The sequence below is a fragment of the Silurus aristotelis genome (assembly GCF_946808225.1).
Source record: "Silurus aristotelis genome assembly, chromosome: 28".
Taxonomy (NCBI): Eukaryota; Metazoa; Chordata; class Actinopteri; order Siluriformes; family Siluridae; genus Silurus; species Silurus aristotelis.
Window position 1 is genome coordinate 5372166 of NC_139601.1, and position 59135 is coordinate 5431300.

A 59135-nucleotide genomic window follows, 5' to 3' on the forward strand; every position below is an offset into this window, starting at 1 on the left:
ATTTTTTGGCCCAAATATAAGTGAAAAGTGCCATTTATTATCCAAATCTTGCACCTTAAATCGTTTAATCAGTTCCTTTAATTTCTTACAGAAACAGAGAACAGAGTAAAAGGGAATTACTGACCTGCTGCTTAGGAATCCTTTGGGTCATTTGGGAATTTATAATTTGCTTTGTGAATAGCATTTGGATAAACTTACTCTTACTCTGGTGCTCATCTTCTCATTTTTAGTTCTGTTCTTTCTTAAAGCTGCTGTGCTTTTGTTTCTTTGGAGTTTGGGAAAATAGTCTGAAATAGCTTGTATCATAGTGTCTGCTCCTTTAATAAGATAAATGTACATATAACATTCTTTCTCACTTGTAAATTTTTTGCCTGAAACACTGGTCTTTCTTTCTTTCTTTCTTTCTTTCTTTCTTTCTTTCTTTCTTTCTTTCTTTCTTTCTTTCTTTCTTTCTTTCTTTCTTCCATCCTTCCTTCCTTCCTTCCTTCCTTCCTTCCTTCCTTCCTTCCTTCCTTCCTTCCTTCCTTCCTTCCTTCCTTCTTTTCATTCTACTGCTCCTGTCATGTTACAGTGATGTTGACCTCCATCTTTGTTCCCCCTTTGCACCTTTTACCTACACAGAGCTGAGAGGCCTGCAGCTCACATTGCAGGTGCTGTAACTGGAGTGTTTATCCACCCCAGAGAAAGGACAACTGAAGTGTAACACATGTCCTGCATTAGTCACATGGACATGAAGGCCGATGTCCAAATCAACTCAACAATGAATACAAGCAGTACAGAAGAAGTTCAGGAGCTCAGCAAATCTGCCATAAATGAATCCTTGCATTATTGTGTTGTATGCTGGGGGTAGTGGTTATACTTTTTTCATGTATTTGCATAATTTTATTGTGTTTTGCTTTATTTGAGTAGCAAATGTCTCGTTCTAGCAACTTCTTGTTGTAGTTACTATTTATTTTTTCTCCAGGTGCAATAATACCACTGTTGAGCTAAATGGGACAGTGACTACTCTGCAATACGATTGCACATCTGCATGAAATGGAACATTGATATCTTTGTCAGATATCAGATATTTTCATCACCTGGCTTTATGAAGATTTTTTTGAATGGTTGTTGTGTATTCTTGAATGGTGTTTAGGACGCCTGCATCCATGGATGAGCTCCCACTGACTCAACAAAACATAAAAAAAAAAACTTTTTTGTGGACAACATGCTCACAATAATTCAAATATGATATAGTATAACTAATATAACACATTACTACATGCTACTTCATACATCTGCAGGAACTGTAATTATAAAGAGAAGTAGGCGACACTTAATATGGCGTTTTTATATAATAAGAAGAAATAAAACATAAGCATCTACTGTTGTCAAATGATTGCTGTACTGTATTTAGTATTTATACACTGACACACATTAGCCATGAATGATTCGGCCAAAATTTTAAGTTTTGCCAGGAACTTCATTTTAATAACACACATTTATAACTTTTAAACAATGCTTTATTTGGACTTTTAAAGATTTACAGTTACATTCTTAGTGCCAAAGCAACCAGAGCAGGATTGTTTTGGAGTGTGGATACAGCACAACCCCTCACTGTGTGTGTTTGGGTCAGAGCAGCGAGGCAGAACCGAGAGGAACTCAGAACACAGAAGGAGCACCAGAGCAATTCAGCAGAAAAATGAAAAGGCTCCATGTTTACTAATGCTTTAATCTAGAGAGAAGCTAATCCAAATAAAATAAAATGTTTCCTCGCCGCAGAGTCTGATAGACCACAGACAATAAAACCGAGCAGCTCTGAAAGGTGACTTTACGGTCACTCTTGACGGCAATAACGCATTAAATGTGGAGAAAATGTGTACAGCGATTATAATTTAAGCAACACGAGTATGTGGCTGATGTTTGTTATATGTCTTTGATGAAGCAGCTGTGCTGAGCAGATTTACAGTTACAGTATGAGAGCCAAAGCAACCAGGAGGAGAAGGAGGAGACAGTTCTGGAGTGTGTACACAGCTCAGCCCCTCACCGTGTGTTTAGGTCAGAGCACAGAAGGCCAAGAATCTAATGACTGAGTTTGATGGTCTGTAGAGCAGGTCATGAGCTTCTCGACTGCTTAGAGATACTTTGTCACACAATGTTAGAAAAGAGCCTAAAGGGGGCACGCACTCCTGATGTTTTTCCCAGACTGGGTTCTGATTGTTAAAACAACAACACTGTACTTTACTTACGCATCAGAGAAAAAAAATCCAGATTCTTTAATAAAAACAAATATTTAATTAATATGCATTATTGTCTAAGAAATGCATGGATGATTGCTGCAGCTGTAGATGGGAATGATGACAGGGAGATCAGGCATGGATAGTTTCCTCCTACACACAATGACTCACTAGTTAAAGACTTTGCTTTTGTTCCCTTGTAGGGTTACGTAACACACACACACACACACACACACACACACACACACACACACACACACACACACACACACACTGTTACCTGCATCCGCCAGGTGCAGATTATTTCACAATCACCACTGTGTTATAAAGTGCAGGGAAAACACAAAGTTGTGCAAGAACATATTGACAGAGTGCAGATGCAAGTTAAATAAATGAACACTTTTCAATGTGAAGCTTTTCTTTAGAAAATGCTAAAGCAGATTCACACCTGTTGATGTTAAAAAAAAGTTTTTTTTCTAACACTAACAGAGTAAATAATATCCATCAACACTTAAAGTATTGGCCTAACTCATACTATTATTCTTAGATATAATCAGGCTCATGTCAGTCCACATTACCACATTTTCCTGTGTATTGTCGTCCTCTAGTGGCCGAACACAGAGACGCGTCAAATTTAAGGGTTTCAAATAACAAGTATGAATAATAATAATAATAATAATAATAATAATAATAATAATAATAATAATAATAATAATAAATTAATTATACAAATAATTAACCATTACTAGTATATAATTCATAAAATCTTCAACATAGACACTGAGGAGGACACGCCCCCAGTAATCAGGTAGGTCCAAACTGTTCTCCTGAAACATTTGATATATTGATGCTGCTCTGTTAAACTCCATTATTCACCGGTATGTATGTTGTTAGAATGGCAAAAAAAGTAAAAAGAAATATAAAACAATAAGTTTAATCTGCTTTGCCTCTGCAGCGCCTGTCAATGTCAAAAAGGTGTGACAGCCAATCAAATGCAAGTGGGCGGGACTTGGCGGTTCACACAACACCTGAGCGCGAATTTGAAAGGTGAGAGTGTGAGGTAAGCTGCTGAGGTTTTTATCTTTTACAATAGTTTTACGAGAATGTGATCCAAAATTAGGTGATTCGTGTAATATATAATGCGTTATTAGCAGTGTGACGAGACATGAATCGTTTCAGCAGTATATAATATTATTTCATGTGTATGTAAGTAAGGCAGTAAGTCACGTGTCTGAAAAAAGGTTTCATAAAACAAACAGTGGGAGAAGCATTAAGGACATTTAAAATACAAATATTATCAGCAAATCTATTTATAACAATTCATTTCCATATTTTCTTCATTCTCTTTATTAGGCAACATGCCCCTTTCCCAAGTGCAAACACTGTATGTCCAAATCAAGTCTGTGCTCAAAAAAGGGATGATGGACCTGTAAACACTTGTCCTTATGTCCCTCCAAACCCAAATGCTGTAACTGCATCACATAAAAGAAGATTTTTTCATTGTATTAAACCAAGGTCTAACCTTGTTCTAAAAAGATGGAGGATTTTAATCCCAAACTTCAAACTTGCATTATGAAGCTATACTAGAAATGTCCATATGGGAGGGTGTAGGACAGTTATTAACAGAGAAGGTCCTGGCAGAAGCAGATCTGTTTCTATATCTATAATATAAAAGACGAAAAGATGAAAATGTCCAAATATTTAGCTTGTAATAATTTTAACAATACATTGGTCAGGTTAAACAATCATGCCCTCATTTACTTGATCACATTTGCTGTTTGAAGCTAATAAACAGGGACATTTACTTATGTAGTGTTCATCTACACCAAGATACAATCATGATGCTGATTAAAATGTTTGATATCTGGTTGTACAAACGTTTTTCATTTGAAAAGATTATATTATGTCTCCTGATGCAGCTCAACAAGGGTCTGAGAACAAGCTGAGAGCAGGGGGAGATGTACAATATTTGTTTTTGTTTATTTTCTGTTCATTACAATGCATATTACTTTGCCCTTGATTTGTTTTGCCCATTTTTCCAGGTCTAAGATCCATATAAATAGTACTGAAAACGAGGAGCATCCCAGTAAAAAAGTTCCTAATTTATACATTTATTGGTAAATATCTTAATAAACAGTTACACATTACTACGAATGAATCAGAGTGACTAAGTGCTTATTCCCGATTCTTTGTCACTTCGTTTTTACTTGCTGAAGAAGGAATACGATTGGAATGAAGAAACTTGTGAAAGATAATGTTAGATATCAGATCAAACCAGATGCAGACTTGAACCTTTTATTGGACGTAAAGAGCAAACAACTGAATAGCAGAAAGGACAGAAAACATACACAATTTATTTTTAAACAACAAATTAACAAGATTTTATACTGACGCTTTGTGTGAGGATGAGGATAGGATTGTTGGGACTTTTTGTTTTTCTTCCGCTTTGGCACTGAGCACCATTGTGTTTTGTGCAACAACTCAAACATATTTCACAGTACACGGAAAAAGATACAATAATCTATCTACACTAGACATTCATGTATACATAAAGGTAGAACTACATGACCACAAGGCCCAGCTGATTTCCTATCTTAATCCCATTTCTGCAAAGACATGCCTGTAAAACAAAAGATAAAACAAAAAAAAATAAATAAAATTATAATAATAATATCTCATGACTGCATCCTAGATATAAATAAATGAATCCAGTTTGAGAGAACTATTTGTGTGTGCTTTGGATTTGGAGCTGTATAAAATCTCTCTTCATTTAAAGCCTGAATTTTCAGCATTAAAGAGAGACAGATTGTAAGCGAGATCACAGAACTATGTGATTTCATGCTTGAGGTGACATCTTTGGCAGATATTAAAGACAAACGAGATGTTAAACAGAGGTAATGTGTCCCTCTCTACATCCTATGCGCATGTACAGATACATAACTTAATCTACAGCACTTCTTTCTTGTTCCAGCCAGCTATAGCTAGTTTTATAGCTTATACAAATGATACATCTTTTTACATATGCCATTCATTAGAAGTCATAAAATTGCAAAATAATCTAATCATTAAAAGAACATTCTTGGACGTTATTTTAATATATTCCAGAAGTTATTTCACTTCGCATCATCTATATTTTCTATCATTTCATCAAGTTTTTTCATTTCTTCTTTATTTTTATTGATATTGTATGAGGAGTGAAAACGCCTCTTTGATTTACTGACAAAGTAAATTCTTAATTAAAAAAAGGTTCTTAATGTTCCTATTTGTCATTAACATGCCTTCCAGGCATCCTTTCTGTGTGTTTGCTAAATCAAATCAATCATTTAAGTTATTCTATAATGCAGATAATAATAATAATAATAATAATAATAAAATTGTTGCCTTTCTTTAAATCAGTAAATATAAATAAATGCCATTTTGAAAAACAGCTCAATCAGATAAACATCATCCTCAATCATGCGATCACCATATGACTTATTTAAACATTTCTTAATATATCATTATAGAACATCTTTGGTTAAAAATCTATTGTTTCATTCCAGAAAGAAATCTAAATTAAGTAGAAAGAAAAAAAAACAAAAAAATCTAATAAAAAATTGGAACACCCACACGAAAGACATACACCAAGTTTTAAATTCCAAATATTTTAACATAAATAATCACATGTGGCCTGTGACCACTTATTCATGGCTAAATGATCACATCCTTGTTGGAAATATCAGATTGCGAGCTCCTACACATGCTAACTGAGGAGTGTTATAGCTTGGCTTCTAAATGTGCAACTTTTTCAAAGTGCACATGCAAAACATCAGGCGCTCTCGAACGCAGTGTAGTGGGTTAACGGTGAATCTAGTGCAGTCATCAATAAAGCAGGATTTATATAGTGCTTATATACATGGTGCTAGACCGAAGCTGTGCGTCGACTCGAGGTTTGTCCGAGGGTCCGAGGCTACTCAGAAGCGGAAACTGTCATCGCCGTCTTCTGCGCTTTCAAAGACGATTCCTTCACACAAGGATTCCTACAAAACGAACGAAACAACCCAGAAATGAACGTCTTCCTAAAGAAAACAGAATATCTTGGTATCCATTTTTTCCCAATACGAAAAAAACTAAAATTAAACGTAAATAAAATTGGACAGGGAAAGTGTTGTGTTGTTTTGGATCCAGCGTGATCCCACCCATTGGAATCTGATACTACTGGGGTATAAAGAGGAGGCTGAAGAGCAGAACATCATCTTTAATTAAAAAACTATATTGTGTAAACCATATAGGAATCATCTACATGTGAATTTAAAAGTCTCCATGCAGTATCTAGAGAAACGCCTGTACCTCATTTGTACAATTAACCAATCAGCCAATCCTGTGCAATCTTGCAAATCAGGTTTGATCGTTTTTTTCCCCATCAAACACAAGAATAGGAGAAAAATGATATCTGTGCATTTAACTGTGGCGCAGTTGTTCGAGCAAAGTGAGATGATCTGAGTCTTTTAGAAACTGATGATCTTCAGAGAATTCCTTTTGGGTTCATCCACAAGTTATGCAGGGCAAAAAAACATTTTGATGAGGAAGAGCACATATAAAGAATAGACAGACTGGTTCCAATAACGACTCTTTACAACTACGGTGAACAGAAGTGCAATTGAGCTCATGACATGCTGAACCTGGAGGCAGATGGGCTACAAAAGCAGAAGAATTTGTCAAGTCCAACATCTATCAGCCAGGAGCAGAAGTCTGACCTTACAAGCTTACCGAATCTAAAGAATGGCAAAACGTAACCTTGTCTTTTTCACCTATGATAAACTGATTTTGTGTGTTATATATATATTATATATGAATGTTCCTGTAAGCATGAAGTGCTCAAAGAGAGAACATTTTTGACTGACCCAAATCAGTCACTGAGAAAGCAGAAGTTCACAAAAGTCATCTCTTTGAAAACTCATGTTAGGGAAGTCCTTAGATATTCACCAACAGCAAAAAGTTAAGAAGTTTTCGCCTCCATTTACATAAACTTAGATTTGATTCCCATATGGTTTAAACAGTACATTCAAACATGCAGACTGCGATTCACCTCTTAAAACGTACCAATATACACAGCACAAAAACCCAACCCGCCCGTTCAGATAAGGGTGACCCAAAGAACCACTTTTAAGAGGAACATGCAGAAGAATAAGAGATCTATAACAAATATGCAATATGAGCAATACAAAACTAATACTAAAACAAAAACACCCCATCGATGTGATGTATTTGGGAGCAAAAGAGAGAAATGGTAAAATCCTTCAGTGGAATATATACTCACAGGAAACTGCCTGATACTCGAAGCTATGAAAGAACACAGAGAAAGGTGGGGGGAGAGAGAGAGAGAGAAAGAGATAGAGAGAGAGCAGGGGGTTGAAACATAGAGAGAGGAACAGAGAGGGAATCTGAGGTGCTATAGTCACATGGCCAAGACAAACCAATCAGGTTGAGTTAGCACAATCAACATGACATTAAGCACATCGATTATATACAAACATTTAGCACATTTACACCACAGAGCAGCTGAATTCTCGCATTCGGACTGGATGGAAGGTGATAACAGCAGCTTTGAAAACAAGCTTTATATTTATAAAATTATAGTCTATTATTAATAGAAAATCTAAAGATAACAGCAATTAATATTATTATAAATATTAATAATCATTAACAAGCATTAATATAGTGCTGCTTTTTTTTTTTTTTTTACAACATGATGGAGGACATTAGGTGTCTTCTTTGTGTCTTATTGAGTTTAGTGAAGGACTGTTTATAGTGGCTATAATGGTGTATAATGAGTGGGCCTATAATTGGACAAAAAGCTATATATAGTCATATTTAGATTTTTTTTAAATCATTGGCAAATTTTCATGGTGTAATAGAAATCATAGAAATCATAGAAATCAGGACCTTGATTGGTCAATAATCAGCTTCTTGATTGATCAATTTCAGAATGCCACTAAATACCCATTTGCCTCTCATCTATTCATAGTGTCTGGAAAAAAATCCAGATCATTCATCAGTATAAATCCAACTGCAATGGTGTGGATCAAACTGCAAAATTCAATTAATAAAATGAATAGAGATTGTTCAGAGATAGGATTTAAACCAGAAATGGATTTTTGTTTCCTGTAAAAAAAATTATTAGAACCATTACAAGAGAACTGTAGTGTTTATGCTTCAGAGAGACTAAAGTAAAAAAAAAAAAACAAACAAACAAAAAAAACCCCATACATTGTGTACATTGTACAATTAATAGATATAATTAAATTTAATAATCTACATAATTATCATATAACATGATCATTGATCATGTTATATGATGACCCTATAATGTGCTCAGTTTGGAATTTCAAACAGTTCTGGGTTTTGCAGGGGTGGATAGAAAACGAAATAAATGTAATATGTTACTGTACTTAAGTAGTGTTTTCATGTACTGGAGTGTTTTAATTTGGGGAGACTTACTTTATCTTCACTACATTTAAAAGCTAGATTTATTTATTTATTTATTTATTATTATTTTTTTTTACTAAACTACATTTTGTGAAATCACTCGTTCCTTTTTATTCATGAGTGGATAAAAACGTAACCGGTCAAACAAGCAGCAATCCACCAATCAGGGGAGAGGGTATAATTGGTGGTATCGACCTTTATGATAATAAACCTTACAGTTCAGCATCGGTTCAACAGCAAGGAGAACATTTTGAGAGGAATAAATGATGGAAGAAACTCCTGACTTGAACTTGCCACAACACCGGTGGCCTTATTTGCAAGATTTTTAAATAGGTATAAAAAAAGATGTTGGGCTCATGATCATTTTAATAAATAACAATAGATCATTTTTATTGATTGGTGTGCTAAGAGTAACAGTCTTTTTCACATAAACTCAGTTGATTAAGCAAAGAGTCACAAAAATGATAAAAGGAACATTATAGCCTTAATAAATCATAGTACTTGGACACTTAACTACGTTTGAAGGCAAATACTTTTATTTTACTCTTACTTTTAGTGAAAGTTTAAACAGTGCACTTTTACAAAGTGTATCGTTACTTTAACTATGGCCACCAATGGGTTTTTGACATTGTGACAGACTTATTATTTAGAATTGGCAAAAGGATGTCAAAGAGCTAAAAACATTGTGTTTGACAGTGGCCATCTTAAGGCTGGGATTACTTTCTTTCTCATTCTGAACAAGCTAGATTTAAATTGGACTTTTTTTTTTTACTTGAAACACTAGACATGCTATTTTTGTAGGTTTATTGGTTTTGGTCGTACAAAGACAAACGAGTGAATCTTTAAACTAAAAAAAGTTCTGGACAGCAAATGTGTCTTGGCAGATTGATCACGTTTTGACATTATTGATTGTAGTTCTCAGATACCAGCGTCAGGGAAGAAAAAACAAAACCTCAATGTACAAGTTGTATAATAATATTGATTAATAATAACGCACACTAATCCATTAAAGACAATACATGCTCCACTGATGACTCTCTGCTGCAAGGCTTAAAGGGAGCAGCTGGTAAGCCGAGAGAGAGAGAGAGAGAGAGAGAGAGAGTGAGAAAGAGAGAGAGAGCAGTCCGCCAAGGTCACCGAGGGCAATGTAAAGAGCCAAAATAATCAACCAACACAATCACAACAAGCTTGCAAGAGGACATGCACAAGGACAAGCCTGAGAAACAAGACATATAACACAACCACAGCACACCATGCCGTTAACACAACCAGGATCACGGGATGGGGACAAGATATCTGATATGGTGCTGCATGAGACATTAAGAAGAAATAGGAGAGAACTGATTCGGATGGATTTGGACGAACCGCATTAGTCTGCTGATAACAGCATAATGACCATGGACACTAACTTGGCTGTGCAGCAGCGCCCCTTCAGGAGTATCAGAGAAGTGCAGGGCTGAGGGGGAGGGCGCGAGCGGCAGCCAGGGCCGGTTTCCGGCGCTGTACAGACGCGGACGTTTGACCTGGTCCAGACTGGACAGAGGGGTGTAACTATTCCGCCGAAGCAGGAGGGGGGCCGGAGTCCTCCGAGCTTGCCCCTGGGTCGAGATGGGAGAGACCATGAATGTTATACAAAGAAAAAGAGAGGGTCTAGGAGACAACGAGAGAGAGAGAGAGAGAGCGAGAGAGAGAGGGGGGAAGTTGATTACTCTGGGCCTCACCTCAGTGTTAGAGAGCTGCAAATGGCAAATACACTTTAGATTCTTTAGCTTTTTCATAACACGATACCAAATTATGAAGGCCACATTCCAACACTGCTCCAACATGCCATTGTTGACTCTACAGCTATTTGTTTTAAACCTGTTCGTATTCCAGATCAGGTTTTTCAGATGATGCCTATTTTAGTCAACCTGTTACATGGAGCACTTTTTAAATAGCTTTCATCCTCATACTAACAACCAACACAACATGCTTACATCGTGTGTTTTAATTATAAATGAGTCTCATTTTCAGATTCTGAAGGTTGGTTTTATACCATGTCTCAGGGTTACCTCTTGGAAAGATTATCCTGCTTCTTCCTGCTATCGGGTCATCATTCATTAATGCAGTTCTGTGAATAAATCCAAGTCTTAGCCGTTATTCATAATTGTTTTGTTTACTTCTCAAATGGAAATTTAACTACCTTATATACATCTCAGTGGAAATACTGTAGACTTGGAAGTATTGGGACACAATAAAATAACCACGTGGGTTACACTTTCGACCAGGTAAAGTAAAACAATAAGAAATGTAATTATAATTAAATGGCTTCAAATATGTCAGGTGGGTCACAACAGAAAATTACAACCTTGCGAAATGTACCTAATACTAAAAAAGGAAACTATTAAAGACCGAGCACGGAAGAGAGAAATGATAATTCTATAAAATTTCGAACTTCAAAACAAACAAAGTGATTTGCTACAAATGATGATTGGGCCGAGGGAAGTTCATAACGTGTTGAGAAAAGCAGAAGCAGAAGATAAACAGGCAGCAGTGCTGGGGGAAAAAAAAAATATGCCATTCAAAGTCACATGCAGGACCAGTGGGAGGATGCGTGCATGCACCAAGCAATTATTCTGAGACATCAGCGTGAAATCAAACAAAACTAAATCACAATAACGTTCACAAAGCTCGAGGTTCTGTAAGAGTAGAGTGCTGCTGAGACCGATAAGCTCGACTGACTTACTAATGGTCTGTCTCGGTGTGTGTTCACAGCCTCCACATTCAGATTAAAGAATTCCACTTTGCAGCCTGGAGAAAGTAATTAAGTAAGAAGTTAAGAAGAAGGACACGTGTCGATTGATGGATATGTGACATGGTGCCGGTCCTACCGTAAGCAACAGGGGTGAGTTTCAGAACAGTGTGTAGGGGACACTTTAAATACGGGAGATCATCTGATGGGGAGAAAAACAAAATGTGAGAATACTAAATAGGAGTGTGTATGTACATTCTGTAGGTCAACCTACTTGTTCCTTTTATTATCTAAATCAGCCAGCCTTGTGTGAATGGCTCTATGCCTAAACTCCCATAGATACAATTAATGCTTTTATCAGCCTGAGAACAGATGCGTTGGAACAAAGCATGGTCAAAATTGTATGCAAAATCATGAGAAACGTCATTTTTTTTTAAATATGTTGATAAAAGAGGTCAGGGGAGAATGGTCACACTGGTCTGAACTATGAAAAAATTTATGGTATGTCAAACAGCTACTCTGTGAAATCCTGCTGAACATTAGAAAACATGAGGTAAGGTTAAGGTGAAAGACCACATCTGGTTCCACTCCTGTCTGAGGGAACTGAAACTACAGATTAAGAACCTGTTTACCTGTTTTTTTTTTTTTCAGTGAGTTTATGTACAGTATATGAATACGTTTTATACCTGCGTTCTTATCCAGAAAATAAGCCAAAAGGCATCTCATGACAGCTTGGTGGCAGATGACCAGAACATTTCCCTGTCTCTCTAGTTCCATAATCACCGGCTCCAGACGCTGGACCAGATCCTGATACGACTACAGGGATTATGAAATATGTGCATAATAACATTAACATGCAGTTTTCAATGGCGTCTGGGTTTGACTTTATAACGATAAACCTTAATGGTTACATTAATGGTCGATGTTAACCGCAATAATAAATTGTTAAGCACTGAAAGTTAACGTTATAATTAATATATATGAAGGAGTATGAACAGGAAGACTGCACCTCTCCTCCTGGGTATCTGTAATGATACTTGTCCTGGTCTCGAAGTGCAAACTCTTCCGGGAACGAGTTTTGAATCATCTCGTAGGTCATCTCCTCACACACACCCTGAAACAGAATTCAATAATTATTCAGTATGACTGCAGTAGTTTAATGCATTGGTATTTCAGTAGCTCACCTTATAGTACAACACATTAAGAACTGAAAAGAAAGGATTTGGGGTGTAGGGGTTACACAATTTTACACATTGGTGAAGAACAAACTGAAATTTCAGGCATATATTTACAAACAAATAATTAGTGTTAAACTGGGTGACATTAGAATTGTAGCTCTGCTGCAAAGATAAATTAGTAAAATCATTCAAATGGCCATATAGACATCATAAAGACCATCCAAGTCTCAGGTAATCTGGTGTATTTTTGTTTACTTCTTTTAAAACTGTTAATCCATTTCAAGCTTAATAAGGTTCACTTGGAATACTAACCGCATCAATCTCATTCAGGATCTTCCACTGTTCATACGGCACTCCCAGAGCCTCAGCCGTCTGAATGGATCTTCTCAGTTGGCTGGTCCAAACTTTCAGATCTGACAAGCCATGCTCCTCGATAAACCCACGCAGAGATTTCGCAAACTAGACAAGAAATCATGGGGAGCTGGAATAAACGCTTTGATGCGATAAAATGTGAAGTATTACATCCACAGTATTAAATCCACATCTGCATTCTTTCATAAACCTATAAAGCTCTGTAAATCCTAAAAAATCCTGCTATTCCCTTAACCTCTAAGGTGTGATCTATGTTTTCTCTTGACGCTCAGACCTGCTTGCCACGGGGCGAGAGCTCGGAGTCGCCCCCGATGCGGCCCTGAATGTTGTGGTCACTCTCGCCATGCCGGCACAGGTAGATACAGTGGGAGTGCACACGGATGTTCATGAGGTAGTAGACGATCTTGCTCTGAATGTAGTCCTGTATGCGATTCACCAGGAAACGACGGCCTACGTTCATCACTTTAATGAAGGACAGATCTCTGGAATGGATAACAGAGGCTCAGAAGTCGGCATACACTATAAAAGGTATGTCATCTGACCATCACGTTCACTTTTTTCTCCTTTGTTTTTTTTCAAGCCGATGAAATCACAATGTGTCATTCTTTCATAAGTAAAAGCGGTGTTAGAATAACGCTGTCGTATAAAAGGAATAAAACACTTGTGGAACAGTCAAAAAAACTACGTAATAAAAAATTTGATAAATAATCACAGGTAATCGGAGTATTGTGAATATGTAGGATTATAACATATATGTAACATTTTTCTGTCAAATCTCTTCAACAAATGGTCCTACTTGTCATAATCATCAGGATCCAGGGGTTGGTAAGTGACTTTGTAGCACTCGATACGTTTCAGGAAGTCGTCCATGACTCGTTCTCTGTGACTTTCTGGGTAATCTGGACTAGACACCTTCACTTCCTGTAAAAAATAAAAATACAATTATAAGATACATAGAGGGGAATAACAGCTGTACTACCACAGAGTGTTGAAATGTTGCTGAAACGTTTTTCTTTACCAAAATATTCGCAGCGATAACATCAGGGTCATCGCAGACGGATTCAACAAAAAAGACCTGTGCACATAAACAAAATAAATGCCTTGAAGTGTTCCCATTCCACCTATTTCTTTTAAACCAGACCCTGGATGTAAACAGCACCTTGTACGCATTCTCCTTTACAAAACTCAGGATGAGATCACGCCTCTCTCGGGTTGTATTGGTAGCATCAAATACCTTGACGAGCAAAAGCACAAAAACAGTTACAATGCAATAAACGGAGAAAACGGAATTGCAGAAGATGCCAGTGCTTCACTGGAGAAGATGTAATGTCCAAGTCTTACTGCAATTTGTCCTCCTTCTTCGTTTAGATAAGCCTTCACATCTTGCAGTGCTACCAATGCACACTTCCTGTAGAGAACAACATACACATCTGTACTAAAATTTTCGTAGAAAAAGAAAGACGTAGAAAACCGGCTTCTGCGCATCAAGGCGGAGGTTAAAAACACAATTAGTATGCAAATTTGTTTGTGGTCGACCTAACAAGGCATGTGCAATATATTTATTTATTAATACTCCACAGTGCCAGACAAAAGATTTTTATGGTTTTTTCGACACACCATGTTCCTTTTGTTCATTTGCAACAAACTGGGTCAAAAAGGCAAAAACACACTAGACAGTGAATGACTGAAAGAAAGTTCTGTGGACAGATGAGTCCAAATTTGACATGTCTAGGTCTAACAGAAGAACTTATGTAAGATTGAGAACAGGAGAACAGCTGACTGCCACACAACCAGAGTCAAACATGTAGGGAGATTAATGGTTTGGGGGTGTTTTAAAGCAGGGAAGGCAATTCGTATGGACTGCAGCTAACTGGAACCTACTTCACCTAACAACAAGACAATGACCCAAACCATATGTCTAAGCTCTGTAAGCATTATTTAGAGAGCATACAGTCAGATGGAGTGTTATATAACATGGAATAACCTGCCCAGTCACAAAACCCAAATCCTATTTAACTGCTTTGGGAACACAAGGACAGAAAGAAATCTCCAACTAGTGATGAACATCTTTGGCTTTTACTAAAGGCACGTAAGCATTTTAGCTGAGACACATATGAATATATTTAACATCAGTTATGTTTATGTACTAGGGATGCCACAGAAATATTTCGACTGAAACTTCAGGTTTCTGGGACACTATCTTGATCCAAAAAAAGATTATAGGCCCACAATAAAATGTCAGTAATTAATAAAGTGACTAAGTACACTTGCTCTCCTGGGAAGGTTTTCAGCCTCCCCTCCCTTCTGGGGAGGTTTTCAGCCTTTTTTTTCTTTAATGTAGACAGCTAAAAGAAGTTTACTGAAAATGTATGTACTAATATGTTTCACTCCCTCCATCCCTCAACCTGAAATGGTAGAAATACTCCATGTTCTGAAAGATTCAATTGCTTCTCATTATTTTTTGTATTTTTGTTCGCAAGCAGGAAAAGTATTAATATTGTACAACTCAGATATTATACAGACAGAAACGAACAACACTATCATCAAGTTGGTATAATATGTCATTGTTAATTTGGGAATCCCAATTTACTTTGCAAATTTGCACTTAATTAAGTGAAAGCTTTATCAATATTAAATGCTGATAAGGCAATATTAATGCAGTATGAAAGCATCCTTGCACAGCAGAGGCAGAAGCTCCAGCAGTGTCTGCAGATGGTGCTTGTATCAACATTATCCCATATAAAAACTGGCATCGGCAAACACATGAGTCAGTGTGAGACTTGTCAATAATGCAGAGAGCCAAAATAAAAACAACACTGATCTAAATATATATTATGATTTTTTTTTTACTGCACTTACTTCCTTATTTTCATGGCCTCTTCGTTGTCATGTCTAAAAAAATCATAGGACTTGTATGCTTTCACTGCCTCTCTTCTGTAGACCCCCAGATTAAATACTGCAAAGAAAGACATCAACTCTATTTAATCCTGTGGAACATCCACAAAAAACGTTTTTACTTGATTATAATAGACAATAGGTTGTAATCAGAAATGAGGAAACTCCTTTAATCTCAGACCTAAAAAGTTAGTGTTATATCTGTATTTTGATAGAACGTGCTAACGTTTGTGTAACATATTCTTAACATAAATGTAAAATAAAACTATTATATCAAACACATTGTGGTTTTTTTAGGTAGGTTATGTCAATGCCCTATAAATTACAATGACCCTGTTACTACAGAATTGATATGTGGCATATTTGGAAAAGCGTTTTACTACATAATCTTAAATTTCCTGTTACAGAAATGAACTCGTTAACTTCTGACCAAACGGAATCGAGATCTTAACAACAGGAAATTCTGTCTAAGTCAATAACAAACACAATGCAAATGAACATCAGACCCTCAGACTCTGACCAAATGTTGCTGTAAATATCTGAAAAAAAGTACACTTGTATAAGCACGCACCTTTAGTCGGAACGCCGATCCAGTTAAGATAACGTGTGAGCTTCTTTGACATGTAGGTCTTGCCTCGGGCAGGGAGGCCGATCATGACAATCAGAGTTGGTGAGTTGGTCATGTAAGATGCCCATGCTATTGTTAAAAACACATGTTCAAAATACAGGGATGTACACTTAAAATTTCTTTACTACTACAGATCAGCAAGTACTCACTGAATTAATCTTAATAAAAATGTACAGTACATCACATGCTTAATTGTTAAACTATTTATTACAAGGTTCTACCTAGTGAAGAACAGTTCTGTTTGGATTTTGTAGTATTAATACTGTATTTTTTTTCATTGAAATTTCATTGAAAGCTCCTGTGAACTTTTCATCCTCTTTCCTTGATCCTGCAGAACGTGTTTCAGGATTGAAAACGTCTTTAAAGGTGCTTTACTTTGACTGATTACTGGTCCTGAGATAAAGAAATATGAATCGAGGATTCAAAGAGGTATTAATTCGACTTCTGGCACACACTTATTACGTGGGCTTTAAAGAAAAACAGATAGAGAAACGGTGTTCTGCCTGGAGACAGGGCGTATTTCTGGTTTGGAAATAGAGACCGTAAAACAAATCCTACAATGGAAACCAGATCTAAGGCCAAGAACTCTATAGCAAGTCACGGGTAAAAATATGATTTAATGTCCACCATGGAGCACTGTTTTATACTTTAAAATCTAACAACAACCAAATAGAAATATTCTGTTTATCTTATACTCATCTTGAAAAAAATTTTATTAAAAAAATAAGAATAAAGTAGACATCCATAAGAGGGCATGATTCAGCACAGAGCATCGATTTACTAGAGAGATCAAATCACAGCTTTGATTAAAGCGGGACACAAGGTAATTTCATCATTTCACTCTTGGTTCTGTATGAATTTAACTGTAAGGTTTTTATATCTCGAATCCTGTTTAGACTATTGCATTTAATCGATAACTTACAACACAATTCACTAAAGACAAGCATTCCCCTAGTAATTAGTTAGATGAACTGATAAAAGATCAATTTAATTCCTCACTGGATAGATAGATAAAAAAAGAAAATAAAAAAAGACTGAGTAGCTATGGTTTCAAAATACATATAGTCTTATTAATAGAAAAATGAACACTATGACTTTTACATCAATATTAATAACAATATATATATTTAATTAAATTATATAATGTAAATAAATTATACAATTAAAATTTTTAATTCTCAATGAACTTTTAGGATTTTTTATTTTACTTCAAACATTATTAAATGTCAGGCAATAGCCATTGTTGTCTTATTAGTTCTCTGCTGAATTTATGATTTCCCAGAACAATGTTGGACAATGGTGCATGAGACAAGAAGCGTTTTTTGTTTTTTTTTTACTACAAAGTGAAACCTTATATTTGATCACATCACCTGGTGACACCAAACTTCAACATAAATGCTAAGCACACTGCAGATATTTTAATACCAATATACTCCTTGTGCTTCAGGGTTTTCCTCTAAGCTGGAGCTGTGGTTGTGATCTGGCAGTCAAACTCCGATGAGTTCACGGCTGTCCTTCTACTGTGGTATTTAGGCCAGACTACAGTGGTGCATGTGGGATGTCAGTTTATGAGAAGGACAGGCAGCTGACATATGCAGTCTTTTTTGTAAGCAGTTATAATAAGTGGTAAGTATTTTCTTGGCAAGTCTTTGTGTTTAGGAGAAAAGCTGGCCAATATTAACTCAGCAAGAATAAAAGGACAGCCGCATTACTGCCTTGAAGCTCCAGGTTCTCCAGTTTGATCATGAACACAAGATCTTAATGTGTTGCTCTAAAATACCTCTGGTTTAATCACACCCTACAAACACATGCTGGTGGGTGGATTGACTATTCTACCACGTCCTGTGATCGGCATCCTATCCACAGAGTATTGATCAACTCTGGTCATTTAAATGGATGAATATTAAGAATGACTCTGAGCTTGATCCATCTTAAGGATTAAACTGTACACCAACCTCTGCACCTGTCACTGGAAGGATGTATTTAAACATACATATTTTTGTTTATTCTTCCCTAAGGAGAGAAAACAGGATGATGTTTGCTTACAGCATTGCTTCCCGTTGGCCCTAGGCTCCGCTCGCTTGGCTTCATCACACATGCTGCAGGTTCTTCCACGGGTCCAGGCTCCGTACACTTTATGATCACATGCACTTGCACCCGCGGGAGTATTACTGAGGACCAGGCTTCTGGAGAACAAAACATCAACTGAAATATTGCCTGCATTCCCTATAAAAGTGTTTGGTGCATGTAGTCTACAGTGTTCGGTTCAGCAGCATCAAAAAACCTGCTACGCCATCAGTGTTGAGATCAAGATGTTCGGAAACGGAAATAGACAATAATGGCGCTTCACCGGCTCTGTAGACGTGCTGCACATTCCACTTGTTTAATGGTGATCGGGTCGCTGAGACTCACCGTCGCTGTCTGATTTCAGGAGGTTTCTTATGTTCTCTTCAACGATATCACGCGCTGACCGCAAGGGTGGGATTGTCGTCCTTGCAGCACCTCCGCGCGCGCGCGCGCGCCCACTGACCGGCTTTGACGACCTTCCGAGGCAACGCGATGCCCCGCCTCATTGTCTGAAGGTGTGTGCTGACGTCATTACGCTTTTTTTTCTTCTTTTTTTTTAACCGTAATCCCGCCAGGAGCGCGCATGCGTTGTTTCTGAATTACGTTAGATGAGAACCTGGAGATCTCAAAACTTGCAGGTCAATTAACTGTAAATGTTTTAAATGTAATTAATATATATCCTACATGCTATCAAGGTTGGACTGAAACCGGTTCATTACAAGTGACCCTTCAAAAAGAGTCCAAAAATATAATATAATAATAAAACATATGTATGTATGTAGAAATAAATACAAATCAGTGTAGAAATACAGAATAGCCCCAGTTAAGTTCATGTAGAAATAAATTACAGTATTCAGGGGTGATGTGGTTGTGTATATGAGAGCTTTGTGTAATAATGGTGTGTGTGTTTGTGAGATGTTTGTGTGAAATTGTAATGCGTGTGTATATTCGAGAGAAAAAGCGTTGTGTGTGATTGTGATGTGTATGATTGTGAGAGCTTTGTGTGTAATCGTGATGTTTGTGCGTGGCAGAAGCAGACAGGTGTGGAACATGTTATTTCTCAATGTGTACAATAAGATGACAGACCTCTCTGGAGAAAGAGTAAATATGAAATATACTTTAATAAGCTGTCTAATATAATCTTTTATACTCCATTTGCTTGTTTTCTTTTCCTGCAGTGAAGTGTTTCATTCAACAGCAGTCCTGGTCTCAGTAATGCGCCTGTGACTCAACAAATAGAAATTCCCACAGTCCCAATCCGACCCCTAACAAGAGTGAAAGTTACTATAACAGAAACACGAGACTAAATCAGGATCAGGATGTAAAAAAATAAAAAAATTAGTATACAGTGTACATGTTCACTGCAGGGGTACATTTTGTACCTTTATTCAGGGAAACATAATTGTAAATTAATGGCATTAGGCATACTAAACAAAAAATATTTTCTTTATTTCTAACAGTGCAAGATGTGAATGAATTAAATGGGAGTTCAGGAGGATGTGAAAAACTGGATGTGAGAAGCTGGCATACAGGATTAAGGTATCAATAAAACTTTCAAATGTAAAACCAGGAGAGAATCAGATAGCTGTACAATGCTGCTTTTTCTGAATGTTAATAAAAATATTACTGCCCTACTAAAACTGGATATAACAAAGTTAGCATTGCTTCAAAAACATTTGGCATCTAGTGTTTATCAAAATCATTCACAGTAAGAAGATCTACTTATAGAAAGTTGATCTATAAAGTTTAGAGTTCAGGCATGAAACACAATAGTATGTACTCTACATATATATAATCAGGCCTCAATCAAATTTATTAAAAGTGTGTTTAATATGAACTAAACTGAGTGCACCTACAGGGTAACATCATGCGCCTTGACGCATGCTTTCACATGCCACTCTAATTTGATAGCTTTTATCCCATAAATAGCTCACATTGTTTAAGACATTCTTCATAATACAGTCATAAGGCACTTAGTGGTTTTGTGTGCAGGTGTGGCTTCCTCAGCATGTAGTAACCTTTAAGAGCTTGACTTTCAGAGATTTCAGATCTTAGATCAAGCCAGAAATGTTTGTAAAAATACACAGGTACAAAGAACTTTATCACATGTAGAAATCAGTGAACGTAATCAATTAATGTAACAACACTGTGGAAGGCACTTAAAAGGTAAAATAAAAAAAATCTGTAGTAAATCCATCTAGTGACATTCAGTTATACAAAAGAGTATCTAAGTCATGGAGCTGAAAACAAGATACTAGGAATTATGTTTTAAGACATTACATGGAAGGCAAGGAATTCTCACTCAGTGTAAATAAGCCACTAATCTGAGACGCTTTGGAATGTGCTTAAAAGAATGCAGGTACCTGGACCAGGGATTTGAAAATGATAAGTGAAAGGAACCGAAGTTAAGTTGATTCTACATGTGGGGATTCACAGGAATTTACAGAAGTGTATAAGAGGGATTGGTCATCTAGCAGCATGGAGCACTTTCACTTCGCAGAATGTGTCACGTCACGGTTTGATTTTCCAGAGCTGCACAGAGACAAAAATACAATGATGCAGATCAAACACTTTAGATCATTAGAATTTAGTTCTAGTGAGACTCATCTGTCAACATTCAGTCAGTTCAGAAAAAAAAAACTTTAATATCCCATGAAAGCTCTTAAGAAAATCCTATAAAACCTCTCATTAATAAAAAGAATGATAAATAATGCAGGGTATGTGTAAGAGCAGAAATTTTTGCTCACTCTGATATTGAAGCCTAGCAGGTCACTGATCACAGCTGAGACAGCAGACAGGATAACCACTCTGGTAATGTTGTAGATAAGAGGGTTCACGGTCAGCCCCAACAAGCGAAATGGTGTGTCCAGCTCCTGAAATAAAAACATAAGACTCAAAGTTTAACTTCTGTTGTTAAAATTCTTAAAATCTACTATAAAAAAAATTGTTTTGTGTTCAAATAAAATGAAAAGGCAGATGGCGCTCTTGTTCAGTTTACTGTGCATACCATAGGACGTTTGATAGTAACAGGACTATCAAAACCCAGTAATCAAATCAATTGATATCGAAAAAAATACGAACCCGAATTATATGATAAATAATTGACAAATGTGATAAACCAAATGTTTGTAGTGTAAGGAGGCTCCAAAGGATGATTACTTATTTCCAAATAAATGTCAAAATATGAAACCTGCTGAAACCTGTTCTATCTAACATCTAAACATGCTTTATCTTATAAAACCCTCTTTGTTTTCGTCTCTGTGAAATGTCAGCGACTTGCGGGAATTTGATGGAGCAACTGATAACTTGGGCAAAGGACTTTTCTGGCAAAAAGTCAAAACAGAAAGAGGAAATTACAAGAGGCATATAGGAAGTAGAACAGAGATGAATTTAATAACGGTGAAGTAACAAAAAAAAAAGGAAATACCAATAGAAATTGATGCTGAAGTGGACGGTTATCAAAATATTTTAGAGCACAGGCTCACAACAAACCAACCATTAAGTTCCTTAACAGCCCCTGATTGAGTTACAATGGGGCCACAAATGGTAATGAATGATGGTCTGTTACACCTTTTTTTAAAGGTCTTTCTTGATAAAAACCTTGGCAGCTGAAATTTAAGTGTGAAAGTGTGATTTCTTCTCCTATTAGTGACCTTCATGTTACACAAAGAAATGGAGATTGATACAAAGCTTACTTTTAGTAGTTTTGTGGCCAGTTTTAGCACATTGTTGACTATGCTTAGGTCGTCCTTCTTCTCTGGCTTCTTTTCCATCTTCAGATACAAGTTTATCTAGAGAAGAATGAATGTTAGATCAGGAAACAGAAATCAAGTTTGATTTCTTTACAATGAAATAATCTGTTTTATAAATGTCAATAATTTGGCTATTGTGTGAAGACTGCTGATGTGTTGCTCTGTGTGTTTATCCTGGTAATTGAACACAGACAACCACACACACACACACACACACACACACACAAACACAAGGTTTCAATTCAGATTTTTCTGAAACCGGATGTATGGGATTAAGGAGTTGCGCAGATCGCTACATCTGTAGTTCGGCCTCGAAAACATGACTGTATTCTTACACACCCTGTGAGGAACGCAGATACTATACTTGTGTGTAGTTGTGTTTACCTGTTCAGTGAGCAGCACAGAGGCATTGCTGTACTTATGATTGGTCTCAGCCCCGAGCGTAGCCAGACGCAGCAAGAAGATGAGGAGAGATGCGTCCCATACCAGCAGCTCCCAGTTACTCTCCCACTCCAGGAAAGTGTGGTGGCTATTCAGTACCTACCACCACAAAACACAGACTGGTGTTCATAACCACATTTAGAAACCACTGTGGCTCAAAACCTTGACAAATGTTGTCTGACCTGAGCACAGATGGTGAATGCGATGGACAGGGCTAGGAAGAAGATGGAAGACACAATGACATCCACGGAGCGCTGTGGCCCCCGCCTCTGTAAAAAACAACAACATATGTTTTAGGAATTTGCCATATTTCCATTTGCGAAACAGAATCATTAGTTTAAACAATTCATTTTCAAAAATGGACCTTGAGAAAAGATCGAAGTGAAAGCCACATCTTGATGTTCTGCACCTTCTTCAGTCTAAAGTGAGGGATTGCAGATTTTTTAGCTTTGCGTCCTGATGTGATGTGACTGAAGAGTTTGGCGAAGAGCAGCCGCTGTAAATGGCATGACACACTTATTAAAAAAAGAATGCGCAAAAAAAAAAAGAAAATACAGTACAAGAATTGTGTGTGATTTGCTGACCTGCTATAAAATTCCTTCAGCAATTAATAGCTGATTGATGATTTTCTTTCTTTTGTTTTTCTTTGCAGACTGTATGGTTTTTGTTTTATACCAAATCACCTTTGAATGACTAAATCTGTTTTGTTATTGGGTTGTAAGTTTCAGTAATAAATCAGTTTTATGTGTTGAAAGATGTGGTGTAAAAGGAATGAAGGGTTTTGCGATGTGCTGTGAAACAATCAGTGATGAGAAATTCCACACAGTTATTATAAGAGCTTTCTACAGACACTCGTCATGATTTTCACACCTGTTTGTACGTTCTTTCAGCAACACACATCATGAAGAAGAAAAGACCGCTGAGGAAGACTCTCTCCACAGTGGTGATGAGGAAGAATGAGACCGAGTAGGCACTCGGCGTCCCGGCAGCCATGATGGCCAGTTCGTTGAGGGTGATGGAGTTCAGACGAGTCGTATCAAGCTGCTGAGCCAACCGAAAGCAGAAAGGGAGCAGGGCCAAAGTGGCTGTAACCAGCCCTCCAAAGACCAGGTAACCCATTCCTTGTTCTACCAACTTTACCTGCACAAAGAAGGTGGCAGTATAGACTAATTATAATAGGCAAAAAGGACATCAAAGTCATCAGTAGATAGCAGATATGAGGACTTTTATTCACAAATCTGCCAACAATTACAATTTTTAATTAATATGCTTTTCATAGTTTTATTTAATGCTGTTGAACGTCTACAAGAAGTTCCCTCACCAACCTTTCAAGAATTGCCCACAATGCGGTATAATATATTGTTATTGGCCTCTTATGGTGGTATCCACAGATTTACAGTACTTTCGACTCAAAACTTAACAATGTAATTCCTATGATGGAGAAAAGAGGCGCTCACCTGTGTAAGTATAATGCTGCTGATCTCCAGCACAGACATGTCAGCCTTCTTACACTCACCCTGCTCCCAGATAATGGCACTAACACGATCTTTAGAAGGATGGCAGGCCTGAAGCCATGAAAACTGTTGCTGAAAAACACAGCAAATGCTTTTACAAACTGTCCAACTCTTGTGTTTTAGACTATATAAATGCTCCCAATACATATTTTTGTACAACTCTGGTCACACACCACTGACCTGTGAGAAAGCCTTGTCCTCATCACTGCTGAGGACAATGGGTAGAGGCAAGATGTGGTTATGTGTGTGAAGCCCCTCATCTCCGCTCTCGTTGTTAGCGGAGGAGGCGGAGTCAGAACCCTGCAAAAACTCCTCCCACAACATGTCATCCGAATCGGAGGCAGGTCGAGACTCCCCAGAGGGTTGCACCGGCTTCACCCCTGGAGTTGATGATGTGGCAGTAGATTTCGTGCCGTGTTTTGGTTTCTGCTGTGGACCATAGACAAGCTAATGAACTCCAAACGATAACTGCCTACATATAATACACGTACAGTCACCTCCTCTACAGAAAATCTGACCTGACGATTTGACGTGGCTGCAGATTTGCTTGCATTCAGAAGTCTCTTCCTGAGTCCAGGAGGAGGCTTGGTCTTTTTATTTGGGATGAGTCTATCTCTTGGTTGCCCTGCTACCTCGGCTTCTTCTTCGTCACTGGAAAGCTCTTCAGAGAGCCCCTCCACATTCTTCTTTAGGGAACTCTGCAACGAATAAGACAGAGAGCCTACATTTTTACAATAGTGCAGTTAGTTTTATGTTACTGCCCTTTCAGAACATCAGATCAATTACTAATAAGCTGCTAGTTCCTCATATATTAGACTAAGTGTTACCCGGTTTTTCTGTGGCCTGTAGAAATGCTTGCTCTCTTTGCCATGCCATGGTTTTGGCTCTGCTGCTCCTTTATCTGTCTGATTTGCTCTCTTCACTTTTTTAAACTTCCTCTGTCTAGAAAAAAACAAACATTGATTGGCAAATCGCTGTGGTAAAAGAGAAATAAAACCACGCAGAAAGTGTTGTTCTACAAAAACAAATCTACTTTGATACAACACTTTGTCTTTGATTATTTTACAGCATGCCTTGATGTGTTTTCTTTCGCAAAAAATATATTGATATTATTATATTATATTAATTAAATAAATTCCAATATTTGATCATCTCCTGGTTATTGTGAGCAAAGCCTGCTTACCTTTTCTTTTGAGAAGGGCTTGTTTTCTGGGTGGTAGAGCTTTGGATAGAGGCCAGGCTGGACACTAAGCTGCCCTCAGAAGTTCTGGATGTTTCAGTGGATACTATTTGGCAGTGCACTGTTCCTAGTAGCATCATCAGGCACATCGGGCCTAGGACTTCGCTAGCTGTGGCTGCAGGCACCACGGTAAACAGCAGAGCAGCTGCCACTGTTAAGGAAATGGACACGTATTATACATTTTAATCAAAAAGTAGAGAGAAACAGGAGGAAACTGCAGTAGTGAAAAAAATATCTGTCGCTGATTTTTTACCTTTTTTTTTCTGCATGTTTGTCACACACGTTTCAAATCAGCCAGCAAAGTTTATTAATACACAAAGATAACCAGATAAAATACAAAATGCAGTTTTTTAATGATTATTTCATTTATTAAGGGAAAAAATCCACCCAAGCCTGCCTGGCCTAATGTAAAAAACTAATCGCCTCCCCTCCTTTATTAAGTCATGAATGAACTGTGATTAAACACATTGTTTTGGTAAGCTGAGTTCAATTTCACTTGCCACACCCAGGCCTGATTACTGCCAAAGCTGCTGATTCCAAAAAATCACTTAAATAGAACCTGTGACATGAAGTGAAGCACGTTAAAAGATCTCAAAAAGCAGTACATTGTGCCCCAATCTAAACAAATACTTTCGAGCATGAAAGTCCTGTTTAAGGTCATGTCATAGCATCTCAATCAGATTTTTAGGCCACACCAAAACCTTAATGTGTTGTTTTTTTTTGTTTTTTTGACCCATTAGGAAATGGACTTGTTGGTGTGTTTTGCCTTATTGTCCCGCTGCATAACTCAAATGGCGCTTGAGGTCATGAACTGATAGCCAGACAGTCTCGTTCATGATTTTCTGGTTGAACGCTGAATTCATGATTTCATCAATTATGAAATCATGAATTCAGCGTTCAACCAGAAAATCATGACAAACAGGACTTTCATGCTCGAAAGCCCTCCAATGTGGCTGAATTTAAACAATTAAAGAGTGGGCCAAAATTCCTTTTTTACGGCACAGTATTTGAACTATGTCAACTGTTTGAGCCTTTTCCACTGCCGGAATTTTGCCACTAGAGAACGGCAACTGGTTGTATGGTTTTCGGTGCCTGTTCAAGTGCAGTGACAACAGGAACTAATAGCACATAGAAATAGAGCTAGAACCATAGAATCACAATATATAGAATTGTTCAAGAAATACTCTCAAAAAAAAAAAAAAGACAAGAAATACATCCGTTGTTTGGATGACTTCAAAAAGGTCATTTTGACGTCACTATAATATTTGTTTTCATTACTTTTCCATACATATTTTTTTCATTGATATAAAGTGTATTTAGGGCAGTTATTTTATTGTAGATAGTATAGGCTACATAAGCAAATGGCTATCCAGAAAATTTAAAAATGCAATGTAAAGCTATTTTATTTTTGTCTTTTTTTTCTTCTTCATAATTTGAACTTAACAAATGAAATGTGTGCATTTAGGCACATTTCAGCATTAATAATGTGAATTTTTAACACCACGAGGCAACGAAGCATCAAGTAGAGATTTCTGTGATTTGTGTTTTGTCCATCAGCAAACCTAATAAAAATGGTTACCTTGCAGGAAGTACAGCACCAGTATAGAGGTTGCAATGCATTTGGATGTGACCTGGATCCACCACTTGAAGAAGAATGGGTAGAAAAGAACCCTGACCATGCCTTTACGGGTCAGAGCGGTCCATGGGCTCTCCGGCTTGGCCTTGCTAAATGTGGAGCCTGAAAACAAGAGACTTGTGAGTAGTGCTTACAGACAAAATACTGACTTATTAGTGAAAGTCCTCCGCATTTTCATTATAACCAGTTTCAGGAAGGAAATGTGTTTATTTATTCTGGTTAAAACCTTAAAAAAAAAAAAAAAAAAAGATACTCACCCCTAACCAGGTCAACATCTATGAGGTCAGGCTTGATGTGGCCGGTTTTCTTCGGCTTATTTTTAATTCCCTGCACAAAGTCATCAGTTGTTGTAGTTTCATGATCTTTTATTTAATTACTTTTAAATGAACACCAATTCTTCTTAGAGATTTTTTTTTCCCTAAATGCTATGAACTAATATGTGTGCTGTTAAAGTACCTTCAGTTCAGCCTGTTCCAGTGATTTCTCCCAAATCTGCTGGTCGTAAGCTCCGATCTATGAAACGAAACAGGGGTATATAAGGATATGAGGCCCAGACGTCACTGTATTTTTTCAACCCAGGAAAAAAACCTTCTCACCTTCTCTTGATACCACGCAATTCTTGACATTGTTGGACTATGAAGAAACCTAGGACCTCCAGGAAGGTCATCTGACTCATCTCATACAGTAACTAATATTATTCACAGCCCACGCCCTAAACAAAGGAGAGAGGGGAAGAAGATTTAGAACGTTTATTATGAAAATAAACGTAAAAAAGAAATGTTCACCGGTAGCGAGCGATAGGTGGAAGATGAATGACCTTCCTATAGACCTTAATGAATGTTCCTATGCTTTTGTGACTGAACTCCATCTGTTTCACTAAAATGTTTTCCTCTTGCTATCTTGATCCAAAATTCAGGTTGGGCCTGCTCAGCATTTATAAATAAGCAGATACACGTTTAGAATTTCAGTTTGTGTCCAAGCAAACATCAATTTGACTACAAATAACATCTCACTGGCGTTTAGTATGGCATAATTATTATGCCAAGGTATTTCAGAAACCGCTGATCTCCTGAGATTTTCGGGCACAAACACCTTTGTTTTTAGTAATGAATTCAGAAAGAGCAGCTCTGAAGGAGGAAATACCTTGCTGTTTAAGGGGGAGAATAGCAGGTTTGTGCTGACATGAAGGCTTTGTTAGTCTATGGGGGATGTAGTAGCTTAAGGGTGAAAAGCTCAGAAGTTTAGACCCCAGTATCACCAAGCTGCTACTGCTGGGCCCTTAAGCAAGGCCCTTAACCCTCAGTGCTCCAGAAGCATGATGACTGACTCTACTCTCTGACTGCAGCAGGGGTATGCGAAGAAAGAATTTCTCTTTTCTCTAATGTAGATGTGGCAAGTAAAAAACCTTCTTTCTTACATCCTGAAACACTCTGTACATCCGTGGTGCGCTGAAAAGCATTTAACACTTCAAAAACATTCACTTTTAGACAGCTTAATGAAAACAATAACACAACCAACATCCATATAAGCCAAAGAAAAACCCAACCCTGTGTATTATTAAACCCTATATTTGTTTTTGTTTTATTTTTGATAATTAGTCCTGACTTACCTGGTTTTTCGAGTACAGCGTTGCATGACAGCCCTGATGTTCGGTCTAAAGAGGAAGCTTGCTGTTTAATCAGGAAACGCTTCACACAATAAAGCGACTACCCCGAATAAAACATAACAGGTGCACATATAGACATTTATATACCTTTAGTTAGTGTTAATACTCTCAGTATTCAGCATAAAGACTGTTTATTTCAACAGCTGTTGATAAAAGTTTAAAGCAGCTACACCGCCAGCTACAGAAACACCCTCCCGGCTACGACGCTGTAACAACAGGCGGACGAGCTGAAATATTACTCCAAACAATACACAGTTTATGTCAAAACAAACCCAAAAATGTTTCACAACCTTATAAACCATGAACAATCCCAAAACTTTTCAATAAACTTCAGCCAGACGTCCAGGTAAGCGTGAAGCCTGCGACAACGGTCTTGGTGAAGGCAGCCTTTTCCAAAGTAAAAGAACAACTGTGCTGGAGGGTTAACCCTTTCGGTGTCATTCAATACAAAAAAGACATTAATTTTCATTACAACCCCTTATAAATTGACCATATACACATTATATAGTGTATAGTGTATATAATATTGTACTGAATTGCATATTTAACCCTGTTTCTTACTTGCTCATGTTGCTCATAAACATCAGTAGACATGAGATGCATATAAAACACATATAAATCTCAAACTACTTATGAAATTGTGTTCACAATTAATCATTTCTTATCTGAATTGCATCCATTATTTAATTTATTTAGCCATGTACTAATTATATAGCTGCATCTCTAGTTAACCTGCCTGTCCATTTTTATAATCTATGACTCAATTTAGTACAAATGATGTGAATTTTACTCAAGACACAGAAACAGGGGGGTTAAAGGTCTATTTCATTTTAAAACCTGTTATAAATATATTTTAAAAAATGCAAGGACGACATGCTTCAAGAGTCCAAACTTCCACTTGATGTCAAAACACCAGCAGACCCACCTCTTCCAGAAGTTCTCTGGAAGTTCACTGGAAATGAGCTCTTCTTGCATTAAATGCTTTCTAGCTTTTTTTCTTGTTTAGCAGAGTTTTAGAATGAGGGTATTCTTAGTCTGGGTACAAATGAACTAGTAATTAAATGTATTTATTGTTTTTAAATCTCTTTGGAAGTCACTCTGGATAAGGACAAATGCCATAAAATGGTGTGTTTATCCCTATTTAAAAAAATTTAACACATTAAAATAGTTCCAAATTGAAACAGGAACACATTAAGACACATTTAGCCAAGTCATAATGCTCATGGTCCTTGGTGAAAAATGCTACTGAAAAATATTCCGATTTTTTAACTGGTAACCTATTTATATTACACAGCGGAAAGTAAGGAAAAACTAATAAATGTTGATGGTCAAATTAAAAAATCTGATTTGCATTTTCAGATCAGATATCAAATATGCATGCGCTCATGATCTCAGGATATACTTCATATATGTATTGTGAAACCAGATGTAAATTGTGAACAGCTTGAATTATTATATGGGTGTAATTAGAGCTTCCGTAGTTTTTTTATGGAGGATATAATCCAAGACACATTAACAAAGCCTTAGTCATGGTTGATTTAACATTAATATTCATTGAAATATTTTGAATAATATTCAAATTGTTGCACTACCTCCACTTTTCATAGACGACCATTTGCAAAATGAACAAACAAGGGAAAGGGAAGGGACTGCATTGAGCAGTGAATCTAATGATTTAGAAAGTTTAAACAAGAGCTGTAATGTCCAATAAATTTTTCAGGCTTGTTAGGAACATTTTATGGAATGCCTCTCGGGTACTATGTCCCACCAGTAAAAAACATCCACTGAACACTGACTTACCTGGAGATATGTTTGTGTAGTATGTGCGCCATAACCATTTTTGAGTATGTAATACGATGTACAGTCAATTACATTTAATGTGTCAAACGTTGAACCTTTTTTTTCCTGAGAAACGCTAGAGCATTATACAATTTCAGTGTTTTATTACAAACTCGTGTCTCTAAACCTCTATTCTCTAAAAGGAGCAGTTGAAAGCAGTTGATCAGATCGAAGTCTTCTTGAAAATGTAGAACGATGACATCAGTATCCGATGCCAGTGATGTGTCAAGACATACTAAGGTGACCTACTTCCAAGAACAGGCTTATAGATTACACTACCAGCTCGTAAACAGGGTTATAAAAGATGTAGAAAAATTAACAAAAAGGGCACACAGCCCCCAAAAGGTAAAGTAGATAGACAATATATAAGTATTAAATTAATAAATTAGAAGAACATTTCATATATTATGAACAAAATCAAAGGTTTCATTGAAATATTCTTTACTAAAAACTAAAAAAAAAAAAAATATTTACAGGAAACTCGAGTTTCCGTTTTTCAGAACAAATTTTGTTCATTTGTAAACAGGATGCAGGAAGCATCTCATCATAACCAGCCGGTATTTCACAGTCAGACATTACAAAGATCGTGGCTGCTGATCTACTATTCAACACTCACTTACTTAGCTGTCATTGTCTCTGAGAGTTTTGATTAACACACTGGTTCTTCATAATTGCCCTCACAATACTTGTTTGGAAATTCAGAGAAGTTAATGTCATGCAATTAAATACATGCCACGGTGAGTCATGTAATTGAGCACTGATACATATCTAAAATGTTTGAATATGAGCAATTACACAGTCATTAAATATTTAGACTCAATTTTGTAATATTCGAATAAGTCCATAAAAGCCTCATTGATCTAAACTAATGATGCTGTGGTTAGCTTTGATTCACAGGCATCAGGCCTGAATGTCAAAATACACTCCTCACAGTGCACTTTGGGATTCTGTGACAATTTCCCATAGTTCAATTGCACACAGCTGCTGCATCATGTTTATCCAGTGGTCTCTTTCAGAAGAAGAGACACTATACACAGTACATTTTGACTTTTAATCCCAATCCAAGCATGATGCCAACATTATACTTTGAAGGGATAGTCCTGTAAGAAGAGCAGCAGGAGACGAGGCAAGGGCAAATGTTCTGGGCAATTTGTGTGTTTGTTGATGGCGAGGCGGACCAAGTGCTGTAACGTGGGGAAGGTTTCGGGTTTATACAGTGGCTGCCTGAGCTTCAGCAGAACTGCATTATCCTTCAGTGCTGCTGGAGCATTTTCCTCAGGCTTAGGTCTCTCCTGTCTCTTGCTGGTGCCCACGTAGTGCTGCACCAGTTCAGACACGGTTGGGAAGGACAGCAGCCGAGGACAGGCGCTAGAAGTGTAGTCTAGACGGAAGCGGTTGCCACTGAACTCAATGCGAACGTTGGTGGGGCCTCTGTTTGTCTTCACAGAGAGGGTGAAGAAGTAATGTGTGTGGCTGCTGTCGCGCACTAGGAACGTTCCCTCTGCTGTGCCTGCCAGAGCGTCTCCAGCCTGGCTGGCTGAAATGTTGCCCCAGTACCAGCCTGAAAGTAGAAAAGGAGAATGCATTGAAGTTTTAGGATGATACAATCGAATAGGATGGTATTTCCCATCGACTGTTTTCTTATAAGACTAATAAAAAAGAATTTTTCGGTGGAGTTTTTTTATTAATGATATTAACGTCAAGAAAGGGCATTGTTAATAAATGGATTCTGATTTCACCTCTTTTATATATATTTATTTATATTTTTAATAAAAATGGTCAAACAGAAATGCGTGCTGCATTAATCGTGCGTACATAATAGTTATAGTAATAGTAATTTTGACAGCCCTAATATAAATGCATACATGTTTATATATGTAATATGATCAATATACATGTATATGATATATATTATAATTAGTTAGTTAGAAAGTAGTCAACAATTATATGTTGTTGATCCTGTTGATCCTTAGATTTAAATATGCGAAAGCATCCTAACAAATTTTATAATCCGACATCTTTATTTATGTTGTAATTCTGTTTATTCAGAAAAGAACAAGATGACCATTAGTGATGGCATACCTGAAGCATTTAGCTGCTGAAATGTAGCATGGATGCATCGCAAGTTTTCGAAAGAGGTGCAAGGCTGAGCAGAACCCGAGGCCGGCAGGTTACAGGGACCTTCTGGCACTTCTGTTCTGTCGGTAACTCTCATGTCTCCAGTTACCATCGCTGAAGGTAGGACTGGAATCCTATCAGGAAAGATGACATTTATTTTTTATTGCCATTCAAAAATGGACCATAAATTGCTTTGAGCTGAAAACAATAAAACCAAGAGACCTTGAGAATGAACCAAAAAAAAAACATGCTTGCCTAAGGTTACCCAAGCAGCATTCTTTTCATAGCTAGTCTATAATGTCATGTTACACCATAATTTAGTTTGATTAGATCTGGTGGAATTTTCCATACAGTGTTTTGTTGCTTGACATTCTAGATAATAGAAGTTCCAAGTTTCTGCACTTTTGTCTGAAAAGTTAGATTAGGAAGACCATTGTTCCTAGACTGGCTCGCTATGTTTCTAGTATATAATTGAGCTGTAATGGATTAAAACATCATCTTCACTGAATACACATAAATGCATACATGTGGGGCACCAAATAAAAATTGGGATTTTTATTTACTACATCCGGATTTCAGGAATCTGCACTGACTGATCTGTTTTAAGAGTTACCCTGAACGCCAGTCTTTATTGAGATGTGATGCAGTATATTCTTGGCCCTATCCACAGTCAAGGACATATCCTATGACGTTCCCTCCCAAAAAATGCTGTGATCGAAAGATCATTATAGGGCAAGTGCAGCTCCAAACACAATCTCTAATCACACTAACACAACCATGGTGCTAGCTGTTGTTTATATTTATGTACTTTTCCAGGAATACAGCTTAGCTTGATAAACCCAGGCCATGAAATGTGATAAGAGTCACAGTCGGGAAAGTTGGTGGGTTGGGGTTTGATAAATTAGTAATAGTAATAATTTATAAGTAAAAAAAAATTTGACAAGTATTAAAAATTTTATTAAAGACTAAAGCAATTTTTAAGATGGCACTGAAGGAAAAGAATAAGAAATTTGACTATTGGAAGTGTTAAGCTTTTCTTAGTTTTCTTCTTTTTCTTTTTCATATTATCATTAATATCTTTTTTTTTTTTTACATTTAATCATCTAGCTGCCTATATTTATTTATTTATTAATAATGGTAATAAATATAGGGTTATATGTTTTGTCTTATTTAGGGACAAAATTTTCTTATTATCTGTGAAACTCTTCACAGTGAAATTAAACAATAACCACGATTATATTAGTCCTGCATTAACCGAGGAAAATATTGAAAACATAGTTATTTATTAATATAGAAATCTTTCCGACTGGATCTTTTTTATTTTTCTTTGTAATATATTATAAGGGTATTTTTTTTTACAAAAATGAATATAAAAAAGTTCTTACCTTTGCACAAACACGAGCATCCCGAATTATTTAGGCATGAATTCTTATATTCCCCGTGGATTATTATTGTAAAAAAAATTTTTTTGGTTATTAAAGTATTAAAGATGCTGATTTATACAAAAGAAAGTCCAAGACGACATCCTTAACACGGGTAATGGCGACAGAGAGGCGCACCGGCATGTGAACACGTTCAGACGGTCAGCAATAAATGCACAAGTCTCCTGATGGAAGTACTGGGCGTCTTTCGAGAAAAAAAAAAAAAAAAAAAAGAAAGAAAGAACACTGGGAAACGTTTTCCGAGAAATCGGCTTGTGTGGAGGAGCGTCTGTCCGCACGGTGCGTTTTCACGGAACTGCGCTCGCGGAGCTCCGGTGCTGCGCGCGCTGATTGGTCCTCCGCAGTAAACGCGTAGCCCAGGACGTTTCCTAGTAAGAGGCTTTCTTGGAAAGCTGTACCAGTCACTCGAAATGGGTACGTCCTAAACCACATATTATCCGCACTAACGAGTGTATCAAAACATCTAATCCTGTTCGGCGCACTGTGTGTTAGAGTACTACTAGTCTGAACACCCTGACACACTTCTCATCCATCCTGTAGTGGTAGACATTTCATGTTTTTGTTTCCTTTCATAGCTTGGCCTATAACTCAAGGCACTACAAGGCAAAACAACAATGATATGGGTTGTTGTTGATGTTTGTTTTTTTAAGATGCTTGTATAAATTGCATGTATAAAATCACTTCTTCTTCTTTTTCTTCTTCTTCTTACAGGTCCATGATCTTAAACCTAGCAGCTACAATCCATTACAAGCTTTTTTCCTGCTATTAACCCTTACCAGTCATTTATATTAGAAACAGCTGTACAACTGGACATTTGTGCCAATCACATGGCAGCAGTGCACCGCATAAAGCCAGGCAGGTACAGGTCAAGAGGTTCGGCTTAACGTTTACATTTCACACACACATCATCTGTGGATCTGTGAAAAACTAAATCCTTTTTAATGAGTGAGCACAAAACGAAATGGACAGACTGGTTCGATTTAGCAGACAAACCACATCAGGTTCCACTATAGTGTCTACAAGCTTATATGAAGCATCGGCAGGATTTTTGTCCCACATTCTTTCTAGGTTTGGTGACCTTATACCAATTGTATCCTCGGATTCCTGTTTTTGGTTGAAAGGCATTTGACATGTTCATGCCTATATTATTGAGGAACTTTTCATGTTGGTTGAAGATTGATCGTGTTATCTATTTCTCCAAATGGCACTATTCAGTTGTAGTGTGTTGCTGTAAGGACTCCTGGTCCACCACATGCACATGCATTTCTAGGTAATAAATACATATTTGGGATAAAAAGCATATCATCTTACTGGTACCTCCCAAGTTGGGTGCCTTAATTTGTGGGATCTATTGTTTTAGAAAATGATCAGTCAGTGCACCACAGGAATCTAGTGCACTTTAGCATGATGATTAATTAACATAGAAACGATGCCATTTTTATTTTTGTGGTTAACTTCTGTCGCTTTTTACAGAGTCCCTGTTTCTTTTTAATGCCACGGTTTTAAAGGATTAAAGGACTTGCTCAACCCTTTTTCCCGGAACCCGGACAAAGCAGACCACACACTGGAGATTAAATGTACAGAAACAGGTTTTATTGGAATATTATGCAAAATAATCAGAGTTGTTTTTTGTTTTTTTTAAACATGTGTGGCTTTGTGAATAAAGTAGGTGGTAGAATATTTAGGAAAGAACACATGAATGTAAATGGAAAGACATATCAGACAGCAGGATGTAGGTGAGAGTTTCTGGAGGCTACGTCTCAGATCCCTTGTCACTTTCAGCTCTCTTCACCATTCTCCCCTACTCCCTTGATCAGACGCTTGTTACCCCGTTTTCCTGTAGGGCCATTTGGCTTGGCAAAGGCTTGTTTCAGGGCCTGTGGCTTAGGGTGAACTTCGTCATAGAGGTACTCTTCCGTCAAGCTGTCTCCACTCTCGATTTCCATCTTCAAAAACACACACATGAACAAATATGTAAGATGACTGGACGAATTTAATGCAGAGATTAAGCATGGGCTCCTGAACTCAGTTCTATCCAGGAAAGCCAGCACATCAAAGCCCGCTCATCGGGGAGTCTTATTCACAAAAACAATGTGCTCCATAATTAGAGTCGTCGCTCTTTCTTGGAAATAGCTTTCCAAGGTTTGTTCCATGACTCACACACAGGATAGCTGCTTCTCATGAAAAGTAATCTAAGCTGACATGCTCTGTGTTAATGTGTGTTTATGTAAAGGATTAAACATTAAATAGATGAGTTAAACTTAGTTCATATTCTCTTTAATTGGATAAAACAAATGTAAAACAACAATTTGACCCATGAATAGTACAGATATTTCAAATTTTCTAGAGTTTCCTCACTGGGATGTTTGTGGTATAATTCTATAATAAAATAACTAATAATAAATAAAACAAGAAAATAATAATAATAACAGCAACAAAACCTAAGCCCAACCCAATTGTTGGCAGTGTTAATATTTGTATATATTCGTTATATATATATATATATATATATATATATATATATATATATATATATATATATATATATATATATATATATATATATAAAACTTTACAAATATTTCATTCATAAACTGCATCATTGTAAGTGACGTAGTAGCTCAACTTTACACTTTTCCAGGACATCTTCTTATTTTCCTGGTGTTTTCCACGACTATAAAAAAAAAGTCTAAACTTTTCCTGGTTTTCCAGTTTTTCCAGGATACATCAGCACCTGGTTTTCCTACTGACTGGGGTGTTGCCATTGGATTTAAAACAGTGATGACTGATAATCTAATTCCTGATTACCTTCTTACTTATCTCTATGCTGTAATCCCTCTCCACCTCCTCCAGCAGCCGATTCTTACAGCTGGAGTAAAGCATCCGCTCCTTGATGCTACATCTGTATCCCGGCATGGAGTAGATGAATACTAAAAAAAATTGCATAGAATACAAAGAAAGTGAGAAAAAGAAATCTACAATATGATAATGGTTAAACCGTTTCAAGGAAAATGACTGGTCTTTTCGTTAATGCTTGATGATATTCTAAAGTTAGTCTCTCTTCTGGGTTACAGGATGTATTTCGAGTTCAATGGTTAATGCTCTGGGTTACTGATAAGAAGGTCAGGGATTCAAGCCACGGTATCGCCAAGCTGCCACTCCTGGGCCCTTGAGCAAGGCCCTTAACCCTTTGTGCTCCAGGGGCACCGTATCATGGCTGACCCCAGCTTCCTAACGTGCTAACGTTCCTAATGTGCTGTAATCTATATGTGACAAATAAAGGCTATTCTATTTTACCAGTGCAAAATGTTAGATTATACCACCATTTTTCAAGTCTCTGTATTGGCTGCCTCTGTAGCGTGGGTGTTTATCGAAAGCAATTATTTTCCAGTACTTAGAAAAGGATGCAAAACCAGTTCGATAGAAACCTCACATGACATAATAGTTTGCCCCTATATGTCTATATCCTTTTCTCATTACAAACATTTATGGCAGTCACTCAAACAAGACACGTATAACTGATAGAACTTGATTTGAGTTTAGGCTTTTCTTTCAACTTCATTCATGTATGAAGTGCAGTGAAACGATTTTCTGACTTTTTGCCAACAAAAAAACAAAACAATCAAATTTTGCTAGCAAATTAATTTTGGTTGTTTGGTTTCAGTCACATTTGGGCACAGACCTAAAACCTTAAATCTAATTGTCATAATAGCTCAAATCTCTGCTGCAATGATGAAATAATGGTTTAATGAAAAAAGGACCAGTTTTACTTATTTGCAGATAGTTCTCCATCTCTCATTTTGAATGGAATAAACGACCTCTAATGGTTCATCAGAAAACTCTTTTGTCTGACTGTATATGGTTTCATTCTACTGGCATCAGTATAAAAGCACCCAGAGAAAGTACCATATAGCCGCCTGGGAAGTCCCTTCACAAGGTAATTGTTTGACATTTGCTACTACATATAGTTGAAACTGCAACTACAGCGCTTCCTGAACTATAACATGTTATTCTTTTGCACAAATCTCAATCACCAAGTTACAGAATTTTTCTAAAATTAACAAAAGCTATACATTTAAGACATGGCAGACATTCTGAACTGACGAACTGAATTGGTTTTCTTCATTACAGTACACAAACTGTCCAACAACCTAAAAGCGTGTACATGGGAAATTCACAGTTCTTGGAAACCACACATAGCTGGCAAGGTTTTTGACATCTGTAGGCAGGCTGACTGTTTTTTCTCTCTGTATTTAAACCGAGTCTTTACCCAACATCTTTGTGGGCAGGTGGCTAAAGTAGTGTAAAAAAAATGTCTAATAATAATCCCTGTTATTTGGGTAATTTTACATATATATTTGTACAGGGATTATTTTTAGACATTTTTTTAAACTGCTCTGGCCACCTGCCTGCAAAGTACAGAAGTACACAAGTTTTAAAAATGTGGTTCGAGGTGTGCTATGGGACTGGGATCCCCAAAATGAACAGTATTTACTGTCACACGGGTGAAAATGAGGGATGAATTATTACTACTAATTTAAGTATTTTATTGATTTATTTATTTTTTGCCTGTTTCACTCTATTGAAAATCCAAAGACCACCATACAGATGTAATAATAAGTCAAATGTTGTCTTTTCCTCCTTTCAGTTTATATAGAAGGTCATGGAAAATGGGCATCGACTGACCCACAGCCTCCACACTCTGGCCCTGGTGCGAGTGTTTATACAGGAAGAAGTGATAACGAGGAGCATCAGCAGGGATTCGAGCTGGCAGTTCACGAATCTCTGTAGGATTGGTATGGACCAGCTCGATTGTCTCTCTCTCAGTGTCCAGCCTCTGAAAACACACATACACACACACACACACACACACACACACAAACAAACAATAAGAATGAAAAGGTCAGAATGTGTGAAAGAATGGTCTGACCCTCCTTACCACTGAAATGTATGTCAATGTATTTTTCTTTTGCATATCTAAATGTGTGTGTGTGTGTGTGTGTGTGTGTGTGTGTGTGTGTGTGTGTGTGTGTGTGTGTGTGTGTGTGTGTGTGTGGGACTTACTAGCTGAATATAGTTGATGCGCCTTTGTTTGAGTTGCTGTAAAGCTCGTTTAGCTTCCTCCTGTAATGGGAATGCCAAACCCTGCAGATTCAGCGGCCTACTTTCCACACTTATCTGTGTCTTCCAGTTAAAAAAATATACACACACATTAAGAACAGCATGCATATACTTGTAATAATTATTTATATATATATATATATATATATATATATATATATATATATATATATATATATATATATATATATATATATATATATATATATATATATACTCATATGAAATGTGGTGTACGTAGTGTATGTTGGTATACTGGTAAAAATCATGTTAGGAACAACAGGCTCAACCTGACACTAAAGCCATATCAGTGAATCTTAAAACTGTGTGCCCTCAGTGTGAAATACTTCTACTGTAGGTGGGCCTTATTCTTCTTGTTTATGGAAAAAATGATTGTAAAAAAATCACTGCTAAAGTTTAGCCTAATTAAAAAAAAATTCTAGAAATGTTTTATATTTCCTTCAAAAATTTTAACTTGAAATTGAGAAGAGTCTGATCTGTGCTACACTGCAAAAACAATTCCAAAAGCATGCATCTAATTGCTTTTATTTTACTTCCTAGTTTTGATGTAAAAAAAATAATTCAAAAAAATGATAATAAAGTAAATGACAAAGGTAAAAGACAAAACTAGCTTCTGACTTCTAACTAATGTTTGTTGATATACACTAAAATCATTTTTATTAACTTTTTTGTGTGAACAAGAAATATAATGCATCCAGACCATTATAGATGCAGTGGCATTTAATGCCCTGGATGCTGTGAATTATGTATGATTTGTGTTATTATTGTTATAGAGCAGAGTTTACTATTCCCCTCCCAGCCGGAGTAGTGACTCGTCTTCGCTCCTCCTATGAAAATCATATCAATCATATTTAGTGTACTTTAAAATATATGTATATTTTGTGCACACACACACACACACACACACACACACACACACACACACACACACACACACACACACACACACACAGTCTCACTTAAAACACATCACACTAATAATGACTTACCCACACAACCTTGTCCTGCCAGGTGCATTTCAAGCAATAAACTGTCATTAATTATAATTTTTTTTTTCTTTCTTCAAATTTAAGTTCTATCTACAGTGTAGTCTGTGAAGAAGGTCATGTCAGGGATGCAGTACTATAAAGTGTTGGTTTGCTCACCTCCGTGGCTTTGATCTGATGAAGCTCCTGCTCAGCTGCAGTGAGGGGACCAGGGCTGGAGGAAGAGGACATGTGGCGAAGGTAACCTTGAAAACATACATCCTCCTGTAGGGAAAAGAAAGATCAGATAAACTGGCACATTTTTTTCTTAACCTGGGGCATCTGAAGACTTCCTAGAGCTGCCCCTAAGTGTTAATACTTGAATTTACTCAGAAGTGGTTTCAGATTTGCAGATTCATAGGAATTCACTGGAGCTACTTGAAATGGTACAACCCATAAGGGGAAAGGTGGGGGGTCAGGTTTAGTGATTGCAGAGTTCTTTAACCATGTGGATCTGAAAGTAGTGCAAGTGAAAAGCCAGATCACAAGTTAATATGTTAATGATAATGCACTCGTGCTAATACGTTATCTTTTCTGTATAAACCGACTAAAAGGGAGGACACTCAACTTTATCTAAACCTGAATATGAACAGAAAAAAGACATTATGTTGCTAAAAAAAAAAAATTACAGGTGTGGATGTGGTAACATTTTTGGCATTCGTTATTAATACTAAGCATTTTTGTAAGGAGTGTCCAGTTTCAGTGCGTTGTTATACTGTTCCCTTAAATTATCCATCATAGAAAGGTCAACAAGACAGAAGACTTTGGGCTTTCTCGAAAACAAGCGACATTTTTGGTTTTATTAACTTTAGGAGAAAGTCTGTTGATGGCTTTAATAACTTAAACAGTAACTACCTTTGTTTTGTGGATGTTCCACAGAACTAGAAAGACATTTATCTTTAGAGAAATCAGTCATTTATGAATAAAAAAAAAACTCAGTATCTCATTTGTGAGGTGTATACATGAAACAAAACATTTAAGGAAGTTCTCTTATAATACTAATCAACTTATAAAACTAATCAACTTTGGGGCAGTTCACTTCTTTTGTTTATTATGTTGAGCCTCATTACACCACTTTGACTTTGATTATTTTCTTGTCACTGCACACATTGTTATGTTATGTTGTGTTTACTTTTTACAACTTGGGAACTTTTAAGTAATATACATAAAAATAAAAATAAATCCTGACATATAATTAATGGATGAGGGCATGGGTAAATGGACGGACGGACGGATGGATGGATGGACTAACAGATGGATGGACGGATGTGAAAATATTTGAGATTCCAAGAATGCAAAAAAAACTATTGATGGATGAATGGATGGATGGATAAATTATTAGATTATCCTAGACTGTGTAAATAGATGGATGGATGGATGGATGGATGGATGGATGGATGGATGGATGGAAGGATAGATTGAATAGATGGGTAAATATTTGATATTCATAGACTGTTAAATGGATGTGTGTGGGTGGAAGGATTTATGAATGGATAGATAAATATTAGATAATCCCGGAATGAATGGATGGATGTGTGAGATTTCTAGAATGTGAAAATGGATGCATGCATGATTTGGATAGATAGATAAATAGATGGATGGATGGATGGATGGATGGATGGATGGATGGATGGATGGATGGATGGATGGATGGATGGATGAAATAATAGATAAATGGATAAATAAATATTAAATATTCCTAGACTGGGTAAATGGGTGAATGGATGGATAAAATAATGTATTGGTTTATGGTTGGAAAAGTAAATATTAGATATTCCCAGACTGTACGGATGGATGGATGGATGGATGGATGGATGGATGGATGGATGGATCAGTATTCCCACATTGTAAAAATATTGTTCTATTATTATTATGTTATATATGGAAAATAGTACATTCTTCTGATAATAAAAGCAGTGTAAAATAGTAATGGCAGTCACAGCATTGAAGATAAGAACATACATAAAGACAATAAAGACATCTAGAACAGAATGCAGTACTATGGACTACGTATTTATAAATAAATAACTCCACATGTCCACCTACATGTGTGGTTCCAAATAGTTCATCTTTGATGTGACTTCCACCAAACTCCTTTTTCAGTGTGGCACGAGTGGCAGCGTACACCATCTTCAATCGTACCTGCAGCAAGCACACGGAGTCAACACACAGATAAGAGTGTGGGATCAAATGCCATACAGTACACATCTAAACTGTGTATATGTGTGTGTTTGCTCACAGGTGACTGATCCGGAGACCAGGAGACGAAGAGCCACTCATAGCCCTGCTGGTTCTGGGTGTCCAAACGGAACAAGATGTAACATGGTTCCAACGAGTCCAAAAGAGGCAGGACACATGCATCATAGTCCCGATCCCAGCTCTGAGAGGGCTCTCTGTAGGACCCCAACACCAATTGCTCTAAACACACATACGCACAAAAACACCCGCACACACACTATGTAAAGTTTATCAGTCTGAGTCTAAAAATAGTATGGTATGCTAAATTCTTTATCATATACTGCATGCACTGCATATCGCATGGTTTGGTGAGTCTTCAGAAACACAAATAATTCACCTCTCATTCACAATCATTCCAGACATTGCATTAAAAAATCTCTGCCACTTTCTAAACATGAGAAAATGATTGACATGAGTAATATACAGTACAGCTACAGCTTAATGTCTCTTACTCACCACTCCTTATGACAATCTTTATGACTCTGATGGCTCCTTGTCTCGCTTTGACCAGGAACTGCCTCAAATCTGCAGTCGCTAGAAATGTATTAGAACCAGTACAAGAACCAGGTATGGATTGGGTTTTGTACTTTAGACTAGAGAACAATGACTAGAGAATAAAACACAAGGTTTAATGGAATGCAGCATTTTGTAACCTAATCTATAGCTAACATGCTACTGTTGTGCTCAAACAGTAAAGCTGCTTAAACAAAATTCATTTATAATGGAAGTCAATGGTCAGTTGCTAAAGTGGTTTATGTAATAGGTTTTCCCAAATTCATATATTTATTTCTTTAGCACTGAAACTTTTTTATTATAATTTTATATCAAGACTATTTATAGGCAGATTGGTGACACAGTAGACTGGCCAAACTCTTTCTAGATCTGAATGAGTGAGTGTGCGTGTGTATGTCTATGTGTGTTTGTGTGTTGCTTTATGATTGAGTCTCATTCAGGGTGATTTCCTGCCTCAAGTCCAGTATTTCCGGTAAAGACTTGAGAATCACTGTGCAAATTCTGTTTATTGGCACACTCAACCTTTCCTGTTCTGTTCTGTTCTTCTTTCAGTACAGGAAAACTTCTTGAAATTCCTGTGTGTGGTGTTTTTGCACACATGCTACACATAGACTGAAAAAAGAAAAGTCCAGATGTATTTTTTGAGTCGATTTAATGCAAAAAGATCAGATGCTTGACTCCATCATCATATATGGCAATGCAGTAAGCTCGAGAAACCTTAGCTCTGACTGGAGTTTGGCTAGTAATACCTCTGGTCATTGTGCAATCTGCTCAGTTATAAGATTCGCCTTATTGAAAGACGACCAGACCGGTAAAGGAAATTAATACTGACAAAGGTTTCTTTAAGTCAAGACAGCCAGTGCCATGGCATCACTATGGTAACCACTTGGCCAGGGTTCATAAATGATGTAGGTTCAGGTGAGATGCATGAAGTGTAGGGCTTCCGCACTTGAGCTCCAGTTACATTGCTTTACCATTCACATAAATATAGTGCAACATAAAAGCTTTAACATAAAGCTTTGCTTTTCATTCTTAGGTTTATAATAGCTTTATGATGATTCCATCTCTTCATATACAGATATGCACAAGCTTAAGCGGGATGAAACTGTATATTATTATTCTATATATAATATACTTTAATGTGTAGAGATTAAAATTCAGCCATTGCTCCATACTTGAGACAAGTTAAAACTGATTAAATTGTTAACTATATTCATTTTCAAATTCTAAATATTCATAATATGATTTACAATTGGACCAATTTCACCAGCTTGTCAGTTGTTAAAACAATTAACCCGAATTTTACCTTATTAGAACATGATCATTCTCATAAGTCTGAACAGAAAGTACTTACCATGAATACCTGTCTGATGAGACATTGTTCTCTTTAGCCTTCCAGTTCAGCGCAGATATCTCCTGAGTATCCTGAGTCCTCCTTTTGTCTCCAGTGCACAGAGCTGCAATGGCACTGACACCAAGGCCCCAAACCCAGTCTTACCTGAAGGGAATCCTGGTTGAAATTTGATCTGAAGAACAGAGGGAGATTGGTATCCTTAATATTGCCTTTGTGAGTGGATCTGGAATCCTTTATGCGTCAAAGGCCATTACTGGGGATTACAGGACGGCTGTGTACAAGCTCTTCTCAAAAGACTTGCTTCTACGCTGTGAAGCGCAGTGATGCTGTCATTACGCACAGTAGCTGTGGAGCTGGGGTCTACAGGAGGCTTCTTTCGAGCATCTTTGGACCTGCCGACTCTGGTCACTTAACTGGAGCTTCTTGTGTGAACAGTAATGACACGCTATCACTGGCAAACGTGGAGGACTTGATCCGTGCATGGCGAAATGGTCCCCCCCACCACCACGGCTCAGATTCCAGCAGGCTGGTCAATGACATGCGACACTCGGCGTGTAGTTGATCCGCTGAGCCATACACAACAGTTCAGTTCAGACTTCTGATCTGATCTTTTTTTTTATTTTTTTTATCAGAGTTTCTCTATATATTAACAAATAATTCCTTTGTCTCTAATTCACGACGAGTACCATGATATTTGCTCTAAATGGATAGAACTAAATCCTGAGGACAAAGTTATTTTGTAGGTGTCCTCAGGCTTGGTGCTACAGACTTGTCTTTTTATTCGGTAAATGAACCTACTAAAAAATCAGTTTATGAATTTATTAATTATTGACAATATCAGTGTCAGTTTGTTAAGTTTCCTTGCCGTTTCCTATATTTATCAAAGAGATCACTATAGAACCTCCGCTGACCACAAGCAAGGATATAAATACATGCTTCCACAAACCTGCCATCATAGTAATCATTTAACATGCTGAAATATATATATGTAAAGAAAAAAAAAGATGTTTATGCTATAGCCATCTGGCTTTATAGCCAAGAAAGCCAACATTGGCATACATTCTCTATCTCTTCCACTCATGATGATACTATCCAATCACGGGTGTCTGTGAATTCATGTATGTAGAAGAGGGCAGATAACACTATTCTCAGTCTTAGTCTCAGTATGACGCTGCCTGAGTTGCAGTTTGAAAAGTTTGAAACGGCGGGCATCACTTACTTATGCACATACGAGCCTTCGCCTTCCTTGGATAATATAGTATTATAAGGTGAGAACATTTGGTGGTCAGGCGGACAAATTGTAGTAAAAACTAACAGAAGAAAGCTACAATGGTATGGAACTCATGAGGTAAGTACATTTTTTATTATTTTGTTTGTTTGTTGAAATTGTTTCTTCGTATACCGTAGCATATTAGGAAACTGGGGTCAGAGCGCAGGGTAACCCATGGTATCATTCCCCAGAGCAGATGGAGTTAAGGGCCCATCAGTGGCAGTTTGGAGGTGCTGGGGTTTTATGATCAGAACCCAGGGCCTTATCCACTGAACTGAACTTTTCTTGGGTTTTGTGTGTAAGGGGTTTTGTGGGGGGTGGGTGCAAATACCTTTACTCACAGTGGCTTCATGTATAATTCACTCTACTGTAGACCTGCCACCATCCATTATTCAGTACAACTTAGACGCCTATGCCTCACTTACACCTGAAACACATGTTTAACATGCCACCATTCACTGCACTAAACATTATGTCTGCAGGCTAAAGAGGCAAAAGTAAATGCCCTTCGGAGTCTTTTATTTTGAAGACCCCTCCGTCTGACCCTGTTGTGTGCATCTTCGAGATGTGTAGATACGTATTTTGAAATGCCCGCTCTGGGGTCAGACACGTGAGATGAGCGCAGTGAGGGTATTAAGTGTGTGGCGGAGTCGACACTTGAATTGTCGCTGTTTTGTAGGGAACGCGCGAATAAATGATTATGAAGCGCCACGAGGTTTCCTGCGTCTTTTCAGAGATTTCAGTACTGATGAAGGTACTGTAACTTCCGGGAGAAAAAGCCGCCTAAAAGCCGCGGATGTCGCAGAAAGGCTTCGGCGTGAAAAACAGGAAAAGATAGAAACGACAAATAAGGTGGGGCAAATTATTTTCATGTACCAGTATATTCCTATAATTATTTATCTTGTGCTGCTTCCGGTCCGACCATATAAACGTTCCGTTCATCTCTTTTCCCTTTTAAAGGTTCCGGTGTCTCCTGTGCAGCGAAATGTGGCAGAACTGAAGCGGTTCACTCAGAAGCTCCAGTTTGTCCATCCAAATGTTTTCGCAAAAGCACTTTCTAACAGTATTCTGTACCAAGATCAGAACATCATCGCTATAAATAAACCATATGGAGTCCCAGTTTACAGTAAGTTTATACTAATAGTCACTGAACTTTTTTTTGTAATGAACATAGTACAAAAATACTATAATAAGTTTAATAGAAGGTGTCGCAGTTCACTACTTAATTAGGTTTTTTTCTTTTAATTGTTGGTAATGTCCTGAACAATGTAATCATTATCCCCACATTTAACTCTTTCATATGGTCAACATAAATTACACCAAGTAAGTAAAATTAAGTTTTTATGTGCTTGAATTATAAAAGACTGTTTTTAGTCATACTATTAGATTTCTAACTATTACTGTGTCTGCAAAAAAACAAACAAACAAAAACTTTAGGCTGTCACAAGTTTTTATTTTTATCTGAGACAAGGTTTATTTCCTGTCCCAGATTGTGAAATCTCATGAACCAAATTTCAAATGTACCACATTTTGAATGTACACATGAAAAAAGAAATAGGATATAACAATAAAAAAAAGTAAATAAATAAAAACAAGTATAAAAACAAATATATGTATATACATAAACTCTAGAAAGGGATGGATGAGTATGGCAGATATTGACGGAGTACAAAGGAAAGTAATTTAGTGTGATTGTCGTTAAAGTGTCCATGTGCAGAATAAAATGGTTATAAAGCGACACTGTGCTGTGCAAGTTCAGAGTTAAGGTGTCATATAAATAGTGCAAAAATGTTGTGCAGAAATGATTGTGCAGTGAGACAATATTTTTAAACGTTGTATTTTTTTTTTTTTTTTACAAATGAAACTTATAGGTCTGTCAATAGATATGGGTTTAAAAAAAATTTTTTTCTTAAATTAATCACCAAAATATGTGACCAGCTGGTAACTATAAATATTTATTACTTTTCATAAAAACTCCAGACACACATTATGTTCAAAGAAGTACATCATTAATTTGTTCACTGAATCATGTCTCATTCTTCCCATAGGTACTGGAGGCATCGGGAACAGCATTGCAGAGAGTCTGCCGGTCCTGGCTAAGATTATTGACGGCATTAAAGGAGGATCCGAGCTGCACGTCTGTTACAATCTCGAAAAGGACACCACCGGCATTTTGTTCCTATCCAGGACAGAGGAGACTGCCGAGCAAATACACAATCTCATCAGATCTCATGAGGCAGAGAAGAGATACATGTAAGTTATTATGAAAGAGAGAAAACCGTAAACGTTTACGCAGGGCAAGGCATCTAATAAACGAGTGTGAATACTTAAAGAATTAGAATGTATAATTAAAAAAACTAATCAAAGTGTCATTGTTTTTGGATACTGGGTGATGTTAATTCACGTCACATGACTCATAAAAACATTTTTTTGCAAAGCACTGCAGCAAAAAAGTATACTGAGAAACTGGAAATCTAAACCCCCCCCAAAACTTGTATTCTGTTAGGCATAACCCCCAAAAACTGATTGTATTTGGACTTTTTTTTCTTGATGTCTTACCACTGTTAGGCTCTATTGACTGACAATACACATTTTTATTATTGGGTTTTTTTTTTCTTTTATTTCTTTTTCTCTTTTTTTTTATTCTGGACTTTATTAGTTACAGTTATTTGTTTTTTAGTTAATAGCAATTTTCCTTTCCCCCCCCCCTTTTTTTTTTTCATGATATTACAAACCTGCTGTGTGGGAGGGTGGGTGTTATTTTCACTTTTTTCATAGTGTATTTCTTTGTTAATTTTTATAATGGATAAAAAAGGAATGTGTTAAAACATTTAATTATCTCTATATTTCATATCTGTACATTTCTCAAAAAAAAAGAAAAAAAAGAAAAGACTGATTACTATTATGACATACTGTATAACCCAAAATTAAGTCTTTTTTATTTTAGGGTTCTAACAATACAGAATAAATGAAGTAATATAATAATGTTACAGTAAATCCGCCGTTTATCGCGGTGGTTATGTTTCAAAATCTCCCGCGATGAACGAAAAACTACGATAAACAGACGCCACCCCAAAAACCCTTTAAACACACACACACAAAAGAGCTGAACATTTATAGTGAGTACATGTACTGTACAGTGTACAGTTCTGCTTAGTTGAAGTGTTCTATGACGTCAAAAAAGAGGCCGAGTTCAAAATGCACGTAACCACATTCTTTACTTTCTGTACTGTATTAACATTTTACTTCATTTTTATAATTATATTTTTATTAATTATTTTCATTATTTTAACATAAAACTCTATAAGAACAATTCCCTATAAGTGTTTTGGGAAAATCAGGCGAACAAATTAGCCATGTGGCAAATGCAATTTCGCGATAAACCGAGGGCGCGAGATTCGAACCGCTGTAAAGCGGCGGATTACTGTAATAGTATTGTCCTATTGTCCTCTTGTCACTCAGGGTGATCACTGTTGGCGTCCCTGTTCCTTCGGAAGGAGTCATTGACATCCCAATCATTGAAAAGGAAGTCATGGGGGATCAGCATCACTTTAAGGTGAGCAAACCTTCAGGTAGTGTATTTTTGATTTGACACTTGAGAAGCTTTAAATAAAACACTGCGGTAATAAGACGCATTCATTGTACGTATACTGATAGTGAGGTGTCCTGCAGATGGGTCTGAGTCCGCTGTACCGACCTGCCCAGGAGGGAGACGGGCTCGTCCGAGTGAGAGCGCACCGGCAAGCGCAAAGTGCCGTCACGCGCTACAAAGTCCTGGACAGCAGCTCACGATGTAGCTTGGTGGAGCTTCAGCCAATCACAGGTAACGGAGAGATTACCATGCCGTGTATTCACTGAAAAAACGCCTACATCTTAGATATGTGTATATCAAAACCTTTGTGATGTGCTTAATAGTCTGAATTCGTTTGAATGAAGTTAGTAATTGTTTCCTGCCCCGATGTTATAACAAGATATTACCAGTCTGCTAGAGAATGGCAAGGTTTTGAAGTCTTGTGTAGAATTAGGAGAGTTTCAAAATGTTCAAATGGCAGTGAAATTATGAGACTAGGAGTCCACTAGTGCAGTGTAATTTGTTGGCATTATTAGCATGAAAGGTGAAGCAACCTGATCTGTTTGAGCAGCAAGTACACGAGGAGGAAAGAAAGCTGAGCAGGAAAAAGGACTAAAGCACTGCTGCATATCTCTCTCTCTCTCTCTCTCTCTCACTCTCGCTCTTACTCTCACTCTCTCGATGAAGCAAAGTTTATTTTTTGTCCCCATTATTAGCAGGTAGTCAAATCACATTGTTAACCGAAGCATGAAAAAAAGATCTTGGATGACATTAAAGTTCGTTCCGTTAATTGTCCGGATTCAATTTGTGAATGCCATTCTTTGGTACTTTCGGTATCATTCGTTAAAAAAAAAAGTGGAATTTTGTTGTGCTTGTGTTCAGGAGTGAAACATCAGCTGCGGGTTCACATGGCATTAGCTTTGGCTTGCCCTATTCTGGGAGATCATAAGTACGCCGACTGGAACAAGCTGGCTCCTCAGGTATGTAACTGTGAACACACCTGACATTCCCTACCGAACGAAAGATGGATATTGAATCTGCATTCGTGCCAGATCAGCAAAGTGAATGTGTGGGTTAATTACTGAGATGGATTGATTGGCAAACACTTATCGGTTTAAGTAGTTCAGGCTTATAATCAAAACCTTCACAACATACTCCTCCTGCCCCCTATGAGTTCTTAGATAGTAAAAGCATTACAAGCAAGCATTTAATGGCCTGAATTGATCCACCAAGCAGAAAGGTGAATTTTCACTAGCTTTAACATTGTAACAACAAAGCCCTTCTGGTGTACACATTAATAAAAAAAAATGACTAGACCCCCACCAGACCCGGTATTTATGCATACTTTAATTATACCGTATCACCATGCAGTCAGCACTTAACACCCTGGATTTTCCTTACATGTCATTAATACAAGTCCCAGCCTTGTCAGGTGATGTGTACTATCTGGATGCACAATTTAAGGAGCTTAAAGGAAAAATGACCCAAATCTTCTACAGGTTTGAGGTCTGATGTTTTTAGTCACAATCAGATATAATTATGTTTATGGAATTTGTATGTAATATGATTGCTATAATGTGGCTTTCTAAGAAAACTATTTGGGAAACAATAAAATTAAACACTATAGACATTAATTCTTAAGGAAAAGCCCTGATTGTCGTGGATGCAGCTGTTTTGGGTTTTTGTCTGGCAAAAAGCAACCCTTGCCGTGATCACTCAGGACTCTCATGTCAAGTTTAAATAAGACAATGTGTGATTTATAATGATACAAAGTGCCCCATTGCCTAAAAATATTTCTCCCATCTTGAGATGATCTTAAGGGATGACTTTTTTTTCGCTGGCCACGCTTCACCGAATGCGCGTATCGCGTTTCTGCCTGCAGAAGTTACCAGAAGGTGTGCTGCGGCGGCTCGGACTGGAGCAGAGCAAAACCCGACACCTTCCTCTCTACCTCCATGTCCGACAGATCACCCTACCAGGAGTCAGGGGTCACACTGACCTCACTGTGTCCTGCCCACTTCCCAAGTTCTTCACAGCAGCTTTGAAAAAACTGCAAATCGAGCTGCCTGAGAAGCCATAGGAGATGAGCACCACCTCGGATATGAGTGTAAACTCGAACAAGAGACCATGGTTCACAGGGGGTCAGATAGCTGGCATTGAATAAAGTGAAAACACGATACATCGCCTGGAAGGTGCGAGCAAGACGCAACCACCTGGATCTAATTGCTTGGAGCTGTGCTGACTTGGGTGATTTATGGGACCCTGCTTGCTTCAGTTTGGTGCAACATAAGAATTTTACTGATTATTTAAATGAAACACCCCCCCTCCCCCCACAATCCAAATAAATTAAAATTGTATTGTTCATCACCCTCTGTTAGTTTTTTCCAAATCCTTTGTTAAACAAATACAACAAATGTGTGTAATATATATATATATATATGAAAGAAAGACACTACACACAGTTACAGGGACCTCACTGTACAAAAGGCATGTTTTGAAAACACAGGCGTCAATGCTTCCGTCTCCAGCACCACTATATCAATACATATCAGATTACCATAGATGCATATACATATATATAATAAAAAAAAAAAGACCAGAAAGTCTTTCTGTATAGAATACACTTGACTGTGCTCATGCCAAGTCAAGAGGGGTGTATAGAGTTCCCCAAAAGAACCCTTGTTTTTAACCCCATGCAGAGATGAATCCAGTCTTATCACACACTCCTTGCCTCTGTTACGAAAGGAAAAAAAAAAAAAGAAAAAATAGGGGGAAGTGAAGGGTGTGAGAAAATAAATGTTGGTGACGTGTGAAACAAAGGGGCTACATATTTGACAGCAATAGCTAGCGAAGTGAAACCGCACTTTAAAGGTGTGTCATGCCATCAGGCATCACATGAACAGATTAAGTAATATCTTTATTAAAATAGAAAAGAAAAAAAAAAAAAAAAAAAGGCTTGTAGGTTCGGTTCAGTCCTTCAGTGGCGGCTGGTCAGAGGAGGCACCCGCAAGAAGTAGAGGTTTCTAGAAGGGGTGGATAAAATTTGTTTTTCCTTTATATATGTTTATATTGTGTGTGTGTGTGGGTGGAGTTGCACTGCAGTTCCATAAAGCATCAAACGATGATGCAATGTGTTGCAATTTTCTGAATAAATCACCAAAGAAATCCAATTCAGTGGCAATATAAGGAAAATGCAACTGTTCTTTGAACTCTGATCCACTTTAGAATTATACACTGAAATTAAACAGCAAGCTGAAAGCAAAAAATGACTACCAAATATTTTTAACGTTTTATGAACTAGTAAACAAACGCTATTTTTCTTTTAGGGTTAGCGATCGGACGATTGCAGCATTTAATTTTTTACTCGGACCGGTCAGGTTTTAAATCCTATTCAAAACGATTTAAAGAGCGTAAGTAGATGTAGGTATTGTTGCCTCCTCTTGCCCTGTGCCACCACTGGTGCGTGCTTCAGGTTGTGTAAATATGGAGCACGAGGAGACACAGCGATGGCTACATTCCCTCCTTTTGAGCTTGTGAGCGACTTGGTCGCGGTGAGGCCGGAGGAGCTCGGAGGTGGGAACCTTCCTTTCACCATCTCTCTCCTTCCACCTCTCATCTCCCCTCACTGAATGTTGGCCTGTGTGATGGAGATTATTTCTTGGATTTCTCGCACCACCATGATTCTTGTGAGCATCTGCTCCAGCTGCTCGCTCGTGATTGGCTGAGTCGAGTACCATATAGGGCTGTTTGGGGCTACGACGGGCTCTGGCGTCAGGTAATACGTGTCATTCCGACCTTTGGCAGTTTGAGGGCTGGAAAGAAATAAATAGCAGGTGTGTTGGTCAGGGACAGTGGCAGCTGACTTGACTAACAAAGATAAATCTCTTACTGAACAGGTCCTCACCATTTGAAGAGGTAAAAGTCATAGAGCTTGATAGGGCAGCGAAGTGGATTCTCTGGATCCTCAGCTTGCTCCGCATACATATCATCAGTCACTAGTCACAAAGAAAGAAAAGGCATTTAGTTTTTTTTCTTCCAGCAATAAAAGGTGGATTTGATCATAAATCTGACCACAATGTAAAATCTAAAAATACTATTTACCTTTCTGACCGACATGGTGAGAGCCGACTCCTTTCAGGTAGCGGATGCTGGTGCTCTTGTCTTTTGGGTTGGTCGGGTTCTTCTTGGTGTGCCGAAGCACTTTAGAGAAGGCCACTTTCATATGCTGCTCTACTGTAGTCAGGTGGAAATACCTGCGAAATGAACAACATTTCACTGAATGTTAATGTACTCCATCGAGACAATGTGTAAAAACTTGTGCTTCATTAGCGCATTCAGTCAGTATCAGCGTTTCTTCAGGTCTATTTTGCCCCCTAGTGTTATAACGTGTTTTAGTTTATTTACCAAGTTTAAATTTAGAACAAGGAATCAAATTCACTTGGGCATGGGTTGCATGTTTGACAGCTCTGCTGTGGAAGGATGAAGAGAAGCTAATAAGAAGCCCTGATGAAACACAGATCTTTTCAGTGACTCACTTGGTGTTAAAGTACATTAGTGTAGTGAGTAAAGTAGATGGAGAATGAGCTCCCAGTTGTTTACACTCCCACAACATCTCCTCTGTCACATGACTGGGGATAATATAACCTAAAAAAAGAAATGCAGCAAATCATAATTTATACACAAATAGCATCCAATTAAGCACAACATTTAAGTCACACAAAAAAAGCCAAAAAGAGGTAGAGTATTTCTTTGGTATTTTTTGCTTATTATTTACTATAACACTCTCCAGTTATAAAGGCTATACTGCAGAACCAAGACTCTTTGTTTACCTAGCGGATGGACACTGGGCCTCCATTCCTCCAGGATTTTGTGTAGACACTGGGAGAATCGGGAGTAGTACTGGTCTGAAAAGATGTCATCCACCCTGCCATTCTCGAACATGTACTAGACACACAAAAAGCACGTATCACATGAGACAACGATATCCGAAAAATGACAAACATGGTTTGAGTGGTTAGAAAGTAGGCACACAACATACTTTCTGTATGCACAAGAAGACGTAATACAGTGCGTCGGGTTCAAAGGGCTCTTCTTCTATACCACGGGCCTCCTGGGTCATGAGAGACAGAGCCACGTTAAGCTCGCCCACTGAACTCGACACCAGATCCTCTCGGAAACGCAGAGGCTGGCGGCCTGCAGAGAGATTAAAAAACACCCATACGCATAAGGAATTGTCTTTAAGAATTTCTATTTTTGGAGAAACAGGGCGGATAAGGCCGATAGAAACCCTACTAAAAAACATAAGCCGTCGTAAAAAGATGAATCACTCACGGCCAATCGGCGCCAACTTGTTCTGTTCGTTCTTATCCAGCTCAGCATTTTTGCGCTGCACCCAAAGCCTCCAGGTCTCCAGGCCTTCCTCTGGCTTTAGCACTGTAGGAAGGAGCAGCTCAGGAGGAGCTTCAGCTTGTGCCTCTGCCTCTGCCTGAAATAGGGAGAGAGAATTGTTAAATAAGAATAATTTCATAGCATCAAATTTTTTTTTTATAGCACAAAATACTATGACATACTCTACAAGATCTTGGTTTGAACAATTTCATAAACTGAAAATGAATAATAAATATTCAATCACATTAAACAAATTACATAAACATAATATCTAAAAGTACTTTCAGAGAAGGATTCATCTTTTTTTTGTTTTTCTTTCATTTCTGCCTCGTCCTATAATCCCGGAGTACAAGGTGAAGGGAGAATAATGCTGTGCAATTTAGGTTGTCTTTCATATAGATCTGCAATTAAAAAAAAATAATTCTATGCTTCATTTTTATCAATGTGCGTTCTTGCAGAAAACTGGTCCTAAGTTAATGAGATTGTTTTTTTTAAATGAAAGAATTCTCTATATAGAATAAACCTGGCTCTAAGCTACTATGCTGACTTACAGGACAGATTCACAGTTCTAAATACATACATAGTTTATGTACATGCTCAAGCTCTCCACTCTCCAGTTTTCTAACCTGCAGATGGAGCTGTTGCTCCTGAACTTCAGCCTCCTGGCAATGATGCTGCTGCTGCGGGTCCCAGATGTGCAGTGCCTGGGTGGTGCTTGTGTAGCCTCCGCCGACAGCCTGGACCGCCACTGGAATGTGGATGTTCCCATTCATAAACTGCGCCGGGAAAAGAGAGTGCACCACCTCCTCTTGTGAGCCCGACACAGGCACCGCAACCGCAGCCGTACCAACCGTCATCTTGTCTTTATCTTTGTCCTGCACCTGCACCGTACTGTAGGCCTCCTGTGGGATGGCAATGTGTGCTACACCCTGTTGCTGCTGGTACACCGGGATAGTCCAGGTCTCTCCTGATGCACCTGTGATGGTGCCTGCTGTCGCTGTGCCGTACAGGTGTGCGCTATCTACAGTGAGGAGTTCTGGCCTCAGTGACACATAGCCCTGCTGCTGGCCCTGTGGAATAGCCAGTACAGTGGCGAGCTGCTGGCCCTGTGCTAGCTGATAAGACACTACGGCAGGTACGTCCACCTTCCGCTTCTTGGCTGGCTGTAGGACTCCCGGTGAAGCTCCGGCACGACGCTCTGCCTCCGAACCCTGATGCTGGATCTGAGACGGAGACAGTGCCTCCACTGTCTGAATCTGGATTTGCTGACCTCCAGCCACAGCTGCTACCAACTGAGCCTGGATCTAGGAGTCACAGACACAGTAAAAACACCTAATTACTGCTACTATAGGCAGAAAAAATAAAAAGGTATTCACATACTGTACGTCAGCCATGCATCTATTCATGGCTACTAAATATTAACTATATAACAATTTTGCTTGCTAGTGAGAATGAAGGATTATCCTCTTTCCATGTGTTGGGTGCGTATTATGTGTCCGTGGAAAAAAACGTAGACGTACTTGCTGCTGTTGTTCCTCAGTTAGCTCGCCCTGCTGCACTAGCTGCGTTGTAGTGACCCCTGACAGCTGCTGTTGGGTAGGAGAAGCCACCTGCAGCACCTGACCAACTGTTTGACCCTGCTCACCTTGGATCTGTACCTGCAAAAGAACATGAAAAATTAGCAATGAACATCAAAAACAAAGACAAAACAAGAAAGGGGTGGGGTTTTTTTTTGTTTGTTTGTTTGAATCTTCATCTGTGATAGCTTTCTTTCTCAGCCAGTTAATTCAAGTAATACTACTTAACATCCAGTATAAGGAATTCATATTTAGACATATTGCATATTTAGATACACAAGCTGGATATATTGAACAGTATCTAAAAAGTTTATATTAGTGAAGAACAAAAAGGATTCTAACCTGGACTTGTATCTGCTGTTCAGACGCCTGCTGCACAGCTGCAGCCAGCTGTGGCGAGATCTGCGTAGACGTCACCTGCACCTGCAGAAAAATAAGGCCACCTTGTATCACAAATTATGCACAAAATAATTGAAATAGCTTTGATCAGAAAATGTATACAGTTGATGTACTATTGATTACTATTATACCATTATTATTATTATTATACGATTATCCGGGGTCACCATAAATGCAAGTGTTTTATTTCTTACTGGGCATGCCAGCTCGAGCAGTGACCCTGCCACCTCTGTGCTGTCGGTGTAGATGCAGTTGGCCCCCTGTTGGTACACCATGGTGGTGGTGGTGCCACTGGCCTGCTGGCTGAACTCCTGGAGGATCTCAGGGCCTTTGGTGGCCAGGGACTCCAGGAACTCCTTCATGCGGTGCTGGGGTACGGTGCGAGCCTTTTGCCGCACATACTCGTCGAACGAGATCGCCCCGCCTTCGATCGGCTCATTCATGACAGGTCAATCCACCTTGAACTGACGGAAGCCTGAAAGAAAGAAAGATTTGGTAGCAGTGTTATGAGGGATGCAGAATCTGTTCTGGTCAGGGTTCTGAGAGCAAATGAACACAGACCAATTTGATCAATGATACGGTTACGGATCGAGTCTTATGATTACCATATATTATTTTAGGCAAGATTGTGCAGCACAGGCAAACATCAACAACTCCACGACACCGCAAATGTTTTTTTCTTCAACATTAGGTTAAGGATTTTTTTTGTTTGTTTTAGATCTTTAATGACAAATCAAAGGATCCTGCAAGTAGATTAGGTTTTTTTTTTCTCCTTACAACAATTTGCAGTTTTCTTCTCAATTATAAAAAGGACATTAGATCATGAACAGGGGAACATCTTCAATTCTAATCCTTTTGCATGTCTGAAAGAGAATGCATTTCAAAGACACTCGTTTCCATACGTGATGTTTTACAGACTCTGATTTGGAGGAGTTTCAGCTCAGGTGCATCATATATAACGTTAATGGTCAGAAAATACACAAGGAAAATGCAGGTCAGTGGCTTTGTATCGTTTAAATGAAAGCCCACATCGACTGGCTGAATCGCAAACGGAGACTTATTGCATTTTCCCAAAGCACTACGTAGGGCGCAGAAACCTTTACCCAGCATGTAGTCCACTTATCGAAGGAACGAGGAGTCATTTGGGATCGGGCCAGCTGTGTACCGTATTGCACTTTAGACCATTTCTGTCTATTTATTCCAGATTAAAGGTTCAGCTGCTATATATATATTCCGATTACATCTCAAGTCAGTGAATATAAAACAGTTGTTATGTACACCGAAGGCGGTAAATGATGGCTCTTGGGGTATCGAAAAAAAAAAAAAAAAAAACAGCTAGCTAATTGTAGCTAACGTTTCCAAAACACTGTTAGCTCGCGAGGCTAGCTGAGGAATTTCGGATATTACACCAATTAGTGTACAAGAACCGGGCAGACACTGGTATTTACCCGAGGAACATGAAATACAATATATTTTTACTGTGGGCTTGGGTCGGGAAATCATACAAATATTAAATCATATTTCTTTCACTAAAGGCTAGCTTAGCCTGACGGATTTAGCAGGCTATCTCTGACTAGCTCGGCCGCGTATCTCGCCATGCTACCTTAAATAAAACCAAAATCAATTTCCGCCAAAACACGCCGTTCAAAAAACAAAAAAACACCAAAGCATGTCTTAATTCATTGCTCAGCCCCAGACCCGGACTCCATCCGCACCTCTATCACACCTCCAGCTACCGGTTCTTTTTTTCTCCTCCACTCAGGTGCACCGAACAATACCGATAGAAGTGATGTGACGTGGTGCTTGTTGCATTTTCCGAGCGCGCATATATGCGTTTCGACGCGAATCACACCCTCACAACCGTCATCGCGTTTGGTTGCGTGGAAAAAAAAATACCCTACCGTGGTAGAAAAAGACGTTGAAACGCGGCTGTTCAAACCGGAAACCGGACCCAATATTTTGTGTTTTTTTCCCCCCCACACCACGTCGAAAGCGGCGCGCGGACGGAAGTAGGCCCTTATGCAAGAGTGTGAGACCCCGGACTGTCCTGCTCGCACAGCGCCCGCTTCAGTGTGAGCGTGCGCGCAGCTCCCTCTGCAGGCCCGCGCGCACATTCCGTCCCCGTGAACGCGCGGCCGTGGGGGGAGTTGGTGTCTATAGGAGATGGGCGCGGGAACGCGCGTCGCGTGGTGGACACTCACAAAGACTGGGGGGACAATAAACTGTCATCATCATCTTTATAATAATAATAATTATTATTAAGATTATTAATATTATTTAAACTATTATAATAATTAACACTTGTATTTGTTGTTATTTGTATTATTATTGTTGTTGTTGTTGTTGGTGGTGGTGGTAAAATCCAGTGTTCTCAGCATTAATTTCTTGTTTTGCCAATTTAAAATGAATAGTCCCCAAACTATAGACTATTCAGTGCACTTCAATATGCAGAACA

At 38.0% G+C, this 59135-nt stretch overlaps 6 protein-coding genes and 1 long non-coding RNA gene across 19 annotated transcripts; 2 read left to right on the plus strand and 5 right to left on the minus strand.

Moving 5' to 3' along the window:
• Positions 1 to 4497: 4497 nt before the first annotated feature.
• On the minus strand, positions 4498 to 19057 carry pfkfb2b (6-phosphofructo-2-kinase/fructose-2,6-biphosphatase 2b). Of its 7 annotated transcripts, XM_083534181.1 has the most exons (18): positions 18901 to 19054; positions 18535 to 18674; positions 16432 to 16557; positions 15825 to 15921; positions 14307 to 14373; positions 14125 to 14199; positions 13984 to 14040; positions 13762 to 13886; positions 13240 to 13447; positions 12906 to 13052; positions 12425 to 12529; positions 12102 to 12231; positions 11555 to 11617; positions 11410 to 11474; positions 10094 to 10282; positions 7516 to 7538; positions 6338 to 6413; positions 4498 to 6235 (listed from the first exon to the last, which is right to left on the minus strand). In XM_083534181.1, the coding sequence occupies exons 2-18, from the start codon at positions 18584 to 18586 to the stop codon at positions 6170 to 6172; spliced, it is 1671 nt and encodes a 556-aa protein (XP_083390307.1). In that variant the 5' UTR covers positions 18587 to 18674; positions 18901 to 19054; the 3' UTR covers positions 4498 to 6169. The 7 variants fall into 7 exon arrangements, 6 of the variants coding, with proteins under 6 accessions (XP_083390307.1, XP_083390310.1, XP_083390308.1 ...); XR_014532243.1 differs by lacking the exon at positions 6338 to 6413 and having other exon boundaries at positions 7516 to 9464; positions 9578 to 10282; positions 18901 to 19057; XM_083534184.1 differs by lacking the exon at positions 10094 to 10282.
• Positions 18920 to 20623, plus strand: LOC310722049. Its single transcript, XR_014532277.1, has 3 exons — positions 18920 to 19070; positions 19587 to 19656; positions 20016 to 20623. It is a non-coding gene; the product is annotated as an uncharacterized lncRNA (long non-coding RNA).
• phtf1 (putative homeodomain transcription factor 1) lies at positions 19913 to 29243 on the minus strand. Of its 4 annotated transcripts, none has more exons than XM_083534132.1 (18): positions 29095 to 29243; positions 28748 to 28792; positions 27735 to 27850; positions 27595 to 27651; positions 27396 to 27465; positions 27082 to 27240; positions 25446 to 25653; positions 25090 to 25204; positions 24781 to 24960; positions 24443 to 24688; positions 24206 to 24334; positions 23619 to 23888; positions 23113 to 23244; positions 22931 to 23017; positions 22692 to 22847; positions 22251 to 22346; positions 21303 to 21428; positions 19913 to 21087 (listed from the first exon to the last, which is right to left on the minus strand). In XM_083534132.1, exons 3-18 carry the CDS (start codon positions 27762 to 27764, stop codon positions 21067 to 21069), a joined length of 2082 nt encoding a protein of 693 aa, XP_083390258.1. In that variant the 5' UTR covers positions 27765 to 27850; positions 28748 to 28792; positions 29095 to 29243; the 3' UTR covers positions 19913 to 21066. The 4 variants fall into 4 exon arrangements, with proteins under 4 accessions (XP_083390258.1, XP_083390256.1, XP_083390259.1 ...); XM_083534130.1 differs by having other exon boundaries at positions 24443 to 24691; XM_083534133.1 differs by having other exon boundaries at positions 28892 to 29216.
• Positions 29244 to 30727: 1484 nt separating this feature from the next.
• Positions 30728 to 34605, minus strand: LOC310722008 (cytokine-inducible SH2-containing protein-like). The gene is made up of 3 exons (XM_083534302.1): positions 34147 to 34605; positions 32726 to 32895; positions 30728 to 32204 (listed from the first exon to the last, which is right to left on the minus strand). The coding sequence occupies exons 1-3, from the start codon at positions 34164 to 34166 to the stop codon at positions 31723 to 31725; spliced, it is 672 nt and encodes a 223-aa protein (XP_083390428.1). The 5' UTR covers positions 34167 to 34605; the 3' UTR covers positions 30728 to 31722.
• Positions 34606 to 35774: 1169 nt separating this feature from the next.
• twf2b (twinfilin actin-binding protein 2b) lies at positions 35775 to 45092 on the minus strand. 3 transcript variants are annotated; one of them, XM_083534256.1, is made up of 11 exons: positions 44740 to 45092; positions 44476 to 44647; positions 43065 to 43142; positions 42610 to 42788; positions 42417 to 42512; positions 40491 to 40595; positions 40131 to 40172; positions 39268 to 39387; positions 38890 to 39040; positions 37012 to 37133; positions 35775 to 36149 (listed from the first exon to the last, which is right to left on the minus strand). In XM_083534256.1, exons 2-11 carry the CDS (start codon positions 44498 to 44500, stop codon positions 35982 to 35984), a joined length of 1086 nt encoding a protein of 361 aa, XP_083390382.1. In that variant the 5' UTR covers positions 44501 to 44647; positions 44740 to 45092; the 3' UTR covers positions 35775 to 35981. The 3 variants fall into 3 exon arrangements, with proteins under 3 accessions (XP_083390382.1, XP_083390381.1, XP_083390380.1); XM_083534255.1 differs by having other exon boundaries at positions 44730 to 45092; XM_083534254.1 differs by having other exon boundaries at positions 44476 to 45092.
• Positions 45093 to 46116: 1024 nt separating this feature from the next.
• Positions 46117 to 51683, plus strand: rpusd4 (RNA pseudouridine synthase D4). Its single transcript, XM_083534245.1, has 7 exons — positions 46117 to 46597; positions 46706 to 46871; positions 47794 to 47998; positions 49208 to 49301; positions 49418 to 49568; positions 50199 to 50296; positions 51199 to 51683. The coding sequence occupies exons 1-7, from the start codon at positions 46361 to 46363 to the stop codon at positions 51394 to 51396; spliced, it is 1149 nt and encodes a 382-aa protein (XP_083390371.1). The 5' UTR covers positions 46117 to 46360; the 3' UTR covers positions 51397 to 51683.
• A 95-nt stretch (positions 51684 to 51778) lies between these two features.
• On the minus strand, positions 51779 to 58896 carry qrich1 (glutamine-rich 1). 2 transcript variants are annotated; one of them, XM_083534125.1, is made up of 12 exons: positions 58582 to 58896; positions 56875 to 57155; positions 56624 to 56704; positions 56225 to 56362; positions 55331 to 56008; positions 54648 to 54801; positions 54355 to 54509; positions 54146 to 54260; positions 53852 to 53960; positions 53418 to 53569; positions 53221 to 53311; positions 51779 to 53128 (listed from the first exon to the last, which is right to left on the minus strand). In XM_083534125.1, exons 2-12 carry the CDS (start codon positions 57121 to 57123, stop codon positions 52939 to 52941), a joined length of 2112 nt encoding a protein of 703 aa, XP_083390251.1. In that variant the 5' UTR covers positions 57124 to 57155; positions 58582 to 58896; the 3' UTR covers positions 51779 to 52938. The 2 variants fall into 2 exon arrangements, with proteins under 2 accessions (XP_083390251.1, XP_083390252.1); XM_083534126.1 differs by lacking the exon at positions 58582 to 58896 and adding an exon at positions 58396 to 58567.
• Positions 58897 to 59135: the final 239 nt, after the last annotated feature.

Coding starts and splice junctions, on each gene's coding strand:
- pfkfb2b (XM_083534181.1), bottom strand. CDS start 18,586: ATGTGTGATGAAGCCAAGCGAGCGGAGCCTAGGGCCAACGGGAAGCAA. Junction 10,283..11,409: donor CACACCGAGACAGACCATTA/GTAAGTCAGTCG, acceptor ATCTCGACCCAG/GGGCAAGCTCGGAGGACTCC. Junction 7,539..10,093: donor GGGCGCTGCTGCACAGCCAA/GTTAGTGTCCAT, acceptor GTTCTTTCATAG/CTTCGAGTATCAGGCAGTTT.
- phtf1 (XM_083534130.1), bottom strand. CDS start 27,764: ATGTCAAGAATTGCGTGGTATCAAGAGAAG. Junction 27,652..27,734: donor TTGCGTGGTATCAAGAGAAG/GTGAGAAGGTTT, acceptor TTCGTTTCATAG/ATCGGAGCTTACGACCAGCA. Junction 25,205..25,445: donor AGCCCTTCTCAAAAGAAAAG/GTAAGCAGGCTT, acceptor GTTTTTTTCTAG/ACAGAGGAAGTTTAAAAAAG.
- LOC310722008 (XM_083534302.1), bottom strand. CDS start 34,166: ATGCTCGTGTTTGTGCAAAG. Junction 32,896..34,146: donor ATGCTCGTGTTTGTGCAAAG/GTAAGAACTTTT, acceptor CTTTCCTGATAG/GATTCCAGTCCTACCTTCAG. Junction 32,205..32,725: donor TCAGCAGCTAAATGCTTCAG/GTATGCCATCAC, acceptor TTCTACTTTCAG/GCTGGTACTGGGGCAACATT.
- twf2b (XM_083534256.1), bottom strand. CDS start 44,500: ATGTCTCATCAGACAGGTATTCATG. Junction 40,173..40,490: donor ATCAGATCAAAGCCACGGAG/GTGAGCAAACCA, acceptor TGATTTTCATAG/GAGGAGCGAAGACGAGTCAC. Junction 36,150..37,011: donor GCATAGAGATAAGTAAGAAG/GTAATCAGGAAT, acceptor GTGTTTTTGAAG/ATGGAAATCGAGAGTGGAGA.
- rpusd4 (XM_083534245.1), top strand. CDS start 46,361: ATGAGCGCAGTGAGGGTATTAAGTGTGTGGCGGAGTCGACACTTGAAT. Junction 46,872..47,793: donor ATATGGAGTCCCAGTTTACA/GTAAGTTTATAC, acceptor TTCTTCCCATAG/GTACTGGAGGCATCGGGAAC. Junction 50,297..51,198: donor GGAACAAGCTGGCTCCTCAG/GTATGTAACTGT, acceptor TTCTGCCTGCAG/AAGTTACCAGAAGGTGTGCT.
- qrich1 (XM_083534125.1), bottom strand. CDS start 57,123: ATGAATGAGCCGATCGAAGGCGGGGCGATCTCGTTCGACGAGTATGTG. Junction 53,312..53,417: donor TCACCATGTCGGTCAGAAAG/GTAAATAGTATT, acceptor CTTTGTGACTAG/TGACTGATGATATGTATGCG. Junction 53,129..53,220: donor GACTTTTACCTCTTCAAATG/GTGAGGACCTGT, acceptor ATTTCTTTCCAG/CCCTCAAACTGCCAAAGGTC.